We start from the raw sequence: 72089 nt of genomic DNA on the forward strand, positions 1-72089 counted from the left end.
ATTAAATTATTGTAGCATAGAACGTTGAAAAATTTCAATAAATAACGTTATCAACTGATATTACGAAAATTATTACTTAGTTATTGTTACTAAATTATAAATTTATTTCTATCAAGGAACAAATTGCAATTAACATTTAAAAAAAATTAAATTGATAAATTTACCTATTTTATTTTTTGGGGGATAAAATGTTGATTATTTAAGTATAGGATACACTGAATTAAGTATAACTTAATCATGTGAAATCATTTCTATATTGCTGAAAGTCTATTTTAACAAATTGAAAAAGCTTAATTAAGATTTTCTATAAGCGAATTATCAATGAAGATGACAAAAGGAATTCAAAAATAATTAAAAAAAACAATTTTATATAAGTTAAATTCTTTATTTACTCAAAACAGAGTAATTTTATTACATTTTATAAAAAGGATCAGACTGCTTTTATATAGCCCATTTCAGTGACTGAAACCAGCTACTGCTAACCGGACTTTGGTTATTATTTTGGTTGTTTGCATTCTGGTTGTAGTTGTTATTGCTCTGATTCTGATTATTCTGGTTGTTGTTGGATTGATTCTGATTGTTTTGGTTGTTATTGTTGTTTTGGTATTGGTTATTGTAATTGTTGTTCTGGTTTTGGTTACTGTAATTGTTGTTGTTCTGATTTTGGTTACTGTAATTGTTGTTATTATTTACATTGCGGCCATACTGGTTATTATTGTTGAAATTGTTATTATTATTTTGGTTGTTCTCATTTTGATTGTTCTGATTATTATTCTGATTGTTGTATGAGTTCTGGTTGTTGTTATTGTAGTTATTCTGGTTTTGGTTATTGTTGTAATTGTTGTTCTGGTTCTGGTACTGGTTGTTGTTGTAATTGTTGTTCTGGTTCTGGTACTGGTTGTTGTTATTGTAATTATTCTGGTTTTGATTATTGTTGTTGTAATTGTTGTTCTGGTTCTGGTACTGGTTGTTGTTATTGTAGTTGTTTTGATTGTTGTTGTTCTGGTACTGGTTGTTGTTATTGTAGTTGTTTTGATTATTGTTGTTGTTATTGTAGTTTTGGTTGTTGTTATCGTAGGAATTTTGGTTATTATTGTTGTAATTATTCTGGTTGTTATTATAGTTGTTTGCATTTGGGCCATATTGGTTCTGGTTATTGTTGTTGTTGCTGTATTGATTGTTATTGTTGTAGTAATTCTGGTTTTGGTTGTTATTGTTATATTGGTTTTGATTGTTGTTCACATTCTGGTCATTTTGGTTCTGGTTATTGTATTGATTGTTGTTATTACTGTAATGGTTGTTTTGGTTGTTGCTGTTCTGATTATTGTAACCATTATTATTGTTGTACTGGTTCTGGTTGTTGTAGCTATTCTGGTTTTGGTTATTGTAGTTGTTGTTGTTATTGTTGTATTGATTATTCTGATTGTTGTAATTTACATTCTGACCATTTTGGTTCTGGTTGTTGCTGTTTCCATTGTTGTAGTTATCGTTGTACTGGTTTTGACTATTATTACTGTTCCGATTCTGTTGTCCATTCTGATTATTGTTGTTGTTGTATTGATTGTTTTGGTTGTTGTACTTGTTATTATCGTTGTAGTTGTAATTGTTATTTTGGTTCTGGTTGTTATTGTTGTATTGATTACTGTTCTGGTTGATATTGTTGCTATATTGGTTATTGGTGAACTGGTTTTGGTTGTTTCCGAACACGTTTCCTGAAAACAAAGAAAGATTATTTTTCACCTCTTTTATAAAATATCAATTCTGAAATGCAATAGCACAATCCTTCAACTGTCAACGGAATACCGTTGTTTGTTTTGCAGTACTTGTTTTTTCCCAATATCTAATAGGACTAACGGACACTACCAACCACACGTAAATCATTGAAACTCCCTCCCGCTTATATATTTCATGAAATAGTCTAGAAGACCTGTGGTTATTCTACATATTCATCTATTAATAATACTGCTTTATATGTTCGTGCATTTATTTATTTCAATATTTTATAAGTTAGATCAAATTTTATACTTACTCTAGTATCAAATTATCTTATTTTTAATATATATATATATATATATATATATATATATATATATATATATATTTAATGTGAAAATGAAACGCTTACTAAGCTTTCGACTGTTTCACAGGAAATATCACTTAATGCTTAGTTATGTATTCTATACTCACGCCCACCCAGTATTGTGACTATAAAAATAAAAGAATACTAGTCTGTACATTGTTTGAAAATAAATGAGAATTACTGTGTGAAAATAGTTACATTCATATGTAAATAAATTCTTTAATCCATTTTATATTAAGGTAAATTTTGTAGAAAAATATAAAATCAGCATTTTTTGAAACTAGTTTCTTGGAATTCTTTGAAGAGAATTTTTCGTATGAATATTACTCCAGGTATGAATATATATATTTAATATTAGGTCAAATATACCTGTTAGTATTGTTATTACTTATATCTATAAAATAATATATCCTTTCTGACTGATTCATCAAAGCCTAGCACAAAACTACAAGATAAATTGATTAAAATTGTGTATATTCTTCTTACGGTGTAAGTGAATACTTAAACTTTTTTTCAAAATTCCGAATTTAAACAGTTAAAATGTAGTATCAATGAAATTTATTGTTATTATTTTTCGGTAACCAATGAAGATATCAACTTGATTTTTCATGTATGTAATCTTCATGTGAATATTTAAAAAACTAATTTAAAGATTTTTTGAAATTCTGAGTTTAAAGGGTTAAAATAAATTTTCAATTTTTATGAAACCCGGCAATTTTGTTATTAATTTCTCGGCAATAAATGAAGATATCAACTTGATAGTGTGTGTAATTTTCTTGTAAATATCTAAAAAGTATTTGTAGATTTTTCAAAATTAAACCTTGAAAGCGGTGATGAAAAGTAAAAAAAATGTGAACAATGCTTGCAGATTTTCTTAATTTCCGAGTACACTACTAAATGAGATATTCACTAGATTGGGACTTGCAATACTCTTGAGGTAAAAATCTATGAACCATTCTCGGTTTTTTTAATATTGATTCATGTCCTGACTGACTGATTCATCAACACAAAAACTACTGAGTATAAATTTATGAAAATTTGTATACATGTTCTTCTTACGGTGTATGTACACACTAAGAATGGATTTTTGAAATCCCGAGTTTAAATGGTTAAAATGAAGTCACGATAAAATTTAGTATTTTTCAAATTGCTGGGTAATAAATGAAGATATCAACTTGATTATTGGTGTGTATAATTTTCATGTGAATATCTACATACGAATACCTATATTTTCTAAAATTCCGAGTTCAAAGGGTTAACATGGATATTGAATTTTATTTGAAATCCGGCTATATTTTTTAATTTTTCGGTAAAAATAAAGATATCTACTTGAAATTTGGTGTATATAGGTTTTATAAAATATCTAGAAACTAATTTCTATATTTTTCGAAATTCATCCTTAAAAGGGGTGCAGAAAAGTAAAAATTTTGAACAATAATTAAAAATTTTTACTATTCGATTAACCTAAACAATATTTTACTAGATTGGGGCTTGCAGATACTCCTTAGTTAAATATTTAAAAAGCATTTTCGGGTTTTTTAAATTTCTATTTTTTAGGGATACGATGGTATACGGCGTGGCAGTTCAACCAACACAACCGCTGTTACTGTTACTGTATGTTCGACCTGCCTCCTGCCACTTTAAAAAAAATAAAAATAAAACCAAAAAATTGTCCACGACGGAAAACTCAAGAAAACATATAACCAGGTGAAGCCGATTTTTAACTGTATACGTTTAAATTTTGCATGAAACTAAAACAAATGCACAAAAATGTTTACTTGACTTTTTTTAATATAACGAAAACAACAATTTTAGGAAAAGAGTAATGTATTTTATTTTTCAAACAAAAAAAAAATTAAAATTATAATTTATAATAATTAAATATTTTAAATAATATAGTTATTAATTAACAATCTGTCAGCTATTTTATTATTTTTATTATTATTATTATTGTTATTATTATTATTATCATTATTATTTAATAATAATCAAACATATAAATAATCATTTTGGTGTGAATAATCAATATGAGATAAACGTAATTTTTTATTAATCTTAAATATTTTCAATTTATTATTTCAAATTAAGCGATGGTATAAATTTAAAAATGTATTATCAATTTAAAATATCATGCACTCACCATTTTGGTTCTGGTTGTTGTTTACATACTGTCCATTCTGGTTGTTATTGTTATTTTGATTTTGGAACGGGTTGTTGTTCTGGTTATTTCCATTTTGATTATTGTTGTTGTTGTTATTATAGAATTGGTTGTTGTTCTGGTTCTGTTCTTGTTCTTGATTTACTGGAGAAACTTCATTCTGGTTATTGAAGAAACCGGTGAAACACTGTCTTTTGGATTGTCCATAAGGATGGACAGCGGCAGCAGCAAAGCCAACGAGAAACAACAATACCAATGAGGACTTCATGTTGAAGGTGACGGTATCATAACCGTCGCCGTCTTATATACTATACGGTTATCATTCCTACTCGATAACAATATTTATAGATATCAATAGGTGATAGGTCATTCGTTGTGGATATTGAATTATTATTTTCAAAAATAAAATTGAGGAAAAAATTTACAAATGAAAAAATGTAATATATTATAATTTTATAATTTATACCAAATTTATGTTTACTACTTATGAAATAATTTCTTTATCAAAATAGAAAAAAAAAATTGAATTACACAGATTAAACTCACTATGATACTCCTTATTCTTTATTAAAAACAGAAGACGAAATTTTTTAATGCACATTTTTGTAGAAATTCACACCTAGACAGTTAAAATAAATAAATATTCTATCTGTTCTATTATAAGCTTTCTACAATTACTTTTTATAAAAATGTTAAAGTTGTATTTTATTGTTATTATTCAATACGATTTACTTAAATACTTTCAAAAAAAATGATGTTAATAATATTTATATTGTTTACTTAATTTATAGGAATAAAAATTCTATATAAATGGGATGTTCCCCGAAAAGGTTTTCACCTTTCTGTTTTATAAATAAGCCTACTTATGATTTCGTTTTTGCGTTTCTGCTAAAAGTTTCATCTCATTTAACTAATGACTGTTCCTCTGCTACTTCAACCTTCAACCTTCAACCTTTTAATTTAATTATTAGAATTATCATTTGCATAGGCACACAATATAGAAGAGTATACTAATAACTCGTATTTATTAAAAAAATGGCTTTGTTATAAAAAGGCTGACAATCATGTCAGCGGCATATTTTCAGATATTAGTTACAGCTTCACGTCCTTGATAAAGGTTGCAAAAAATTTTAATTTTAACCTTAGTTTTAATATTAATTTTTTCTTCCAAAAAATCATTAATATTTGCAGAAACTTAATCTTATGATAAACTTGGAAAATGTAAAATATTGAAAAGATGTTTAAAACAATGTATTAAAATAAGTATTGCTTTTGCAAATTATAAAACTTTTTCTAACTTCATGTCAAAAAGCTATTATTTTCTGATAAGATATTGGTTTTGAATTATTATCTACATTCTCTGTCAGTACATTTATTTGTAGAGCCGATGACCCAAAACTAAGCAATTATTAATCCAACCTGAATCATTCTCTGTTATTAATTTGTTGAATTTGAGAAAATATTTTTTGATAACATTAACTAAATAAGGTTATTTATTCTTATAATCGAAAAAAGAAAATTGATTCGTCATAGAAATCTTATCTGATATAAAAGTTATGTTAATTAAAAAAAATTCATTACAAAAAGTAATTAAATCATCGTTTATAAATAAAAATTATATTTACAATTTCTTTTTTTCTTTTTAGAATTTAAAATCTCCTCTCTCATTTCGTGTACCCAATCTTGCCCACTGTCTTTCCAATTTCACCTTCTACCACCACTTGTTTCCAGTTCCCTAAAATTATTTTACAGCAATCTTGTTGATTTGCTAATAACTCCTCAATGCTATAGTACATTTTCTCAATATCCTCATCCTTATACTCCGACATTGGCATGTATTCCTGACTATTACTACATCTTTTGGCATCATTTCAATTCTTAAAGTCATTATTCTATCATCCAGATAAAATACTTTTTTGTATTCTTCTTGTTACACTATTTTTTAGTTATTTCTACTCCGTATTTTTCTCTTTCATTTCTTGAGTAATACAAGATAACTTCACCACTTTTCAACTTCCTCTTCCCTTTCATCTAACCGCTCTTTGCCCTATTATATCCATTTTACTTATTTTTATCTTTCTTTCAAGTTTTCCAACTTACATGACGAAAGTAATGTTCTCACATTCCATGTACCTATTCAATCAGCTTTTCCTTTTCTATGACACTACTGCTGCTTCCCCAGGAGATAGGAATGGGAAGTCATTTTATCTCCGGAATAATTAACAAAAGGCGACATCACCATGATTCCCGACTAGAAAATAATAATACAGTTTTATTCTGTTGTCTTCTACATCCTAATATGATTGACTTCCTATAAATATTTCTTCCAGACTTGGGAGCGACTTCCCTAACCAGGGGCTTCGCAGTGCCAAACCGATACTCCTCATCCGCCCTCCACAAAGGCCGTTGGCACTTGTAGATACGGAGCTCCTTATCCCAGGAGCCAGTCGGTCCCATAAGTTGCTTGTATATACCAACCAATTGTAATATATAAAATCGTTACCACTCTCTACCGCGGGGAAGTGAATATCAGGATTTTCTCTTTATAAAATCTAAGACCTAATTGGCATTTCTTAGACTCTCTAGTACTTTTAGAGAGGACACAAAGTTTACAAAATTTTATTTCATAATATTATTAAAATAATTATGCAGTTACATAACAAAAAAATGTATTGTACACAAATTTAAACGATAGTACAATTAGTTAAAGTAATGAAAATAGAGAGTAATATTTCAGATGTAAAATTAAAGTTCACAGAAACGTATTCGAATCTATTTCTGATTGATTATTTCCTGATTTCAAAAAGAGAGTAGGTTTCCACTTTTCGATACTTTCTTAATTTTATTTATGAATATAATTATTCTTACCAAATTCCAACTGGCTACTTAAAGTACACAACTATGATCCACACAACTAATCGCCATCAAATCTGAAATCACCTCCAATTCAAACGTTAGTAAGTTACTGGTCTTTTTTCTTTTAATTTTCCATTGACATAAAGTGAAGATCTTAATAAAACGAAATTGGAGGATAACGTAACTTTAACTTGGATATTTTTCATTCGTATTATTAAAAATGTATAATAACGACGAAAAGTAAAGAAAGTATAATATTCTTGACAGTTATAAGGAGTTTTTCACGTCTAATTTTACTCTTTTAGGTATGTAAAATGACGGACCAGTTGAGTACGTTCTGTTTATCTGAATCTAGTTTTAGGGTAATTTTTATTTTTCCTGTTATTTATTAACAAAATATTCTTTTCAGTTCAAAGCCGAAAAATTTAATTAAATATTTTTTAACAAAATTACAAGGAGAATTTTTAGAACTTCAATATTAAAAAAAAGTTTATGTTTCAGAAGTATATTTACTTTAGATGTTTTCTTGCTTAGCTATTCTTGTTTTGTTCAGTAACATACCTATGACAAAGGCTGTACCAATCCTAGATGTATACAATTATAACTTAACGTGATATGGACAAACACCTATTTACAAAAACTTTCAATCTATTTCTGTTAAATATTGCATAAAATATTTTGTGTTATTTTTTAATGGAATGCAGCATTTTTGTACTTATTGTAACACATTCGAATACCTTTCAAAATAAATTCAAGAAAAAATACTATAATTATTTCTTAATCGTAACTGTTAAAACAAAGTTTCTCCAAAGCCTAACAAGCATCATTTAATATCATTTAAAACAATATTTATTTAATATCGTCCTAAAACAAAAAAAAATTCATGTTCAGAATTTTGTTAATAGACATGTTAATAGATAACATTACTTTTGCCAGTTTACACGCACAATTCTTTAGTAGAAATACATTACTGATTTTTAAAAATACTTGAAGGAAGGAAACGAATAGGTGAGGCTAGTAAATTTTACTAAAACAAAATATGAAAATAAAAAAAAAATTCCCTAAATAATTGCTAAATTATTGGGTAAGAACCCCCTACATAAATGTGGTAAAAGATATAAAAAATTCTCGGTTGAACAGCAAAAAGTGGTACGATTCCATGTCATAATTGGGTTCATTAACTGCAAAATAAGTTGAAAGTTTAATTAAAGATATTTAAGAAAGAGATAAATTAATTTGTTCATCATCTAAAAGAGAATTATAATGATAATGATTTATCACGTTAAAAAACTTTAAGAATTATATTAATTTATTTTTACAATAATATTATTCAATGTTGAATAGAAATTGAAAAAAATCGATTATTACATTTATCATGAGTTAAATATAAAACTAAGATTAATAATAACCGTTATAATTAAACTTATTTAGTCTGATGCAACAAAATATACTATATCTCGTAATGCTTATAAAAGTAGTGCTGATCTTTTTCGTCCTACAACAAAAAAAATATATGTTCAGAATTTTAAATAGTGCTTAAAGCGGCTTAAATTTATACACCATGTTAATAGATAAAATTACTTTTGCCAATTTACACGTCAATTCTTTAAAACAAGATTTTACTGTGAAAGATATGTGGATCATGGTAGAGGACCCTGGTTCTCGTCCTCTATTAAATTCTTGACATGAACACATGTTGGAAGAATACCCTTTGTATCTTTCTCTAAAAATTAATAAATTACGTATTTTTAATTTAATTAGTTGGTTAATTTGATCTTTTTTTCGTTTAAATTTAGATTTGTTATAAATATAACATAAGCCGGAGGTTGCAATAACCTCTTAATCAACACCATTTTTTCCATTTTCTCACCTCATATCATATCCATAAATGTCTTTATTAAAATTGTCTCCAGAAAGAAAACTTAATTGTCGGAGTTTAACTTAAGATATCATCTGGTTTAGTTCTTATGGTTTTGGGTAGGTATGCAAAAGCTTACTAACTCGTATCACAGGTAAACATTTAATAATTTTATCTTCCTTAATAAGTGGAATATTCTTTGTTGTAATGGAATCCATATATAATATTATTGTTTTATTATTTTATCTTATCTAGCAATAATTTATACGATTAGCATATTGAAATTCTTAGATTATTAAGTTTCATAGGGTATTTCTTGGAAATGGGAAACTGTTGTATCGATTAACTACCCATAGTAGAGAATCTTCAACTGTTGCAGGAAAAAATAAATTCTGTGAACGCTATCTGAGGTTGTATTTTTATTTTTTATTTTTTTGTATTATTTATCCTTTAATGTGTACAGTAAAATAGTTTCAATACTGATTACCTTCTTGAATAATTAAATTATCGTAAATAGTTTTTCTTTCTAGTTTCAACGTCCAATTAAAGTGATTTAGAACTCTTCAGATCAGTTGAAGTCGCTGAAGTAATCTAAGAAAAGGAGATTACGAAAAAATTGAAAAATAAAAATCATTTTCTTAATTACTAAGCTTCATAATAGGAAATAACATCTCCGTTTATTTCATTGATCTACTAGTGCTTGAAAGAAGTCTTATTTTGTATTTTCATCTTTCTATATGTTCATTAGTGGTAGAAAAATAACTTTTTTTTTGTGCAAGTAGTGCTATATTCGTTCTTATAAAATGTAAAAATACTTTTTAAATTCTATTTAACAATGATTTCGCATTAACGCGTTTCTAATAAGATAATGTGAAGTTATCTACTGTATGTATTACATGCAATATTAATTTTTACAATTTTTTCAGACCTTGCTCATAAACTGGATAACATTTTGTTTTATTAATTTTTTGATAAATTTACTGCGATGGTTCTGAGGTAAATGTTTCCTTAATAACAATAATTGTTTTTACAAAGAAAAATGACGTGGTAAATAAACAGGATTTAAAATTTTTCCTTCGTCATAATAAAAATAATTGATTTTTATTTTGTTATACAATAATGATGTACACAAGTTGAATTAAGTAATAATAATAAGTATTATTATTACTCTTTACTTGCTTTCAAAAATTGTACAATATAGGGTCCCGCTAATTCTTATCAACAGGACCCTGTATTAACATGAATTGATTACAAATAAGTCACACATTTCAAAAAATACAATCAAAAATATACTTGTATCCTTAGATAATATTTAAAATGTTATAAAATAATTAAGGTGGCATTAAAAGGAAAGACAAAATTTAAATAAAAATTAATGAAAATAAATTTAGAATTTTTTAAGAAATTAAATGCATTTTAATAAATAAAAAAAGATTGAATAAGTGTAAATAAAGGTAATTACACTTTATATTACAAAATATAATTAATACATAGCATTACATTTTATAACGAAAGGTAAAAACCGATTAACAATTTCCTCTAATAAACCTATTAATCTAAAATATTCTTTTTATCTATTTCTAAAATATTTGAAGGTACTTACTTCATTAAAAATGATTGGAATTTGAGTTTTAATGCCTTTTTAAAATATAAATTAAAATAATTTGCTACCTTGTGTATTTTCTTAGGGCACAAATAAAGGAATATATAATTCCTTTTACATAAAGGAAAAAAATTTCTTTTCTGCACCTATCAGATTTTCTGGTAAGTAAAGGATAACTATCAGAAAGCTATGTAAAAAAGGTATCAGATTATGTCCACTGTAGAATTCATTAAAAAAATTCCTTTCTCCGTGTGGGGCTTCATATAACCTTAGGCGGCCATTTTATTTCCTAAATATCATGTGAAATTTTACGTATTAGAAGTAACTATGAAATTCGTAAATACTTCTAATTTTAATAATTTACAACATTAATTTAATATTAATAATAAATTATAATTATAATGAAAGTGAGTAAGCAAATTTTTAGCATACACAGATTTATTAAATAAAAAATCCATTGTAGACAATGTAAATAAATTAAGCATAAAAAATTTATTTTCATGAAAAGGTAGTTACATTTAACTTAAATGAAACTAAAAAGAATCGCTCTTAAAAAGGATTGAATGTTTTAACTTGCACTATATTAAAAAAAAAAAAAATTATGTAGAATGATTAAATGAAAACATTTATTAAATTTACAAATATTATTTTATAGGATAAAATACTAATTATTTTAGGATATTCTGAAATTTATTTATTGTGGCCTAATCAAGAGTAATTATTGCTACAATATTGAATGATATTAAAAAGAATGGTCTTCCTGTTGGCAGATTAAACAAGCTCATATAAGTTTTTCTGTAAACGATAAATTATTGAAATAGTAAAAGTTTTGTGGAAAATAGTAATTTGAAATATTTTATTAGTCAGTATTTTATTAAGATATATTTTTCTGATACAGAGTAAATCATGTTACATGTTATAAAAGGAATCAAGCTAATTCACGTTGCCCATTAGAATGACTGAAACCATCTATTGCTAAATGGAATTTGGTTATTGTTTTAGTTTTTTGCATTCTGATTGTTGTTCTGATTCTGATTGTTTTGGTTATTTTTGTTTTTATTGTTATTATTCTAGGGAGCATTTTGGTTATTATTGTTCTGGTTTTGGTTGATCTGGTTACTGTTCTAGTTCTGGTTGAAATTGTTGTTGTTTACATTCTGGCTATACTGATTATTATTGTTGAAATTATTATTGTTTTGGTTATTGTACCGGTTGTTCTGATTTTGATTGTTCCGATTATTGTTCTGGGTGTTACTGTAGTTATTCTGGTTGTTGTTATTGTTGTTATGATTTCCGCAAACCATTCCACGCAACACACGCAAAAAGAGTATGTTTTGCCGTGTCAATCACAGAGCAAAAAATACATTGGGGGGTGCACGCCTACCAAATCTGAATAAATGTCCTCAAAAGCGCTATAGCCAGTGAGCAACTGTGTGGTATAAAAACCTACCTTGCCATGTCCTCAAGCCGACTCCTCTTCCACATCATTAACATACTTACTTGTTCACGCTGAGCCGATTCCTGTCCTCCATCTAACCTTCCAATCATTCATGACCAATATGTCGACCTCTGATCTGTCCATCTCATTATATTTTAAGCTGCGTGCTTTAATCCGTAGGTCAATGGGCAAAACCGAAGCTATGACACATGATGCTTTATAGGATACGATCCTGAAATCACGCCAAGTAGGGTGCGTCTATGAATCCCCTGTAACCGCCTTAAATTCCTTTGCACTCCAACCACAGTCCCTTACACTGGGGCTCCATAAAGCAACGTCGACGTGTCGGGGACTCTTGAGTTGTCAGCAATTGGTTGAGCGCCTTGAGCGTTCTTTCGGCTTTGCAACACGCTTCGACTACATGCTAACTGAAGCGACAAGATCTATCTATGTGAATTGCCAAGTATTCGACGCAGTTCTTAAGCTGTGGAGGTTGATCGCCTAGCTTTAAATTTATCTGTCCCACCACTCTCCTTCCATTAAGAGTTGTATACTTGCATTTGTGTGGAGCTAATGTAAGGCTATGCTCCTGCATCCAGGTGTTAATCATGTCTAGCGCTTCATTTCCTCTGGTCTCCAGCTCAGTCTCACTAACTAATACGGCTATGTCATCAGCAAAAGCAATCGTTTCAGCACCGTCCGGCAAAGGGAGGCAAAGCACACCATCGCATGCTATTAGCCATAGCAATGGGCCCAATACTGATCCCTGTGACACCTGCTGAAAGCTGAAATCGCAGGGCCGCTGCTTGTGTATTAGCCGTCACCCAACGATCGCTGAGATATTCCCCGATCTGGCGTCTCAGGTAGTCACTGATTCCTTTGCCGTGAAGCGCAGACATGATTGTCGTCCTCGGCACACTACTGATCGCATTGCGTACGTCGAGCATAATGAACATCGACATGCGCCTTTTCCTCCATGTCCCCTATTCTGTGGCGACCGCCCAGTTGACCACCTTCGTTACGGCCTGTATTGCTGACCTTCCTTGCCATAATCCGTATTAGTTAGAGTGGATGCCGACGCCCGCCTCAAACTCCTCAACTATGCGGGACGCCAGCATCCTTTCGACTGATTTGCCGACATTGTTAATAAGACTAACGGGCGATTCGCAACATCTTGATCTTCTCTAGCTTGCTTGGGAGGGAATACCAGACGCGATTTCTTTTAACAACCCGGTAAGCATTTGTTCTCAAGACCGTAGTTCAATACATTTGTCATTTCCCATGGCACTTTCAACATTAAACCCTTCAAAACCTCGCTGGAATGCCACCTGGGCCGGGACTCTTCTTTTTATTCAGTTTGGCTTTAGCCTTAGACACTTCTTGTGAGAAGCGTGTTACCTCGCAATAAATAACATCAGTAACACCGTTAATAGTACGGGGAAAAAGTTTGGTAATCTGTTTGCTCGATTGATCCTTCGTGAGGACGGGCAATCGTGTACCAAAACCCTTCATTGCTCTTTGATAAGCCCGCTCCACTGGGTTTCATCTAGCTCTCTGCAGAGCTCACGCCATTTTTCAGTCTTAGCCTGTTTAATGTCATAATTGAGTGAACGCTTACAATTCACATAATTGAGCGCTGCCTCTTCATAGGCCTCTCTTCCGGTTATCCTACGTTATTTATGACGTCTTAGTCGTTGCAGTTCCTGCCTCTTCGTTGCGATGCTCTCAGACCACCAGTATGTATGTTTAGATCCTCTATCTCTGCTAGGTATCTGAGATATCTCCTCAATTGTCAGTTCTTGCAGAACATCTGGCGTGAGATTTCATCCGTCACTTTCGCGACTACTACAATCACCTGTGCTTGTGTCTATCTGATGGATCTCTGGAAATTAGCCGTACGATACAATACATCGTCTATCTCCAAAAGCGTAGCCAAGTGGTCGCTTGCGGTCTCCTTACGTAAGACTCTCCAGTGACATCTAATATGGTCCCAGCTCCCATCAAGGATTGTCAGATCCAGCACAGAAGCATGGCCTCTAGTCTCGTAAGTGGGCGTGTAGTCATTGACACAAAACATCCCTGTCATTTGAATTAGGTCTGATAGCATCTCTCTCGCCTCTTCGACTGGTGTACCGAATGCCTTCAACGACTGACTTGCAATTCACTATCATCCATCAGGATGACTTATTTAGGCGACCTTATTATGACCTCGTGTAACTTAGTCATATGTTCTTCAAACTTGACTAAGTTACAATTTGGCCTGATGTAAACACCAATGAGTACTGCATTCGATAGCTCGAGGTCAATCAGTTCTGGGCCTCTAACAAAAAGCTGGCATCTCAACCTGCCACTGACGTTCTGTACCGCAACGTCGACCTTCGGTACATCGGTACACCAATCGTCCTGGCTGCCATATGTCTATTCGACTCTGTAGTAATTAAAAAATCTACACAGAGACTTCGAGCCACCTCTCCCACCAGATTGTGAAAAATTACACTGCGATTTGCATTGGATAATATTATCCTAAGCACTGCGAGCAGAGCCGTACGTCACTATTTCAGTGCGGTGATCTCTACTCTGACAGTCTAGACATAATTTCGGCTCTCGATACTCTCTTATCTGGTGTCCTTTTCTGCCACAATTGTAACAAAGCTCAGTCCTGTCGGGCTCCCGACACTCAACACTCCTGTGTCCAACACTCCAGCAACAATAACACCTGTTACTCTCTTCTCGAATGTAGGCCCGACAATGGACCCGCCCAATACGTATTCGATTCTTAATCAAGGTATTGTCAGCCCTGTACGTCGTTACAATTGTGACATTCTGTGTGTCGCCATATGCCTTCTGCACTGAAGTGATGCGAAACTCTTCATTAATACCGATCAGTCTAGCTACAGCCTCTCCGACTTCTTGTTCACTTGTATCCACACCAATGTCTTTTATGTGGACGAAAGCCTTCCTATCTCCGCGTGTCCTCAGGTCTACTTGTAGGTAGGCTGTCTTGTCACGTAGAACAGCTGTAAATTGTTTCGCATTCTCCGCCCCTTTAATACGCATTTGTAACTCCTCATTCCTGCCTTTACGTAACGGCAGTACTTCACTCGCTTCATCCTGCGTGACGGTAGACTTCATTTTCTTAAATAGGTTCGCGTAGGACCTACCATGTGCTCACAACATAACCTCCAGGCTTTCCTCTACAGGCGGTGTGGACCGTCTAGCAGAGGCAGACCTCGACCTAGATCTTTCTCGTGTCTCAACAGGAATGACTACTGAAACAAGTTCCTCACAATTCTTTTAAAAGTCATTTATATTCGCCAATGTAGCAACATTGTTACTATTGCACGTTATTATGAATAAGTTTCTTTCGTGAAATTGGTAAAAATCAGTTGAGGGATAAATTGTAATTCAATTTGTTTTTCCGTGTGCTAAAAGAACAAATACAAGTAAAATTTTCATAAATTCTAATTATGGCCCCCTCAATTACTCCTTATCCTGACATCATTGTTTTGAATAATTTTCTCATTTTTACCCTTCGTACAAAATTCGCCATACTAAATTTCATATTATTGATCAAAATCATTCCAAAGATAGAGAAAAAATAATCACCAACACATCTACGTTCATGTACAGATTCATCAGTAAAAAAATGAACGCTATAACAAACATTAATATTTTGGATTTAGGGTTTTTAAATTTTTTAAATTATTATTTTTTGACATTTAGGAATTCTTTTTGTCTGTTACTTGTTTTAACTGATAGAAATAAAAAAAAAAATGAATTAATATAAATCTAATTGATATCACCATCTTGAATTAGATTAGAAGAAAATATATCTAAATTATTTCTAATTGAGTGTCTGGTGACTTAAAAAAAAAAAATCAGTTCGCAATCTGGTTCTTAAGTATATTTTTATGCATGTTCAATTCATACTGAATGTCGCGCTTGAATACTTTTTATTAGTTTGTAGAATAGGTCCATAGTAAGTTTCTTCGCGTTAACGTCAGTCAGATCTTTTTTATCAAAAAATTAATGGGGTACGTAGTTGTTTTACAGATATTTTTGTATGCTTGCAGCCTGATATACTGTTTATATTGACTGACTGAAATAAGGATATAAGTTAGTGTGATTTTCAAAGAACATTCAGAAAAATAATTGAAAAATGTACGATTAAAGAAAATACAGATTTCCATATTCTAGCTAGATTGGCTTAGCTTGGACTTAGTTACAGTCCAAGCATCTGGATATCTTTCGATACTTTTGTCATACTTGCTTTTTTTGTTCCTTGCAAGTAATGTCTTTCATACCGTGTTTGATTTTTTGTAAGAGATAAAACAAAAAATGTTTTGTTAGAAATAAAATTTAGAACTAATTAAAAATAAAATTTCTATATGTTCATGAAAAAGTAAGACTTCTCTATTTAATATCAAACTTGAAATCACTGTTAAATTAGGAGTAATAAGTTAGTATAATTTTTTTTAATTTTCCGTTGATATGAAATTTTCAAAATGTAAAAAAAGAGAACTGGAGGACACTATTCTTTTACATTTGAGTGTTTTTCTTAGTTTTATTAAATTTTTTTTTTTTAAATTTTCAAAATAACATTTTTCATATTTCCGTTAGGCTTATCATAATTGATTTGATTATTGTTTTCTGCCCTTCCTAGTATTTCCATTCTAACTTCGAAGGTGATGGGTTTCGAAGTACCGCCATTCTCAAAACTACTTTTAGCACTCTAAAAGGACTGCAACTATTTTTAGAAAATTAACTTTTAAAACTAATATTTTATTTTTATACTACTTTTAGAAAAGGTAGAGTGACAATGCTAGGAAGGGCAGAAAAAACACTCAGGTCAAACATCTTTAAAAGCTGTACTGTATTCTCAACAAATATTTGAATATTTTTTAAATAGTGAATGCTACTATTGGAATGAAGTAAATTTTCAACAAAATAAAAAAAAGTTTATATTACGTGAACCTGTTCATTACTTAACATTTTCTCAATCGGGAAAATTTGTCGATTGGGAAAACTACGTATTTTAAATAAAATTATAGGAACCATTTCAAAACTACAAAATAAAAATTATAAAATAAAGATACTCCATAATTTTTTTAAATCTATTTTATATACATGGAATTAGAGTTTTATCTATTTATTTATAAAGGTTAAGACTGCAGGTATAGAAAATTATGTTCATCAGAATTATTTCAATTATTTACGAAGTTTTAGTATCTTTTATAAATTTTAGCAAATTCTCTTTTTTTTACATAATTTTGTAGACTGAAGTGCTATTAATCAGTCCTCTTATAAATTAATATGTTTATTTCATTTCTGTAGATAAAAAATTTGTCTTATAAATAAATTGTTTATTTAAAAATTATTATGATAATTAGCTACTTTATCGTTTTACAATAGATTATAATGTTAATATTATATTACTTTCTTACGCAATAATCCTTCTCTTTCTACTCAGATCTCTGATTGACAGTTTAACTAATTTGCAGAAACTTCTATCTGTATTTTTAAATCAATAAAACTATTTCACTGCAAATAAATATGTAATAAATAAATTAATACAAAATTTCGAGTACACTCTTTAATTAACTCAATGAAATAGTTTGAAAGTTAAAATTTTCTCAGTCTTTCTTGTTTTATATATTGGCAAAACATTGTACTGGTTAAGGAATAAAACTACTCGTCTAAACAAAATCAATAACCTCAACTACTACAAAAGGTTTAACATAAAGGAAATAAAATAAAGCAGGAAGATAAGCTGAAATTTAATAAGCCTATATGAGTTTAGGTGCATTACCTATGTAGTTATACCTTGCACCCCTCCATAACCAAACTTAGCTGCACTACTGTTATGAGGGAAAACAAAATTTTCTGTTTATTTGAGATAAAAAAATTTTCATTCGATAATGAGTACTTTAACAATGAATGTTGATTTTGAATTTTAACTAATTTTACAATATCAAACCTACTTTAGCAATGTACTCTTTGCATGGTAGGCCAATAACGATTATAATATTTCCAACCTTCATTTTTCAATAAAAATTTCCAGTTTGATAAAATTTTAACGTGTTTTTTTTTATTTCTAATACTAAATTTTTCTAATATCATTTTTTGCGCCTTCAAATAATTTTTTTTAAATTGTAGAAAAATAATTGTTTAAATGTACATTTCTGAAATATAGTTTTAAAAAAATAATTTTCTTTAAAAGAATTTACTTAAGTAATATGTTTATTATTCTGACGACTACTTAATCCTAGAATTTTTTGTCTCCAACATGACATTAAAATAATTTTCAAATAATTGAACGTGATTTTATTTTGTGTTTAATGTATTATTATTATTATCGGATGGAATAAATTGGTTGGTAGTTTATTAAAAACAATATGAAATCGTTTAAAATAACTTTTAATCTAACAAAAAAGACGTACGTAATTAATAAAGACTCATTCCAAGACATATATCGGTGCAGTACAAACGGAAGTATAGCATCAAAGCATGCGCCGCGTTATTTCCCGCTTTTCATAATCCTTATATGGAATTTCTCTTATACCTGTAGGCAGTGTACCTATCAACAACGTTTTTTTTTTGAACAAAAATTTACAATTGGTTTCTACAAACGAAACCATAAGTAAATAATAAGTTAAAATATCACACAAGAGAGGGACATTCAATGATGACCTTCCCTGACAACAAACAGTAAATGATTATAATAACAGTAAACATAATACTCTTTAATTAATAAGCACTATCATTACTGGATTCAATAATTTGTTCTATATATGAACCACATGTGTCCAACAAATTCAGTTCTCATGCGTTTTGTTTTTATCAAATAGAAGATCCTCATGCACATATGAGCACAGGTAGATAAACGAACGAATGAAAAATTAAACACAGCCGTTAATAAAAGGCTGAAAAAATAAGTGAACATGGATAAATGAAAAGCAAGAATAATATAAAGATTAACAGCATTAAAATGACAACTCTAAGTATGTAGTAACAAGGGAAACAAATATGGTAATTGAAACAGGTAAACGCACAGGTTAAGAGGTAAAAAAAAAAAACCCAAAAATAGAGAATGAAAATAGAGTATCTTCAACGACCCTCACTAGGGTCCAGCTGAAAATGGAAAGGTCATTTATTCTTGAAATTATTCAAAATTAGGTTTATAACAATTTTAAAATATTCTGAAGGGTGCTATACTTCTCTTGGATAAAATTATTTTACCATTTTCTAGTTTTAATGGCATTTATTAAAAATTGTTGATTAAAATTCTTATCAAAAAGAGAATTTGATTGTTAAAGCACATTTTAAGACGTGCAGGTATAATTACTTCTGTTGAAGAAACAAAACAGACTGTAGGAAGCGATCTCTTCTTTCCAGAAAACCTTAATTGAATGTTCAGTAAAAAGTAGAATATTTTTTTGTGAAATGGAACCTATAGATACCTTCAATTTTTGTGTTCAACTATTCATTCAATTGCTTAATTTTTTACAAATGGGAGTGATTGTAAATTATGCTTATTATTTTAGACTGTAATCTAAGTATAATATCTTGATAGATTACTTTATGAAATATAAAAGTAAAAATGCCAATCGGAGTCCTAGAAAATTCTTACATCGACTTCATCTAATAATCACATGGAGTTTCAATATTTCAAACGGAAAATAAAAATAATAACAAAAAGAATATACGCATATATTCTTATTTTCTACATATACAGATTAGCCTCCTTCAATTTGACTTAAAATTTAATTTTTCCCCAGTCATTAAGCTGAAACTGTAGAACTTATGTGTTTACTGATTGCTTGTGTTTTCTTACTGAAAAGAAAAAAAACAAGCTTATACTTTAGTATAATTTTTTATTCAGTAAAAGTCACAAATTTACAAAAGTTTATTCTTGTTTTAAAATAGTCGCTTCTTAGGTAAATGGTTCCTAAAATGAGAGTGTTAGAGTTATTTAAAAAAAAGATTGTCGTGTATACTTTACCTGAGTAATTCAAACAAGAAATATTGATAACAATATCACTACACTTTTAACCCATCAGTTAATTAAAAATAAATTATAATTAATATGTAATACAAATTATAAATAAATAACTGATTAATAATATAATAATTATATAAATAAAATTTAGATAATTATTAAAAGATATTTTTCAAACCTCTTATTTTCAGTTTTATTCAATGATGTATTTTATTATTCTGAAAGTAGGCCTTATCTTTTCTAGTATATTCAGATAAACAGTACTTTAAACCGAAAATATTCCATTCTTTACCTTCCTAACACCTTCCATAACACTGAATCAGCCCTCAAGAAGAGGATACCGCCAATCAAGATTAATAAATAAAAGGTAACGAAATTTACTTTATTTATTGAGGTACCAAAAACGATGTAGTCGACAATGTCCAAAAGGATTTGTTAATAAATATTTAATCAAATCCTTTAGTATATATATGTTTTTAATTATCGTTAAACAAAAAAATATAAATACTACAAAGGCATATAAAGAATGATCAGGAATAATGTAAGAAACTTTCAGGTGTTTTACTGTTCAAAATAAAAAATGAAATTCTCATAAACATAGGTTCGTAAACGCTTCGTTAACGAGTATTGGTGGTGAGAGATATTGCCCGGATCAGTGACCTTCCTTAAAAATAAACTAGAGTGTAATTCTTGGGACCAAAATTAAACGACCAATTTAGTGATTTTATATGAAATCTGATCTAAAAATTAAAACAAAAATCCCATAACTGTATTTTCAGTAATTTTTTAGAAATCTGGGGTTAAATGCAAAACATTGAGATCGAAAAAGTACTATTTTATTTTTTATGTAAAGTAAATTTTTCAGTTAGGTAATAACATATATAACGTTTCAAGAAAACGGGTAGAAAATTTGATTCTTAGTATAATAATATAGTAAAGTCCACAGATTCTAAATATAAACGTAAGAATTTTGAAGTTTATTAAAAAGAAAACATAACAAAATGTGAGAGATTTAAAATAAGTATTAAAGAAACAAAATTTGTAATTATCACAATACAAAATGAGTAAACATTTTAGAAAAATAATAAATATACAAACACAAACAATAATACCAACCTATAAACAATTAAATTAACTGGTGAAAATGCCCTCCGCCCCAAAATGTTTTTGGTGTTTTTCCGTATTTCAACAATGTTGTTTCGTATTTGTTGTACTGCAATGAGAATTCTAATAACGCTTTTCCTGTTCTACTCATTTGTTCATATACTAATGATTTCAAGCGGACCCACAGGTAGTAGTTCAGAGACGTTAAATCAGGCAACCTTGGAGCCCAGTTGATAGGTCCGCCACGTCCAATCCACTTGTTTAAAATTCAATTTAAGTGTTGTCTAACAGCTAGAGAAAAGTGTGAGATAAAAGTGAAAAATTTTGCCCTAATCTCTGTACCTTCCGTAAAAATAATCCAGACTGTAATCCTTGGAACTAAAATTAAACGATAAATTTAGTGATTTTATATGAAATCTGATCTAAAAACTTAAAAAAAAAACAGGTCCCAGAACTGTATTTTCTATAATTTTTAAGAAATCTGGGGTAAAAGGCAAAAGATTGGGGTCAAAAAAATACATTTTTTTCTGTTTGGTGTAAAGTAGATTTGTTACATATGTAATAACATATATAACTTTAAAGAAAACTTATAGAGAATTCGATTCTTAGTAAATGGGAGTTGCCCCATCAAGCTGGAAAATAAGAGCTGATGAAAGATGTTCCTCTGATAAGAAGAAGGGAGATTTTCTTGTTATCAGAGTAACATCTTGCATCAGCTCTGGAAGATAATACTGCCAAACTTTTAAGTATGAATCATTCGAAACATTCTCAATGAAAAATAAATGTAGTGTTCTGTTACACTGCAATGCATTCACTGTTCTTAATTTATAATTTGGTTGTAAATTGGATGATTGAGATAAAAACTGGGCTCCTCATATCTGATATTTTGCCCGTGTGAAACGTCTTTGCAGAATGAGGAAAATTTTTTCCTCACATGTGGCTTGATAAAAATGAAAAATTCGAAGATCTGTTAAGCCGTTTGAAAAATCTGTGTGAAGATCGTTAAAAAGAAATAAGAAATATGCTGAAAAAGTTTTAGGAATTCATAAAGCGCCCAACTTTCTGTAAGAATCTAGGTGAACTGTTACCATCATACAAAGATATGGGGGTGTAATATGTTCCTCGGAATTTACTTCTTAAACTCCCTTACGCATTTTCTGCGATAATCTTGCTTACGAAGTGATGAACACAGAGTGTTTACAGCAAGATAACACTGTTGTGGAAATGAGGTACCGCTGTCGATGGAGTACAAGCAACAACGGTTGATCGTTAGATATTGGAAAGAGCTGTTCCAAATGAAAAATGCAGGAAAAAACAATAAATGTTACATTTTAGGATAAGATGATTATTATCATACATATATGTAAATATATTGACATTCAATCTGTATGTCATAAAAATGTGAGAAAAACTAAATATTTCAATTCAGTGTAAAAAGTTACAACAGATATTTTCTTCCATATATTGTATAAAAAAAATTACAGTTTTTTCCCCAGAGTAATGAGTTTCATCCAAAATTTCCAAAACAAAAAATCGGGTTGTAATATTTATCGTAAATATAGAAAGTATAGTCATAAATTATACCAATCTTTGTACAACTAAAATAAATTTATCCGATCGCAGACCAGAATATGAAAACACTAAATAATAAGGTTAATTGCTGAAATAAACATGACCATGCTGTAAAATTGACCGTGACAGCAAAGCATGGTCAATACTTCAACTAAAAGAATAATCTCTTATATACATATATATTTATATATTTTTTTTTATATTTGTATATAGGTTGATATAAAAGTATATAGAAACAACATTCAAAATGTTTTCTATTAATTAATTTAGGACCGAAAAAATTTGGTTTTTAAAATTAAATATTGTGATAATTGAAGAGGGAAATGATTAGATATAATTATTCTAATCCATTATTAATGCTGGTTCATGAATAAATAAAGCCTTTATAATTTATATCTAATTTACTTATATTTGAATAAGTAACTTATATATATATATATATATATAAAATATTATTTTTTGTAAGTTTATGTATAATGTGATTGAACCGTATATGTAATGTTACGTTGAGTCCATGAAGACTATTGGTAGAAGACTGATTGAATGTTGTGCGGAGCCGACTTATATAGTGTGTACGGAGCCGAGTGAACCGCCAGGAGCTGTGTGCATCGAAGTCGAATGAATCGTCAGGAGCTGTGTGAGCTTCCGGAACTGAGTGCAGCCGACAGGAGCCGAGTGCATCCAAAAGGAGCTGTGTGAACTGATCAAAAAACCTTTAAATTTTAAAGTCCTTCTTAAATAAATTTTTATTAACGTGCAATGGAACTGAGTCTGAATATATATTATTTATTATCGTGGTGAAAACTGTTATAGTTTTAGGGACATAAATTAAAATATTAACTGTTTAATATGGGCTGTAGTTCTGAAAGTAGTACGAAAAATATTACTATGGGGCGATTACCTTGATTAATTAATATAGCAATTTTTTCGTTTTGCAACTTTGATTAATTACAACTCGAAAACAAGAATTTATCTAGAAAAAATCTTCGCTATCATTTCTCTCATTAAAATTTTACATTAAAGTCAAGTATCAGATGTTCATATTCCCATTTAAAAAAAAAACATTTCTCTCATTAAAATTTTACATTAAAGTCAAGTATCAGATGTTCATATTCCCATTTTAAAAAAAAACATGTCCGATTAAACTTGGCAGATCCAAGATGCGAGACAAAAATTTCAAACACACATAAAATAATAATTTTGTAACGATGTAAATATGTACTTATTTCTATCACCTATTGTCCTTCAATTTTGAAATATGAAGCCGTTTCCATACTTTCCATCACTCTGTGTATACTGAACGGTTATAAATTAAAAAGTACTTAATTTCTGTATGCACAAATATATAAATTCTCTATGCACACTGGACTTAATCTCTCGTTGTTAATTATTAAGATATTGTTAATTAATTTTATGGATGATTTGAAATGTAAGAATTTTTTAATATACATATGTGACTATAACATGCGAATAATAATATAATTGCATATATATATATTTTAGATACAGCAATTTTAAAATAAAATATATATGTCAGATGGCTAGTTAAATAATGGGTGAATTGTCTCGTTAAAAGTTGCAGGGATGCTTTATTAAAAATTATGGATTTTTAAAAAGCATTTTTAAAATTTTGTTTACTTTATAATAAATATGACCATATCTAGCCTATTGAGTGTGTTGTATATATTCATATTTAAATAAAGGAAAAATGTTAAGATATTAAAGCGTATAAATTGGATAAATTACAACATATATTATTTTTTTTTTTTTTACTCATATGAGAACTTTTTTATTTATTCCACTTTTTACAAATATTTTGAAATTTAAGCGTCGGGCGACCTATCATCTTAACTATTGACACTCAGTGAAGGATGATATCAATAGAGTATATAAGACGACGGCGGATATGATATCATCACCTACAGCATGAAGTCCTCATTGGTATTGTTGGTGCTCGTTGGTTTTGCTGCTGCTGCTGCCGTCCAGCCTAAAAAACGAGAGTGCTTCAGCAGTATCTACAACAATCAAAGTGCAGTTTCTTCACCAAGTCAACAGTAACCAGTACAAGAACAATAACCAAAATAATCAGTTCGACAATCAAAACTTTTGACAATCTGGTATAAGTTTTCTAAGAATTCTGTAGTAGTAATATTAAAAAAAAAAAAAAAATCATAAATTATTCCATAAATCGTTTCATTATTTAAAAAACGTAGGGTAAAACGTAAAAACGTAGGGTGCAATAGAATTTTATAGTATTCACGTATAATCATTAGTTTTGAGTTGATACTGCTTTCTAACGGTAGTGAAGTTTTCACAAATACAGATGCATTTGTTGAGATTAAGGTGATTTATTAAAATCAAGATACATTCATTCATAAATTTAGAATTATAATTAATAAACCAGAAGGTACTTTAATTAATAATTTTTAAGTTAAAAGAAAGAATATTGCAGTAAATAAATGATACTGGATGGAATATTTATTAGCACATTGGATATTCTGCTACAAAGATACTCCACCAGAAGACGGTCTAATTTTAACAGAATTAACATACTTTTTCAGAATATTTAAAAAAAAATGTAAATGCAAATTTCGCTTAAATTGAAACCCATATAGATACTAAAAACACTTTAGATTTACTTAATAACTATCGCAAAACGAAGACACTAATTTACATTATATACATCAATAAAGGCCGTCACGTTTAATAAACGGGGTAAGATTAAAAGACTGAAAGACATAAAAAAATTGTAAAAATTCTTTTCTTTTCAGGAAACGAGTTCTGAAACAACCAAAACCAGTCCATGAACAACAACAACTAGTTCAGCAATATCAATAACCAACACAACAGCAACAGAACCAATTTAGATAGAATGTAAAATAACTTTCACATTACATGGTTAAAAACAACCAAAATCAACAGAGCAACAAAAGTTATAGCATACAGATTGGACAAATATAAATAATAATAATCAGAACCAGTAGAATAATAATAACAACCAGAATAACCAAAAATAATAACATCAATTACAGTAACCAGAACCAGAAAAACTTCAACAATCAGAACCAGTAAAAAAAATAATAACGCAAAGAATAACCAAATAATAATAACCATCACAATTTCACAGCTTTTACAATAACAACAATTAGAACCAAAAGAATCTGAACTACAACTTAAACAACGGTAGCAATATAATCAGAATGGCCATATTTAAATACCAATAACCAGAATCAGTGTTAACAACAACAATAACCAAAACGATCAATTCAATAATGGTAAGCAAAATCAGCAGTAGTGATAATCAGAATCAGAGCAATAACAACACCAATAACAATCAGGATGCAAATTACAAAAATGTAAACAACTTCTACTATAACAACATCCAAAGCAACAGCAACAAAAATCAGAACAATAACAAAAGTCAGAACCAAAACAAAAATCACTTTAACAAACAAAATAAAACCCACAACTTCGACAATAATAACCAAAATAACAATAATAACAACCAGAATAGACAAAATTTAATTACAACAATCAAAACCAGTATAGTAGCAATATCAACCAAAAAAAATTAGTTCAACAACCAGAATCAATATGTCCAGCATATGAAAAACAATCAAAACCAAAAAAGCCAGTACAACTACAATAATCAGAACCAGAATATCACTAACAACCACCAATATAAACAATGCAGTAACCAGAACTAAAATTACCAGAATTTAACAAAAAAACAACAGCAATATTTACAACAAAACAACAATTATAATAACCAAAATCAAAATAATTATAATAACAACCAGAATAAAAAATTAGTTAAATAAAAATAACTACAATCAAAATCTGAACAACAATCAGTACTATAATCAAAATTATCAATTTAACAACAATAATAACTGCAAAAACCAAAATCAGTATGATCACAATATAAACAATAACAACAGTTACAACAGAATAGCAACAGTTAAACAATCAAAAGTGCAATCAATACAACAAATATCAGAATAACAACCAGAAAAATAATAACCAGATCAATCAGGATGACAACAACAGCCTGCAAAACGTGCTCTACAACCAAAACAACTATAACAACCAAAATAATAACAATCAAAATCAAGCCAACAGCTATCAGATTAATAACCAGAACCAGTGCTACAACAATAACAATCAAAAACAAAACAAAAGTCAAACTCCAGTTATCAGTAGCTATTTTCCCTCATTGATATGGACTAACTAAATACATTATTTTCATATTCCTCTGATTAATCTCATGAAATGTAACATCATTTCCTCTGCTTTAATAGAGTAAATAACATGTTTCAGTATTTATTTACTGCAATCTTTTTTTTTACTTGAAATTATTTCTTTTTACTTTCTTTATTAATAATTCATTTACAGAAAAAACTTATTGTAAATTATTTTAAGCTTTTGGTGAAAAGACAACTTGAAAATGCAGTATTGATGGTTTATCATTAAAACTGTTTTGCGAGTTTACTTTTTTTTTGTTTAACATAGCTGTTTTTAGTATTGTTTTGCTATTAGCTGTTTGTTTTGTTTAGTTTTCATCATTAAATTAACAAATAAAAGTTTTATGTACTCGCATATAAGTTGTATAACCTCTATGCTGTTATTCATTGACGATCCTATAATCATTTTTATAATGCTGTATAGTGTGACATCTAGAAAATTATTATACTTAAATGCAATAATTTTCATCGCTGTGAAAATATAATTTTTATTAACCTCTTTTTTGAAGTATTTAAAACTACTTAGATTATACAACTGGTGTGTAATATTTACAAAAAAGGGTGTTCCATCAGACTTCAAAAAGAGTATTACAGTCATGATACCAAAGAAAGCAGATGCAGATAAATGTGAAGAATACAGAACAATAAACTTAACTAGTCATGCATCAAAAATCCTAACTAGAATTCAGAAGAATTGAGAGGAGAGTGAAAGAAGTGTTAGGAGAAGACCAATTTGATTTTAGGAAAATCATAGGGACAAGGGAAGCAATTTAAGTGCTCAGATTAATAGTAGAAGGAAGACTAAAGAAAAACAAACCAACATACTTGGCATTTATAGACAGAAAAGGCATTCGATAACGTAGACTGGAATAAAATATTCAGCATTTAAAAAAAAAATAGAGTTCAAGTTCAGAGATAGAAAAACAATTGCTAACATTTACATGAATCAAACAGCAAGAGTAATAATTGAGCAACATAAAAAAGAAGTAGTAATAAAAAAGTCGTCTTACAAGGATGTTTCCTTTCCCCGTTACTTTTTAATCTTTATTTTACTATTTTTTACTTTACTTTACTTTTTAATCGAACAGAACTAGCAATTAATAATGTTAAACAACAATTTAGTCCAGAGTAACAGTACAAGGTGAAAGGATAAAGATGCTACGATTTGCTGATGATATAGTAATTCTAGCTGAGAGTAAAAAAAATTTAGAATAAACAATCAACGGCATGGATGTTGTCTACATAAGAACTACCGCATGAAAATAAACAAGAGCAAAATGAAAGTAATGAAGTGTAGTAGAAATATTGTAGATTGACCACTGAATATAAAAATAGGAAGAGAAAAGATTACGGAGGTAGAAGAATTTTGTTATTTGGGAAGTAGAATTACTAAAGATGGATGAAGCAGAATAAAATTCCGAATAGCACAGGCAAAACGAGCCTTCAGTCAGAAATACAATTTGTTTACATCAAAAATTAATTTAAACGTCAGGAAAAGATTTTTGAAAGAATATGTTTGGAGCGTAGCTTTATATGGAAGTAAAGCTTGGACGATCAGAGTACCTGAGAAGAAAGATTAGAAGCTTTTGAAATGTGGTGTTATAGGAGAATGTTAAAAATCAGATGGGTGGATAAAGTGACAAATGAAGAGGTATTGCGGCAAATAGGTGAAGAAAGAAGCATTTGGAAAAATATAGTTAAAAGAAGGAACAGACTTTTAAGGCATCCTCTAATAATCGCTTTGATATTGGAGGAACAGGTAGAAGGAATTGTGCAGGCAGGAATACGTAAAAGAAACTGTTAGGGATGTAGGACGTAGGGGGTATACCGAAATGAAACGACTGGCATTAGATAGGGAATCTTGGAGAGCTGCATCAAACCAGTCAAATGACTGAAGACAAAAAAACAGCCTACTTATTTAACATACTGTTATAATTGTATTTTTCTTTTAACTTTTGCTTCTTCAGTGTATTTTTCCTACCCATAATATGAGATAAACCTCTCATCTGTTTAGCCTCCGGAACCACCATAAGGTACTTCTTCAGAGGATGAATGAGGATGATATATATGTATGTATCTATGTAGTGCAATCTCAAAGTTGACCATTCCTGAGATGTGTATTAACCCAAGCATCAAAGAACACCGGTATCCACGATCTAGTTCTCAATCCGAACAAAAATTATTGCCTTTACTAGGCTTTAAACCTTAGAACTCTCGACTTCATAATCAGCTGATTTGCGATGTCAAGATCACCACTATACCAACTCGGTGAGTTAAATTATGGGATAAACCTGAAATAATTAAAATTAAAACAAACAAATAACCTTTTATAATTCCCATGGAAATGATTGTTAGAGAATTTTAATAGTAATTTGGAAGTCATCATATTGACCTTAAAATTACGAGATTTAAGTGTTACTTAGCGGTGAGTGAGTGAGTGAGTGAGTGAGTGAGTGAGTGAGTGAGTGAGTGAGTGAGTGAGTGAGTGAGTGAGTGAGTGAGTGAGTGAGTGAGTGAGTGAGTGAGTGAGTGAGTGAGTGAGTGAGTGAGTGAGTGAGTGAGTGAGTGAGTGTGTGTGTGTGTGTGTGTGTGTGTGTGTGTGTGTGTGTGTGTGTGTGTGTGTGTGTGTGTGTGTGTGTGTGTGTGTGTGTGTGTGTGTGTGTGTGTGTGTGTGAAATACGAATCTATTTTCTCCTTCATAATTAAAATAACTTCCTTAGAAATCTGTTTTAAATTAATTATTATTGTTTAAATTTGATAAAATGCTTTCTAATATTTAAAAATAATTTAAAGTCTTTCTCAGAAATTATTACCCCCTTATTCGTTTTAAGATGCATACAATATTTTTTTGCAAGATGAATACAATATTCTTTTGAAACTTAAACAAGTGGGAATGTGAGGTAAACATATTTGAAATCAACATATCAAATAAATGTGTATTAGGATTCAATAATAATATTATTCATCGGAAAGTTGATGATTATAAAATAGGTTATTTATTTAGATTAGCGTAAGATATGCTAATTTTTAATAAATTGATATTATGTATATTAAACATTACAACCAATAAAGTTGGATAGGTGATCTAACATGGGGTATATTTTCAAAACCGGCGGTATAGTTATTATTAAACAAACAGCTCATATCAGGTCTATCCCGGAAAAGTAATCGACGAAGTGGTTTTCATTCCCTTTCTTCACCGATCTAAACATAGTTTTGCAAAGTAGCGTAATTTACAAAAACGTCAGTGTGTAATATAGTAGAATAACAAATGGTAGTTTCATAATGAATGTGATTACTTTCCATGAAAATAGATCTAGAAAATAGTCTCAGGGCTTCACGCGAATTACATTTATAAGAAAGACTGAAAAAAATATTATAATGATACAGATTAATGAACCCCTTCTTATTTGAAACAATACATTAAAATTCAATAAATGTTCCGAATTTTTAATTGGATTTTTAATCTTTTAAATTAGATTTTCGTAGAGCAAAGATTTATGCCACGAAGCAGATTATTTAAAGAAAAGTTAATTTTGATTCCAGAATAAGGTAGATACTGTAAAAATTACAGTATCGAATAATAGAGTATATAAAACCGATAAATAAAACTGTCAATGTATGTCTGAGGCTAAAAGGTTGCTAGGGAACAGAAATAATACGGAAATCAGTCACGTATATTTTACAACATAAAATAAATTGTAAAAATGTTACACAAAATATTAATGTTGAATATTTTATGTTATTTCACTCCATTCCTTAGCGAAACCAATACTTTTTTACTATCTTAGGACAGAGATAATAATTTCAAGGGACAGAATTTTTTTTTAAATATTACTTTTAAGTATTGTTAAAAAGAATTTATAACCAGAGGTTGCATTCGCCAATATAAAACTGAAAATTTATTTCACCTAATAATACAGCCTGACAATTTTAGTATAATTATAACTATGAGAAGACATCCCTATTAAATAACTCAGATATAACAAAACAGTACTTTCTGTTATTTTTCTAAATTTACAAGTTTTTATTAAACATGCTCATTTTAATTAATATTATTTAGATTATGCATGGATTTTGTAATAATGATCCTCACAACTCATACATTATTTTGGATCATGTATTATCTTTAAGTTTTTTCTATTACACCTTTCTTGATTTAGTATCTTTATGAATACAAAATGTTGGAATAATACATTGAATAATAAGTGTAACATCATCGCTGTTAATCTCACTTTTCCTTCCAATCACATAATATTGCTTCTAAGAAATAAACTTCTTCCTGAAAGCCTCATAAGTAGCAAGAATTTTACAAACAAAAGAAGAAAAATAAGATCAATAATAATCTAGTTTATATTCGCACATATGTCAATATGATTAGCACATAAATAAAGTAGTTGAAAAGAGAGAGTTTAGTAAAAGTTATGTTTTTGTTACTGACAGATATAATAATTTCGTAGATAATAAGAAGTACAGCAGTATAAAAATTATTATAGTATAGAAATTTTAATAAATTTGTTAGATATAATAATTTTTTTGCCACTTATATAAAAAGTTGCCTATTTTCTATCCAAATTTTGACTCGTTATCTCTAATAGAAGTCATGACTTTTATTAAAATTAAATTGAACTATTAAAATTAATTTTTTTTTGTTAATAATTAACACAAAATTATTATTGAATTATTAATTTTTTTCTTTTGGTGTAAAATTTTAGCTACCAAAAAAATAAAAACTTCTAATTTTAATCATTCTTGAAACTTGCTTAATTCTATCATTTAAATTTTATGTTTTTATTACCAACATAAAGAGGAGTTTGGACATATTCAGTAAACATAACTTTATTAAACAAAAAATTGTTGTAGAATAAAAATTAGCAAAGCTGAAAATTTTTTTTGAAAAGAATTTAGTTGCATATAACATTTTAAATTCAAAAAAAATTATACTCTTATAATTTTATTCGTTCGTTAACTTTAGGTATTGGTTTCTATAGATAATCTAGCTATTTGACATGTAATATTGTATATTGAATTACTGTAGCAAGATCGTTGAATAAATGCAATAAACAACATTATCAATTTTATTAGGAAATTTATTATTTAACTATAATTATTAAATTATAAATTCGTTCTACCAAAGAATAAACTGTACTTTATAGTAAGGAAAAAATTTACTTAAACAAAAGTAAACTGATAAATTTTAGGGGATAAAATGCTAATTATTTAACGATAAAATATATCGAAATAAGTATGGCTTATCACTTGGAATCATGTTTATTTTCACAAATTGAAAACGTTTAAGTAAGGTTTTCTATAAGCGAATTATTAATGAAGGTGACAAAAGGAATTAAAAAAGAAATTAATAACAATCGATTTACGTAAATTGAAATTCTTTATTTACTCAATTAAAACAGAGGAAATTTTTTTACGTTTTACAGAAAGAATCAGACTGCATTTATACTGCCCATTTCAGTGACTGAAACCAGCTACTGCTATGCGGAATTTGATTATTATTTTGCTTGTTTACATTCTGGTTATTGCTCTGGTTCTGATTATTCTGATTGTTGTTAGATTGATTCTGATTGTTTTGGTTGTTATTGTTGTTGTAGAAAGCGTTTTGGTTATTGTTCTGATTTTGATTGACCTGGTTATTGTTCTGGTTGTAGTTGTTGTTCTGGTTCTGATTATTGTAGTTGTTGTTGTTCTGGTTTTGGTTACTGTAATTGTTGTTATTATTTACATTGTAGCCATACTGGTTATTATTGTTGAAATTATTATTATTTTGATTGTTCTGATTATTATTCTGATTGTTGTTGTATGAGTTCTGGTTGTTGTTATTGTAGTTGTTTTGGTTTGGGTTATTGTTGTTCTGGTTCTGGTACTGATTGTTATTGTAGTTGTTTTGATTATTGTTGTTATTTACATTCTGGCCATACTGATTTTGATTGTTGTAATTATTGTTCTGGTTTTGATTGTTGTAATTATTGTTCTGGTTTTGATTGTTGTAATTATTGTTCTGGTTTTGATTATTGTAGTTCTGGTTGTTGTTATTGTAGTTTTGGTTATTATTGTTGTAGTTGTTGTTCTGGTTTTGATTATTGTAGTTCTGGTTGTTGTTATTGTAGGAGTTTTGGTTATTATTGTTGTAGTTGTTGTTCTGATGGTTGTTATTGTAGTTGCTTGCATTCGGGCCATATTGGTTCTGGTTATTGTTCTGGTTATTGTTATTGTAGTTGTTTGCATTCGGGCCATATTGGTTCTGGTTATTGTATTGATTGTTGTTATTGTTGTACTGATTATTTTGGTTGTTGTTCTGGTTATTGTAACCATTATTATTGTTGTACTGGTTCTGATTGTTGTAGCCATTCTGGTTTTGATTATTGTAGTTGTTGTTATTGTTGTATTGGTTGTTTTGATTATTATGACTGTTGTAATTTACATTCTGACCATTCTGGTTCTGGTTGTTGTTGTAGCTGTTTCCATTGTTGTAATTACTGTTGTACTGGTTTTGATTGTTATTGTTATTTTGATTCTGTTGTCCATTCTGGTTATTGTTGTTATTATATTGATTGTTTTGGTTGTTCTGGTTGTTGTTGTACTGATTATTATCGTTGTAGTTGTAATTGTTATTTTGATTGTTGTTCTGGTTATTATACTGGTTATTATTTTGGTTCTGGTTGTTGTTATTGTTATTCACGTTTTGGTTTTGGTTGTTATTGTTGTATTGATTACTGTTCTGGTTGTTATTGTTACTGAATTGATTGTTGTTGAACTGGTTTTGGTTGTTTCCGAACACGTTTTCTGAAAACAAAGAAAGATTATTTTTCACCACATTTAAAAAAAATATATATATTCAAAGTAGATAAAAATAGTATTTTAACAGTAAATGTAATATTAATCTGTATAATGTTTTAACATAAATGAGTATTTCTGTGCTCAAATAGTTCTACTCATATATGAATAAATGCTACAATCCATTTTATATTAAGACAAGTTTCAGAGAAAAATAGAACATCATCATTTGTTTTTAAATTATTTCTTGGAATCCTTTGAAAACTGAACAACTTTACATATGAATACTACTTCAAGTATGAATTCATAAATTAGAATAATTCTTCAAGTTTGAATACATAAATTTGATGTTATATTTATTAATTAACATCTATACGTATAAAAACATTTCCTGATAGAATGATTCATTACCTAACAAAAACTACTGAAGATAAATTGATGAAAATTTGTATATATGATCTTGTTACAGTGTAAATGCATATTTAAAAAGATTTTTTCTAAATTCCGAGTTTAAAGGGTTAAAATAGATTTTCAATTTTTTTGAAACCTGATTATTTTTTTTTTTAATTTTTCGGCAACAAATGATGATATTAACTTAACTTTTGGTGTGTGTAATTTTCGTGTAAATATCTAAAAATTAATTTCTATATTTTTTTCAAAATTTAATCTTGAAATCGATGATGAAAGGTAAAAAAATGTGAACAATGCTTGCAAATTTTCACCGTTTCCAACTATACTAAACGAACAAACAATTTTATTTAATAAGAAGTTTACTTTTATTTATTTATTTTTTATTCGTTGTAATTAAAATAAAAGTAATTCATTAGATTGGGGGTTGCAAATAACTTCAGATAAAAATCTAAAAACCAATTTTGGGGTTTTATTGAATTTCATTATTTTAAGAAGAGCAATGTTGTCTGGTCCGACGGTTCAACCAATATAACCAATGTTACTCTTTGTACGACGCTATCAGCTGCATAAACAAACAAAAAAACAAAATAAATGTAATTAAAAATTTTTAAAACGGTCACTTCCGGTTTTTTTTTTTAAAAAGGTGTTTGTCGGATAAAGCTAAGACCGGGCAAAATACATTTATACCCGTACAAATGATGAGTAACAAGTTATATTTTTAAGATGTAGGCCGACTGTTTTGAAAGCCGTATTGTTAGATCACTCAAAGTTAAGGCCTATACTGAGGTGAAACTAGCTGAGAAGAAATTACAATACACTGACAGTTTTTATAAATTGAGTTTTATAAATTTTATAAATCGAATGAAGCGAGCCCTGACTTGTTAAACATCCCCTGACCATGAGGGAAACCGCAAGAAACTATATAGCCGGGGGAATCCGCAACGGAAATGCTAGTATATATACAGTTGTCATATCATATATATATATATATATATATGATATTTTACAGGTAAATATTATTAAACATATTATTACAGATAACTGTATTACAAGTAAATTATTATTTTATTTACAATACATAAATAAAATTAGGGATTTCTATCTATCTGTACTTTTTAAATCATCTAGGATTTCATTTATTTCATAAATTTACCCTACCTTTTAAGATATAAAATATAAAAATACAAAAGTATTATTTGTGAAATATGCAATAATAAATTATTGCATTATAATTATAATAATTACATTGTAATCAATTAATCTTATTAAATGCATAAGAATAAATAAATTATCCATTATTCATTAATTTATTATTACTATAACAAACTACATAGATTAAAATTAATTCTCGTTTTCTGTGTACCCCAATAACTCAAAAACTACATAACCGATTTCGCTGAAAATTTCAATTTTTTTTTTATTACTTGTCCCGGGAGTGTTTACATCTTATTAGTTTCATAATGTTATAATAATTTAATAACATAATATTTAATCACATAATAGCTGTCTGAGTAAGTCGATACTGATATAGATAACGATTAATATAGAAATGACATTCGATATAGATGATATCTCACGATATATTCAATGATATTAAATTTAGTAAAAGAGATTTTAAGTTATTTATTTATACTGTTTTTTTACGGTTTAATTCATACACTCAAATTTAGCAATAGTGAAGTATTTCCGTGTCAAGTCGTAAATAATTCTTATGCATATAATTAAATACATGTATAGTATTCCATTTTGCATTGCAAGAAATCTGACATATTTAAAAAAATTTAACTCTGTTTAAAATTAACAAAATCATTAAAATTATAAGATTTGATTACATGACCAAATTTTATTAAAACAATATTTATTTTTTTAAATTAAATCAAACCATTTTAAACTATCCTTTTTTGTTTTGTAAGAATACATTTTTCATAGAAATTAATTTTTTACTGCATACCCTACTTTTAAATTCTGCACGAAACTAAAACGATGGGTATATTTTAATTCAAATGTCACAAAAAGTATTACCGAATTTTTTTTAATTCAACGAAAACAAAATTTTAGGAAAAAAGAAATGCAGTTTATTTTTAATACTACTAAATAGAAATATAAATTATTTTTTATAATTAAAAATTATAAATAACATATTTATAATAACTAATTATTAATAATAAAGATATTATAGTTAATCTTCTGTCTGCTGTTTTTTATTTCCATTATTTTATTTTTTATTATCATTATTTAATAATAATCAAATATATAGATAATAATTTTGGTGTGAATAATCAAAATGTGATAAACGTAATTTTGTTATAATTAATTTATTTTAAAATATTTTCAATATGCAATGTATCATTTAAGCGATTGTACAATTTTAAAATATGCATAATCATGTACTCACCATTTTGGTTCTGGTTGTTGTTTACATTCTGTCCATTCTGGTTGTTATTTTGATTCTGGAACTGATTGTTGTTCTGGTTATTTCCATTTTGATTATTGTTGTATTGGTTGTTGTTGTTGTTGTTGTTGAAGTATTGGTTGTTGTTCTGGTTTTGTTGTTGTTGTTCACTTATTGGAGAAACTTCATTCTGGTTGTTGAAGAAACCGCTGAAGCACTGTCGTTTGGATTGTCCATAAGGATGGACGGCAGCAGCAGCGAAGCCAACGAGAACCAACAATACCAATGAGGACTTCATGTTGAAGGTGACGATACCATACCCGTCGACGTCTTATATAGTATATTGTTATCATCCCTATTCGGTATCAATTGTTAAGGTGATAGGTCATCCGACGTTGATATTAAATTATTATTTTCAAAAATAAAATTGAAGAAAAACATTTACAAATTAAAAAAAAGTAGCATAATTAAATTTCGTAATTTATCTTTCCTACTCATGAAATAATTTCTTTTATTAAAATAAAATAAAAAAAAAAACATAAAATACACAGAATAAACTTACTATGATGCCTCTTATTCTTTATTAAAAAAAAAGAAAGAAATTTTTTAATCGCAAAAACCAGGCCTTTCCCAGCACCTTTTTGTAGTATTTCACATTTAGACATTTAAAATAATAACGTACCCTATCTATTCTATTATAAGCTTTCTATAATTTACTTTTTCTATTAAATTTTATAAAAAAACGTTAAAGTGGTATTTTATTGTTGAATTCAGTACGATTTACATTAATACTTTCAACAAAAATGACGTTAGTAACATTTATATTGTACTTAATTTATAGGATTAAAAATTCGATAAAAAAGGAATATTCAGCTTAAAGGTTTTTACTTTCTTACTTATAAATAAGCCTACTTATCATTTCGTTATTTTCGTTTATGCTAAAAATTTCATCACATTTAGCTAATGGCTGTTCTCCTCTGTTACTTTAGACATCAATCTTCTAATTTAATATTTACAATTACCGATCGTGTAGTAGTGTAACACTATATAGCAACTATTAGAATGATTCGTATTAGTTAAAGAAATCCTTTGTTATAAAAAGGCTGACAACCATGCAAGAGGGATATTTTCATATTTGTTACAGCTTCACTTCCTTGATAACGGTTGCAAATAATTTTAATTTTAGACGTTAGTTTAATATTAATAATTTGCTTATATTTTATCTACGGAAAATGAATATTTGTGTTACATTGATTTTTAAAAATAAGGAAAAAATCATTTATATTTGCAGAAAATGAATCTTATGATAAACTTGATAACGTAAAAAAAAAATAAAAAATTTTTAAAATAAGTATTAGATGAGTGGTTGCTTTTGCAATTTAAATACCTTTTTTTTTTAATTTTACATCAAAAAGCTAATATTTTCCGATAAGATATTGTTTTTGAATTATTATCTACACTTTCTGTCAGTATATTTATTAGTAGAGCCAATGACCCAAACCATTAAATTAAAAAATTAAGTTAAAAAAAATGTTAAATTTGAGAAAATATGTTTTAATAACATTAAATAAATAAGGTTATTTTTTCTTATAGTCAAAAAAATAAAATTGGTTCTTCATAGAAATCTTATTTGATTGAAAATTTATGTTAACTAAAAAAAAAAAATCATTACAAAAAGCAATTGAAGCATATACTTTGTTTATAAAAAAAATATTATTTATATAATATATAATTTTTTTTTTTCTTTTTAGAATTTAAAATCTAACATTAACGGTTAGTAAGTGATGATAAGAGTTAATTTATTTTGCATTCAGTGAGATTGAAAAAATTTGAATAATTACATAATTTGACCCGTAACAAAAAATTTCAAAATCATCATGTGGTATTTTGCATTCTCCAGGTCGCTGGCATCACTCTCATCTCCATTTGTTTCTGTCACATGATTCTCTTTTCGTCTTATGACAACCTTCACTACCCTTTATGTCACTTATTAACTTCAGCCTCTTCCTTCCTCTTCTTTCTTCATCATCAATGCAGCCTTAAAGAACTGTATTTATTATTCCTTTTCTCTTAATTATATATCCGATTCAGTTTCCTTCCCTCCCTCCTTCTGATAGTCTTCAATATTGTTCTATCTTCATTAAATCTTCTTAATATTTCTACCTTAGTTACTCTGTCCATCCACTTTATTTTCTCCATCCTCCTTTTGACCTACATCTCAAAAGCCTCTATCTTACCTTTTTTCTTTCTATCCAGTGTCAATGTTTCACACCGTACTAAAGTACAATCCAAATATAGCATTTTGCCAATCTCTTCCTCAGGTTCAGAACCATGTCGCTGCAGAGTAGGATTTTTTTAATAAAAAAGGATTCATTTACCATTACAATTCTCGTCTTAATTTCTTCTTTACTCCTCCATTCTTCAGTCAGTACTGTCCCGAGATATAGGCATCTTTTTCCTTGTTCCATTTTCCTTCTGCTGTTATAACATCCATATCTTTTCTCTCATTCAACTACATTAATTATGTTTTCATCACATATTCCTTCATTCTTTCTTCCAACGCTTTTACCAATCCTTGTAATGTCTGAGTGTCTTTAGCTACAATCAGCAAATCATCAGTAAATCTGACTAAGTTATATTTCTTCCACCTATACGTACTCCTTTTTGGCCAGACAACATTTCTTTCAAACTTTTCCTCGGCATAAAGGGTGAACAGTATTGGTGGTGATAAACAGTAGCAGCCTTTCCTCACTCCTCTCCCTAATACTAATGAATCCTAATAAAGCCAGTTTCTTTTATAAGGATTTGAATACTAGATCATGAATACCGGTGTTCGTTGGTGGTTGGGTTTCAATTAATCACACATCTCAGGAATGGTCGACCTGAGACTGTACAAAACTATACTTCATTTTACATTCATACATATCATCCTCTGAAGCAATATCTTACAGTGGTTTTCCGGGGGCTAAACAGAATTTAAAAAAAGAGAGAGCCAAATACTAACCAATTTGTGTGATTCACATTTATTTTCATGCTACTTTTTCCTTCAGATACAATTTTCTGATCAATCTCCTATCCTTCCAATCAACTCTCTTTTGTTTGAAAATCTCAAATAGCTTTCCCCCCAGTTCTCTATCGAATCCGTTTCCATATTTATAAAACGCGAGCTCAATCCTGTACATCTTTCAAAAGAATTCTCTACAATCAATTACCAATCACATATATCATTAATGTTTTAACAAGCTCTTCTGGCCATTCTCCAGTATTATAAATTTATTGCACCTTGAGAGTATTTCATTTACTCCTTCATCTTCTAAACATTTAAAGATTTCAATTAGAAGTTAATCTATTTCCGTTTCTTTCCTGTTCTTCTTGTATTTCATAGCTTGTATACATTCAGATCTCAAAACAGGCGGACTTTTCTCGTCTTCCATAACTTCTTCTTTCACTTCAGCTTCTTGTGCTTTTCCGTTTCCTTTTCCCTATGTACAGGTCTTCAATATACTCTTCCCACCATTTTTTTATTTCACCTTCTATAAACCCTTTTTCCATCTTTCTTCTGAATTTCTCTCATTTTGTAAATAAAATTTCTTCCATCTCATGTAGATATTTTTTACCTTCTTATAAAATATATCATACTTCTTTTTCTTTTCTAAATCTTCCATTTCTATGGCTATATCTTTAAATTCTTCTTTTAGACACCTTTTCCTAGCTATATGTGTTTCTCTTTTTAATTTGTTGTTCAATTATCGATAGATTACTCTGTTGTATTCTCCTTCTTTATTTTTATATTTTTTCTTTCTTCATTTTTCTTATCATTTATTTTGTTGCCCAAGGTTTCTTTGCCTGGATGCCTTTGTAGAAACCAATTGCTTTCTCTACAGCTTCCCTCATAGATGATTTTATCCTTGACTACGACTTTTCTGCAGGTTCATTTTCTCTTTTACCTTCAGTAATTGCCTATCAGCATTTCACCTCTTTTAGTCTAACTATGCCCTCAATACTCCTCTATATTCTATTTCTTCACCTACATTGAAGTTAAAATTCTTTTTAATCTTATTTTCATTTCCATCATTAACAGAATATTACCACTTTATTTGTCGGTTTCTGGAACCTCATTTTCCTTTTTAACAGTTCCTGTATCTATTTTCAACAAAAGATTATCTATCTAAAAGCGAGATCCATTTTTTGATCTTGTCTAAGTATATGTTGTTCTTTCATGAATCTTAAAAAACGTTTTCGTAACGAACAACTCCTTCTCTTAGAATAATTCAATCGACCTGTTTTCTCTCTTATATCGTGTACCCAATCATTACTTGCCCACTTTCTTTCAATTTTCACCTTCTACCACCACTTCTTTCCAGTCCCCCATAATTATTTTACAGCAATCTTGTTGATTTGCTAATAACTCCTCAATGGTACTGTACATCTTTTCAATATCTTCATCTTTGTACTCCGACGTTGGCCTGTATGCCTGACTATTACTACATTTTTTGACATCATTCCAATCCTTAAACTCATTACTCAATCATCCAGATAGATTACTTTTTGTATTCTACTTGTTATACTATTTTTTAGTTATTCTTACTCCGTATATTCCTCTTTCAATTTTTAAGTAATATAAGGTCGAATGGGAAGTCATTTTATCTGCGGAATAATTAACAAAAGACAACATTACCATGATTCCTGACTAGGAAATAGTAATACAGTGGTATTCTGTTGCCTTCTGAATCCTAATGTGATTAACTTCCTATAATTATTTCTCCCAAGCCTCCGAAAAGGACGTTGGTACTTATAGATACGGAGCTCCTTATCCCGGGAGCCATTCGGTCCCATAGTTAGTTAGTCGCTTGTATACACCAATCAACTATAATATGTACAGTCATTACCACTCTCTACCGTGGGGAAGTGAATATCAGGATTTTCCTTTATGAAATATAAGACCTAATTAGCATTTCTTAGACTCTCTAGTACTTTTAGAGAGGACACAAAGTTTACCAAATTTTATTTCATAACATTATTAAAATAATTATGCAATTACATAACAAAATAATATATTGTACACAAGTTTAAATGATAGTACAATTGGTTAAAGTAGTGAAAATACAGAGTAATATTTTAGATGTAGGATTAAAGTTTACAGCAATTTATTCAAATCTATTTCTGATTGATTATTTCCTGATTTCAAAAAGAGAGTAGGTTCCCACTTCGATACTTTCTTAATTTTATTTATGAACATAATTATTCTTACCAAATTCCAACTGGCTACTTAAAGTACACAACTATGATCCACACAACTAATCGCCATCAAATCTGAAATCACCTCCAATTCAAACGTTAGTAAGTTACTGGTCTTTTTTCTTTTAATTTTCTATTGACATAAAGTGAAGATCTTAATAAAAAGAAATTGGAGGATAACAGAAACTTTAACTTGGATATTTTTCATTCGTATTATTAAAAATGAATAATAACGACGAAAAGTAAAGAAAGTGTAATATTCTTGACAGTTATAAGGAGTTTTTCACGTCTAATTTTACTCTTTTAGGTATGTAAAATGACGGACCAGTTGAGCACGTTCTGTTTATTTTATTTAGTTTTATAAAAGTTTTTATTTGACTGTAATTTATTATAAAAATTTTCTTTTAAAAAATTTATAAGTCGAAAATTTTAATGAAATATTTTTTTTAACAAAATTATCAGGAGAATTGTTAAAGCTTCAAAATTCAAAAGAAAATTATGTTTCAGAAATATATTTACTTTAGTTGTTTTCTTGTTTATTTATTCTTGTTTTATTTGGTATACAATTACCGCTTAATATGATATGGACAAACACCAATTTGCAAAAATGTTCAATCTATTAAACATTGTTTCAACTCTTTCTTCCTTTTTTTTTATATTATTTTTTAAAATGGAATGCTGGATTGTTGTACGCAATTTTTACACATTCGTGTACCTTTCAAAGTAAATTCAAGAAAAAAATATTATAATTATTTATTAATCGTAACGGTTGAACCAAGTTTCTCCAAAGTGTAGCAAGCATTATTTAATATCATTATACAGTTGAAATACATTATTACTTTTGAAAAATACTTGAAGGAGATAATGGTGATGCACGTAAATCTTAATAAAACAAATTATGAAAAAAAAAATTTCTTTTAATAATTGCTAAATTAATGGGTAAAAACCCCTACATAAATATGGTAAGAGATATAAAAAATTCTTGGGTGAGCTGCGAAAAGTGGTACGGGTTCTTGTCATAATTGGGTTTTTTAATTGCAAAATAATTCGAAAATTTAATTAAAGATATTATTTGGTTCATTTATTATTATTGAAAGATTAGTTTTGAAAAAATTACTTTGTTCATCATCTAAAAGAGAAATATACTGATAATGATTTATCATGTTCAAAAAATTTAATAATTATGTTAATTTATTTTTACAATAATATTTTTTAAGAAAGAATATAAATGGAAAAAAAATCGAATCATTACATTTCTTTTGAGATAAAATATAAAAAACAAATTAATAATAACCGTTATAATTAAATTGAATTAGTCTGATGCAACTAAATGTGCTATATCTCATAATGCTTATATAAGTCGTGCTTATCTTTTCTTTTTCAAAACTAATAAAATACGTTTTCAGAATTCTAAGTACTGCTTAAGGCGACTTAAATTTATACGCATTGTAGAGAGATAACTTTTCTTTAGCCAGTTTACACGCCACAGTTCTTTAAATGTAATTTCTCGTCCTCGTTCGTGTGCCTCGATTGGTATGAACACACGTTGAAAGGATAGTCTGTCTTTCTCTAAAAATCAGTAATGTATGTATTTTTAATAAAAGTAGTTGTTTAATTTGATCTTCTTTTTCGTTTAAATTTAGATTTGTTATAAATATAACATAAGCCGGAGATCGCAATAACCTCTTAACCAACACCATTTGTTTCTAGTTTCTCACCTCATGCCAGATCCATAAATGTCTTTATTAAAATTGTCTCCAGAAAGAAAACTTAATTGTCGAAGTTTAACTTAAGATATCATCTGGTTTAGTTCTTATGGTTTTTGGTAGGTATGCAAAAGCTTACTAACTCGAATCACAGGTAAACATTTCATAATTTTATCTTCCTTAACAAGTGGAATATTCTTTGTTGTAATGGAATCCATATATAATTTTCTTGTTTTACTAATTTCTCTTATCTAGCAATATTTTATTCGATTAGTAGATTGAAATTCTTAGATTATTAAATTTCATGGGGTATTTCTTGGACATAGGAAACCAAATTTTGTCTCAAGTTATCATTTTCATCTGGATTCGAGTAACTACCCATAGTAGAGAATTTTCTACAGTTGTAGGGAAAAACAAATTCTGTGAATGCTATCTGAGATTGTATTATTATTATTAATTTTTAATTGCTTCTTTGTATTAGTTCCCTTTAATGTGAACAGTAAAATAATTTCCTTGCTGATTACTTTGTTGAGATAATTAAATTATCGTAAACAGTTTTTTTCTAGTTTCAACGTCCAAGTAAAGTGATTTAAAACACTTCAGGTCAGTTGAAGTCGTTGATTAATCTATGAAAAGGAAATTATTTCGAAAAAACTGAAAAATTATATAAAAATTGGCAAGGAAAGAAAATGACTACGTTTTTTTAAATAATAAACTACGTAACAGGACACAATTTTTCAGTTTATTTCATTGATCTAATAGTGTTTGTAAGGTATCTTATGTTGTATTTTCATCTTTCTGGAAGATTTTCATTAGTAGAAGATAATAACTTTTATTTTCTGCAAACAATGTTAGATTCGTTTTTATAAAATGTAAGCTTACATTTTAAATTCTATTTAATTCTATTTTTTAAATCCTATTTGTTTATTTTTTTTTAATTTTATTTTTTATTCTATTTTAATTTAATTAATTTATTCTTTTTATTTTAAATTCTATTTAACATTTTCCTTAGACCTTACTCATAACTGGATAACATTTTCTTTATTAATTTGTTGATAAAGTTACTGCTATGGTTCTGAGGTAAACTTTTTCTTAATAACAATGAATTTTTTTTACAAATAAACAGGTTTTAACATTTTTCCTTTATCATAATACAAATAATTTAATTTTTTTATACCGTAATGATGTACACAAGTTGACTTTAATAATAAGAAGTATTATTATTATAATTTACTTGTTTTCAAAAATTGTACAATATAGTGTTCCGCTAAGACATAACTCTTATCAACAGGACCCCGTATTACCATGAATTCAATAAAAATAAGTTACACAATACAATACAAAAAATACAGTCAAATACGAAAAAACGTGACAATTTTGTAGCATGTGAAATTGCTATGCCTGAGGGGGATTCGAACCAGAGACCTCTGCATGAAGGCTTGAGACGCTACCACTCGCGCCACAGAGGGCGGCTAATGAGTAGCAGTTAGAAAAACAATAAAATAAATAAAAATTTCTCATTCACTCAATCAAAATAGCCTTAGGAGGAATTTTCAGTAGTTACTAAAGGTATGAAGCTGGTGTAGCCGAACGGATTAAGCCGACAGTTACTAGACGTGGATTTCTTTAGTCATTTCTTATTTCTAGTAGTGTGAAATTTTTTCGACTATAGAGTTTACCATAAACCGATTTTCTCTGTCTGCTTGTGTTTTCTGTAAGCCTTCTAGTATCATAATGAAAATAAAATCCTAATTAATTTTTAATATAAACTTTTAAATGCAAAATATATATATACGAAGTCTGCAAATAAAGTAATGAGACTAGTTTTTTTTTGGCAGCCAAAGTGGCAACACTGTAAGTTACTAGTAAAAATATGGTTATATGAACAGCTATTTAAATTAGGTATTAACGTTTTTAATTTATTGTTGCCACGTGAGATGTAAACAAACTTTTCGCGAAACGAGTTTTTGTTGTGCGTTACTAATTATGATCAAAGTTGTGCAACTAAGTTTTATGTTAAACTCGGTGAGAATGCTACTGAAACATTTCAAAATTAAAAAAGGAATGTTTTTAGGTGGTTTAAAGCATTTTCAGATGGCCAGGAATCAGTTGCGGGCGATTCACGGTCTGGAAGACCGTTAACGTCAAAAAATGACGACATGTTCAGCGAATCAGAGACTTGATACGGTACGACCGGGGAATAACTGTCAAAATGATTGCAGAACAATTGAATTTGAACCATACCACAGTCCATCAAATTTTGACAAACGAATTGGACATGAAAAAAGTTTGTGCAAAATTGGTCCCAAAAAACCTCACTGTTGAAACAGAAAAACAACGGGGCGGAAGTGTGCCGCGATCTTCTAGGGCGAATTTAAACTGATCCTGATTCTCTAAAAAAATGTTATTATCTTCTGTAAATCATCTTGGATATTTGAGTACGACCCAGAAACAGAACTTTAAAAATGTAAAACTGACAACTTTCTCTCATAAATCAATGAAGCTAAATAAACGCCATTTTTTCTTTAATCTTATTTTTACAATGCTTTTTCATAATTTCAAACATAAAAAAAAATATAACCGACCATCTGAAGAATATTCCATTTTCTCAGTTTCAACACTGCTATGAAGAGTGGGAGAACCGTTTGAAGCATTGCGTGGCTTTCCAAAGAAACTGTTTCGAAGGTGATAGGGTCCATGTACAATTGAATTGTAAATAAAAACTTTTTCTGAACCAGTGTCATTACTTTAATTACTGACGTCGTGTGTGTGTGTGTGTTTGTGTGTGTAATTCAATTTTTTAAGTCAATCCCTAACCTATTTTGTTAATTCTCACTACTTGTTTATTTTATACTTTAATTTGCTACTGGATGCAATGAACCTATGTCTAGAGAAGTATTAAAGATTATTTTTTTCTAAGTTGGATCAAGTTTTTTAAGTTTATTTAATTAAAATTGAATATTCTTTTCGCGTTCGTTTAATTTATTCTTAATATTTTGTTACCTGTCCCTTTTTTTATAAAATTATTTCGGAAATAAAATTTGTTCATAACACAAGTATAGACATCATGGCTGTGGAGCTGGTACAGAGTTGTCAAAACCTTTTTCTTATTAATCTATTTTTCCATTTAAAGGAAGATATATAGAAGGGTAATCTCAATTTATCCCATAAAAAAAATTAAATAAAAAAAGTCAGAGTTTAGAGTTTCATTAATATAATAAAAGTTAAATATTGATTATAAAATAAACACCACATCTTTAGACTTTCTTATTTCTATAAAAGAAATTTTGACTTACCAATAAAATATTGAAGGCTATCTTAAATAAGTAGACATAGAATTTCTCTACTAACAAGCATCAGATGTACCTTTAGGATGTAAATTAACATATAATCTACAAATGTGCATTTTTTAAAGCAGGTATTAAAATTTACAATTTTCTAATACCAACCATGTTTTTGATTTGCACTGAATGTAGAATGAACCTTAACTACTCTTAAAATACAATTAACTAATATCAGTTAATTATATTTCCTTATAAATTTTCTTTAAATCTTAGAAATTGGTTTAGAACTGTAACAATTTTTTATATTTTCACACCTACGTTTTTTATAATGAAGAAAGAAAAATAGATGATTTGAACGAAATTTTGTTGTATGAAAATTTCTGTAAAGACTAAGAGATTGCAACAAGATTGAAAGTTAAGGAGAAGTGCTCCAGCCAAGTGGCACCGATGATAGACGATAATACGAGAAATTTAACTAGTTCTCGTGCAATATATGCGTTCATTTTATTGACTGTACCTTCCCCCGCTCAAAGAAAGCAGGCTTTATATCAGGCTATTGCAGAATAGGCTCGTAACAAAATATTCGACGGATAAAAGTTAAATATGAATTTTAACTTCTTCCTAGAACGATTGTAATACTAAGAATATATCAAAACCTAAATCAAATTTTAAAAATTAATGCCTCTTTTTTAATATTTTTAAAGAAGTTTACCATTTCTGGTATGTTTTTAGTTACGTGAAGGATATTAAATGTTTCAATTATTGATAAATGGGCTGTAACAAAGTAACATAATTATTTTTCCTATATTCATTGAATCGTAAGAATTGATAGGTTAACAAAAAGTTTCAAGTAATTTATGTCTAATTCAGACGGAAAATATCCCTTTTATACATAGGAAAAAAATGTATTTTCTGCATTTCTCAAATTTGCTGCTAAGTAAAGGAAAACTATGTGAAAGCTATATATAAAAATGTCATCAACAGTATGTGGATTGTAGAATTCAATAATAAAATCCATTTCTCTGTATCCATGTCACCATAGGTCTGGTCTTCATAGGTCTTTAGGTTTGGCTCTAAGACGTTCATTTTATTACCTAAATATCATTTAAAATTTTACGCAGTAGAACCACTATGAAATTCGTAAATACTTCAAATTTTAATCATTACTAGCATTACTTTAATATTAATATTATAATATAATTATAATCAGAGAGAGCAAGCAGATTTTCAGAGTATACAGAATTAGAAAATAAAAAATCCATTGTAGAAAATATAAATAAATTAAGCATAAAAAACGTATTTTAATGAAGAGATAGTTCCATTTAACTTTAATATAACACTTGATCCTAAAAAGGATTGAATGTTTTAATTTACATTAAATTTAAAAACAGTTATGTAAAATAACTAAATTTAAAATAATGACTAAATTTACAAATATTATTTTTTAGGATACAAGTAAAATACTTATTATTTAAGGATATTCTGAAATTTATATATTGTAGCCTAATCATGTGTAATTATTACTACAATATTGAAAGACATTAAAAAAAAATTGTTTTTCCGTTGACACATCAAAGAAGATTATAATAAATTTTTCTGTAAACGAAAGATTGTTGAAGTGGTAAAAGGTTTTGTGGAAAATAATAATGAAGTATTTTATTACTTAGTTTTTTATTAAGATATATTTTGTTAATACACAGTAAATCAAGTTAGGTGTTATAAAAATAATCAAGCTTATTTACATAGCCCATTTCAGTGACTGAAACCAGCTACTGCTAAATGGTATTTGTTTTTTTGCATTCTGTTATTGCTGTCTTGGTTTTAATTGTTCTGGTTGTTGTTGGCTTGATTCTGATTGTTGATGATGGCTTAATTCTGATTGTTGTTGTTTTGATTCTGATTGTTTTGGTTATTGTTATTATTGTAGACAGCATTTTGGTTATTATTGTTCTGATTTTGGTTGATCTGATTATTGTTCTGGTTCTGGTTGAAGTTGTTGTTGTTTACATTCTCGCTATGCTGGTTATTGTTGTTGAAATTATTATTTTGGTTAGTGTACTGGTTGTTGTTCTGATTTTGATTGTACTGATTATTGTTCTGGTTGCTGTTATTATTGTTATTCTGGTTTTGGTTGTTGTTATTGTTGTTCTGATTTTGGTTGTTATAGTTCTGGTTGTTGTAATTGTTTTGGTTCTGGTATTGGTTGTTATTGTTGTAATTGTTCTGGTTATTGTTATTCTGGTTCTGGTGATTATTCACATTCTGACCATACTGGTTTTGGTTGTTATTGTAGGAGTTTTGGTTATTATTATTATTGTAATTGTTCTGATTCTGGTTGTTGTTGTTATTGTAGTTGTTGTTCTGATTTTGGTTGTTGTTATTGTAATTGTTGTTCTGGTTTTGGTTGTTGTTATTGTAGCTGTTGTTCTGGTATTCGTTATTGTTGTTATTGTAATTGTTCTGGTTGTTGTTGTTCACATTCTGGCCATTTTGGTTCTGGTTATTGTTGTTGTTGTACTGGTTGCTTTGGTTGTTATTCTTATTATTATTGTATTGGTTCTGGTTGTTGTAATCGTTTTGGTTCTGGTTATTGAAGTTGTTGTTGCTGTTGAATTGGTTATTCTGGTTGTTGTTGAAATTCTGACCATATTGGTTCTGATTATTGTTGTTATTGTAATGGTTTTGACTGTTGTTGCTGTTCTGGTTCTGTTGTTGATTCTGGTTATTATTGTTGTTGTAGTTGTTCTGGTTTTGGTTGTTGTTATTATAGTTGTTGTTCTCATATTGGTTGTTGTTATTGTAGTTATTGTTCTGGTTTTGGTTGTTGTTATTGTAGTTATTGTTCTGGTTTTGGTTGTTGTTATTATAGTTGTTGTTCTCATATTGGTTGTTGTTATTGTAGTTATTGTTCTGGTTCTGGTTGTTGTTCACATTCTGGCCATTTTGGTTCTGGTTATTGTATTGATTGTAGTTATTGTTGTTATTGTTGTACTGGTTATTTTGGTTGTTGTTCTTATTGTTATAAGCATTATTATTATTATTGTACTGGTTCTGATTGTTGTAATCGTTTTGATTCTGGTTATTGAAGTTGTTGTATTGGTTATTCTGGTTGTTGTTCACATTCTGACCATACTGGTTCTGATGATTGTTGTTGTATTGGTTTTGAATATTGTTCTGGCTCTGTTGATGATTCTGGTTATTTTTGTTGCCATATTGATTATTTTGATTGTTCTGGTTGTTGTTATTTTCGTACTGGTTCTGATTGTTATAATTTACATTTTGTCCATTTTGGTTGTTGTTATAATTGTAATTTTGATTATTGTTCTGATTATTAAATTGGTCATTGTTTTGATTCTGATTGTTGTTGTTATTGTTATTATAGTTGTTCACATTTTGGTTCTGGCTGTTGCTGTACTGACTACTGTTCTGGTTGTTATTATTACTGTACTGATTTTGATTGTTTCCGTACACGTTTTCTGAAAAAGGAAAAAATCCATTATTTTTAACAGCGCCCATCTCATAAAAGCGTTAACCTATAAAAATTGATTTACAAAAACTGCATTTTGAACGTGTAAGCTATTCTGTTGTTTGAAGAAGATAGTTTAAAAATCTGTTCAGTGAGTTTTTTAATACTATTACGAAATAATGGACAATAACAATATCATATGATCTCTGAACCACCGTTACTGTATCTAATCGACAGTAATTTTCACTTACACGGGTAACCGAAAAATTATGCAAAAGAATATTTAGCGACCTGATTGGTGATCACGAAAACGATCTTCTCGCTTACATTTTTCAAGAAATATTCTGATTAAAATTTTGTTATTCTATGATTCCGACTGTTATCTGATAAAGGAGAAAAAAGATATTTTGTCAGAATAAGCCAATAACCCGATGGCTTAGTATCCAACATTATTTTTTCGTATATTTATTTTTTGTTATTTAAATCTAAATTTCACATCATGTTTGATATACCATTATCTAACTATATTGAATCGGTGAATTTATTAATTAACAGTGAAAAAACAAGATAAGTCAATCCATGTCGGGATCACAGAAATATCCATAACTGAATTCAAAAATATATGTTGTTCCGCAGATGAATAAGTAAATGCTATAATAATTTTAAAAGTATTTATATTATTATTATATTAGTTTCATATTTTAGTATAAAAATTGAATATGTTACATAGAAAAAAATACATATCATAATTACTTTCTTTTTTCAATATTTTCTTAGTATCTTTTGGGAAAGGATGAACATTTCAGGTATGAATTCTGTCTCCGGTACAACAGTTAGAATATTATTTTATTTGTCATAAATAACGATAATGGAAATTTCTGTGCATATATATTGTTTTAATCTTTCATGGTTTTTAATTAACAGTATTGTTTTGACTAATTGAAATATAATATATGAAATTTGTGAAACATATAATCTATGATTTATTGGTTAGTATGTAAGGATTAATAGATTATTTACTAATTTTATTGCTTTACTAATCACAATTAAATCTAAAGATAAGGTTTTATTTTCATTAGAACAAAGAAGAAGTACGAATACGTTAATACATGCCAAATTATGCTTGTTAACTTAATTAAAATAATTATAAAACCATTTGAAAACAAGATCGAATTTTATCAAATAAAATTTATTTCCGGTAATTAAATCAAAATATATTAACAATCCTTTCTTTGTTTTGTAAGAATATTTTCTCTTATTAAAGGTTTAATTAAAACGGTACACTTTTAACATTTCATAAAATTGAAATATTGTACTATTTTAAATATGCAAAACAGATTTATAGAATATTTTTTTGTAATTTATTAGTAACAGCGACCAGATTTTAGAAAACGAAATTCATTTACTTAAAAGTTTACATCAATATCTTTCACACTAATAATTTAAAAATTATAACTAATAATAATCTATTATTATTATTAAACATTGGTAATAAAATATACAAAAAATCAATCTTTGTGGTGCTGTTATGCCTATCAATAATTATTTTGCTAATATTTATGAATAATAAGCATATGATATCCATGATATTATCGGTCCTAAAATAACTATAATTTAATATTTTAAGTGATGGTACAAATTTAAAATAAGAGACCCAAGTACTCACCATTTTGGTACTGGTTGTTGTTATTTTGATTGTTGTTTACATTCTGTCCATTCTGGTTGTTGTTGTTGTTTTGATTCTGGAACTGGTTGTTCTGGTTATTTCCATTTTGATTATTGTTGTATTGGTAGTTATTGTTATTGTTGTAGTATTGGTTGTTGTTCTGGTTTTGTTGTTGTTCTTCACTTATTGGAGAAACTTCATTCTGGTTGTTGAAGAAACCGCTGAAGCACTGTCGTTTGGTTTGTCCGTAAGGATGGACGGCGGCAGCAGCAAAGCCAACGAGAACCAACAATACCAATGAGGACTTCATGTTGAAGGTGACGATACTATACCCGTTGCTATCTTATATACTATACGGTTATCATTCCTGTTTGATATCAATGGTTTAGGTGATAGGTCATCCGATATTGACAATTAAAATATTTTTTAAAAATTATAATTGAAGAAAAAATGACACATTATTACAAATTTAGTTTAATTACATATTGTAAGTTAACCTAATTTTCTCTTAACTAGCCTAACAGGTGATTCCTTTATTTAAATAAAAATTTAAAAATTTCACTTAATGGCGCTAATGTGATAGCTCATGGCTTCTGAAATAAAATTTAGAAAAATATTTTACTAATGCTTCTGTCTATTTCATACATAGCTAATTAAAAAAAAAGGTAATCTAAGTGATTACCTTTCCATCACATAATTTTTTATTTTATGTTTTATTAAAAATTATCCTTTGGAAATGTTAGTATTGCATACTTTAAGTTAATAAAAAAAAGTGATTACTTTCAAAAAATAACGGAAATTAACAACGTTAATATTGTTTGTTTAATTTGTGTGATTAAAGATTTCATAAAACTGATTTTGTTTGATATAAAAATCTTTTCTTTTGGTTGGATAAATATATCCATTAATCATATGCATTTTTTCATTGTTTTTTTAAATTATTTTTATTAATAATTTTTTTTGTTATTAGATGGTAGATTAGTTCCGTTAGATTTTTCCGTAAAAAAGTTTTTTTTTTTTTACTAAAGATTACTTGAGCATCTAATCGTTTTAAAGTACTTTTTTATTTTATTTTTTTGCCGTCTGACATATTTTATTTATATTGACTGATCGAAATTAGGATATAAATTAACGTGATTTTAAGTATATTCAGAAAAAAATAATTAGAAAATTTAAGATAAAAAATACTGATTTACGTATTCTAGATTGGCTTCTTTTTCTATTTCTTTTTTTTGTAGAGGTGGGGAATCCATTTTACAGACGCCGAAGCAGTGTCGGGGTCGCTAACTGGTCCCGCTAAGTTTTAGAAAGAGCGTATGTATACCTGCGCACTACCGACTAAACCTCCACACCTGGCTATCCACCCTCCCTGGCATAGCTAATAACGCATTCCATCAGGTAGGAGGAGATCGCCCACACACAGTCATACGTCACATCATACTACAAGTACAGATCTTAAGTTAAAAACACAATATAGATTCTTACATGTGATCATTAAATAGTCAGTACAAAACACAATATAAATTTTACATGATACATGTACAAATACAGCTAACCATATACAACAAACAATGTAATACCTAAAGCTAAACGTTATGTAAGTACTAGAAGATAAAAACAAAAATACAGAGTATGTCACACCAGAAGCGCAACCCACAGAAGCTGCACACAGCTGTTACTCATTTCACAGATACAGTACCTACCTAAAATACCAAGCCACCCAGGCTGCCATCCAACACCTGTGCGAAGTGCCCGCAGCTTCATCGCGCCAAGGCGACCCCCACGCGCCCGGGGGGGGTCCGCCTAGGTGTTCGGCCGAGAACCTATCCGCCCACGTGTCCTCTGACGCCTAGCACTTATGCGGGTCTCTGCCAGGTAATTAGGTCCTGCAGGACTGTCCTGGTATAGTCAGCGACAGCCTTCCAGTTCGTCTCCGAGTGCAATAATAAATCTTGCACTTCTTCTGGTGTGAACATATACTCTTTATGTAAAACATCTAATAGATCTTTTCTCTCACAATCGTATCTTGCGCACTTAGAAAACACATGGTAGGCGGTTTTCTCCCCGTGGCAGACAAGACATTCATCGGAATGGTCCAGGCAGAATCTGAACAGGTAGGACCTAAACCCTCCATGGCCAGTCAGGAACTGCGTTAAGTAATAAGCTAGGGAGCCGTGGCGTCTGCCGCTCCATCGCTTGACATCACTAAGCATCCGATGTGTCTAACGTCCCTTCTCGCACCAGTCCCATCTCCGCTGCCATATGTTGTTCATCTCGACCATTATGTTATTATTTTTCTGCCTTCTCTCTTCTGGTGAGAGAGCCCAATCTCCCACATCCTTGTCCGTTGCTCACCACCAGGTCGATAAGAAGAAGTTCCGCTAGAACTTCTGCAGCCGCTCCTGAGACAGTCCGGTATCCGGATATGACCCGTAGACAGCACCGTCTGTGATATGTTGCCAGTATTCCCCTGTATTTGGCGTATACCATGACTCCCGCCCACACCTCTGCACCGTACAGTAGTGTGGAGTGGGCCACGCTTACCAGGATTCTTCTTCGGTATTGCTTTGGTCCGTTTCAGTTAGGCAGCAGGGCGGCAACTAGCCCCATGACCCTGTCCGCCTTCTTGCTTGCCTCTACAGCATGCGTCCCAAATCGCAGCCTGGTATCAATCCAGATGCCTAAATCTTTTACGGCCGGCCTGGATGTGATGCGCTGTCCTTCGATGGTGATTGTCAGCCTGGGTCGCCTTTTAGCTGTTGATATCATATCCGCCTCTGTTTTCTCGGGTGACATTTGCAACTCGACTTCTTGCGCCCATTCTTTGATGCTTTCATAGCCGTTGTATATCTTTCCCACCGCCTCTCTTTTGGTAACTGCATCGACCACCATGACGAGGTCATCCGCATATCCCGTTAGTGCAACTCCTAGGGGCAGCTGCAGGCGGAAGACTCTGTCATATGCAAGGTTCCAGAGGGTTGGTCCAAGGGCCGACCCCTGAAGTACTCCCCTATCCAGTGCACGTTCCACTACCCCATCCTCCACTTCGCAGATTAATTTACGCCCAGTCAAATATGAAATTATTATTCTGGTAATGTATCCAGGTATCCCACAGGATATTAAGGAATGCTTAATAGCTGCGTGAGTGATGCTATTAAAAGCATTCCTGATATATGGTGACCAATACACACATCCTGCTTGTGGTCCGGCCTCAGTCATCGCGTGTAATTCTGCGAGTCATCTCGCATACTGTAGTTACCGCGTCTAGAGCAGACTTACCTCTCCGGAAACCATATTTTTTCGAAGAGAGTCTGGCCATCCCTTCAACAGCCTCAACAAGCCTGTGCTGTAGCATTCGCTCTAAGAGTTTGACAACTGCATCTATCATTGCGAGTGGCCTGTACGAAATGGGGAGCTCCGGATCTTTTCCTGGTTTGTGCACTAGTTCGAGCCTTTGTCTCTTCCATACTTCTGGGAACACTCCTTCTACCAGACAGGTGTTAAACACGTCGAGGAACATTTCCGGTTCGGCCCTGGCCGCTACTTTAATAACTAAGTTAGGCAGGAGTTGTGGCCCAGGTGACTTATCTGCTGGCATCCGTACTACAGCAGCAGCCAGCTCCTCTTTGGTGAAGGGTGGTGGGGTCATTCTTGTTCTTCCATAGCGATCATATCCCCACGAGGAAATAGACCATCGATGATACGTGTGATTTCGTTACGTTCCCTTGTAATGGGTTCCCTGGGTCTCAGTCCTTTTTACTAAAAGTCTATAAGATCTCCCCCATGGGTCTGTGTCTATTTCCGCCAATAGTCGCCGCCAACAGGATTTCTTGGAGTCCTAATCATCGCTCTGAGTTGCCTCCTGTGTTCTTTAAGTTGGGCCTTGTATAACTCTCTCGGCGAATCCAGGTGCGCACGTGTTGTCAGCCTTCTAAATTTATGGCACTCTTTTCTATTCTCTCCTATTTCTGGGGTCCACCAGTACACAGGTGGATGTCCCCTGCAAGGATATCTTCTTGGAAGTGTGTTAACACACACATCTCTGAATGAGTTGATCAGGTACTTTGCTTTCCCTTCAGCTGTAGCTATCGCAGTAGTGCCCCGTAAGTTAAGTGTCCCAGTGATTCTAGATTGGCTTAGCTCGTACTATCTTACAGTTAAAGGCATTTTGATCTGTTTCAATACTTTTATAATATTTGCTTTTTTGATTCTTGCAAACAATGTTTGTCATGTGGTCGTTTGATTATTATAAAACTATCCATGTTTTATAAGAGATAAATCAAAAATATTTTATTTGGAATAAAATTTTAAAACTATTAAAAATATAACTTCTACGTGTCTATTAAAATGTGAAATATGTTAAGATTCATATGTTTTCTTTGTCTTCTTGCTTATTGTAAACATCTCCTGTCATTTTCTTATTTGTTAATGAACCAACTGATCTTAATAATTGTTAGAATTAATTATATGAATTTACTTTCCTTTAAGATGTAGTGGCAACAACATCACTAAATTTTTATTGTTCTAGCTAGACACATTTAATATATATTCAAAATGTGAATAAATATGATTGTAACTAAAAACATAAATTATTATAACTCATTGCAACGTTTAATTCCAAATTTTTAAAGTAAATAAAGGAAGTGATTATTAATTGGTTATCCGGCATTACTTAACGTATACAGTTTACACAACCAACGAATTGCTACCGGCTGAAATTGTTGTACAGTAATCGGGTTCAGGTAAAGACATAAGTGGACAACCGATAAGAGAATGTCCAGGCGACAGTGGTTCGGATCGCTATGACCTGTAGAAACAGTAAGAATGGGACGAGAATTAAGATAGGCGCTTGAACCTGTGTTAAAACCGTATTCAATTCTTCAGAGTTCAAGATTGTCCCACTACTCGACGTAGGTGATATTTTACGACGAAGAAGGTGGAATGAATGACCATGATATATTTTGTTTGGTTGAAAAGAGTTGAATGTTTGATAGTTTCCGAATTTAAGAATTTAAATAAGTCATACAAAATATTTTCGGAAATATTCAACAGAAATTGGAACATTATCGGAAAAGATTTGGGTAGGAATAACTCTTTGTGAAATAAATCTCTTGAGTGTTGCTATGAATGACTGTGTAATCAAATCAGAGACTGTCTTAATGAATTGCCTTAGTATTGAGGCATATAAAACGATTTACTTAAGGCTTTGGACTTCTGGCCGCCATGAATAAATGTAACTGGACCTCCATAGTCTATTTCACAGGCAGAGAATGGACGAGATGGTATTACTTTGAAAGGTGGTAACTGACCCAGTTTTTGTATTTGAGTTTTTGCGTTAAAACGAAAAAATCAAATACTTACTAATGGTTGATGAAATGCTTCTTTTAGCATTTAAGATCCAGTATTTCTGGCGTAATGAATGATGCGTCAATTCTATACCAGATTGTAATAGACGTAAATGCTCAGTAGTAATAATAAATTTAGTTATATTTGCATTTGAGTGGAGGATAATAGGATGTTTAGCTTGATAATATAATAAAGAGTGTTGAAATCTACCTCTCACTCGTAATAGTCGTAAGTCATCCAGAAGTGGGTCAAGTGAAATGATTTTACTTTGATTAAAAACAATTTTATTTTTTTTTTTTTAAGTTTATTTATTTCATCACTAAAATTTACACGTTGAGACTGATTTATGAAAAAGGTAAGGGTCTGATTTAATTCCCTTGTAGTTAAATTACCAGTGATTCGTAACGACCGATTTAATTTAAGATTGTTCATAAATCGGAAACAAAAGCTAAATGTAAGAATTAACTGATATAAAAATGAAAATTATTGTGTATGGTCAACTAAAACCGTATGTATTAAGGATGTTGATATATTCTTAATTTTTTCTATAAGACATTTCCGATCCTTACTATAATTAATAAAGTTAATATGAACATTTGGCCGATGAGGTGAAAATTGTAAGAGCCAAGAGGTAAATGCCACCAAAGCGACATATCAATTAATTTACTTTGGTTACAATCCCCAGACAATACATCATCTGGATTTTCCAAAAACTTAATTATAGTGTCATTTAGCATTTGAGGTATCTCTTTGAATTTCAGTAATTCTATTCTAATAAATACCTTCCAAGCAGACCGATGTCCATAAATCCAGGACAATATTATTGTTGAACCTGAATACAAATTTATTTCATTAATATGTATATTCAAAGCATTGATTATTTTCACTAATAAACGTGAGAGTAGTAAACAACCAGATAATTAAAGTCTTGATAGTGTTATTTGCTTTAAAAGAGCAAGTCTTGATTTGAAACAAAGTAAATTACAAGAAATTTTTTGATTAGAAAATAAAGTTCGAATGTAGATACAACAGCCGTAACCCTTTTTGGAGGCGTCTGAAAATCCGTGTATTTGGGATGAGTTAACCTCAGCTCCATTGCTGAATTTAATTAGACGATTTACCTTATTCACTTAAGTGCAACTGATTGTATGCCAGAGATAACATTGTTGTGGATAATCTATCATTCTAATTAATTTTAAGTTGCCATAAAGATTGCAGAAAACATTTATGATAGAAGACAATAGGACCAATAAGACCTAATGGATCAAATACTCCTGCAATAATAGAGAGAATAATTCTTTTAGTATCAATAGAAGAGTAATTTGAGATAATGTGTCTAGAATTGTAATTCATGTTCCTGTACTAAAGGAATAGAACAATTATGCTCAGGAGTAGAAATATTGAGATTATTAGAGAACCATTGAAGAAATGAAAAACCATAACGTTGGAGTAGATTAGAAACAGCAACCTTTAGTTGGATAGCTTCATCTAGATGGTCAAAACCTGAAATAAAATCAACATAAAAATCATTTCTAATAGCATTGCATGTTAATAGGAAATCTCTTTGGTTTTCATTTGATATTTGAACTTGGCATCTAGTGCTAATTATGGAGCAGAATCGGTTCCATTTGTTATTGTCCTAAGTGCAAAATGTTGTTGATTTGGAGATTCACGCCACAAAATGCGTTGTAAATTAATGTCATAAGGTTTAACTAGTATTCATTTTCGACGATTCATTTTCGCTATGTCTGATGTAATGGTATAGTTATGAATTCTAAATCTAAGTATTATTGAGAATAAATCCTGTTGGACAACAGGCCCACTAATAATGTATCATTAAGAGATAAACCATTAGAGGTTTTAGTTGAGCCATCGAAGACAATTCGCATTTTAGTAGTTAGATTTGTGAACTTAAATACTGGGTGGTGAGGAAAGTAATAAATATCTGATTTATTAGTTAATAAATCGTCAGAATTAAATAATGACATATGACCTAATCTTAAGTATTCTTGCATAAAGGCGGAATATTCCATTTTAAGATTAGAATTGTTGCATAATCTTCATCCCAGATATAAGATCCCATTTTTAGCATTAATGAAAGGATCACCTAGCCGTCGTTTATCGGATCAGAATCAGTTTCATGAATTTTCCAAAAATTTTAAATATAGTTGAATGATCTGAGATATTTTTGCTTGTAAAAAGGAATGTAACAGTATTTTTATGTTTAAATTTATTAGGAAGACAACCACTAAGAATATATCCTAGCTTAGTCTCTTGAATAGGATATCTTTAATCTCGAATAAATTTACGAGGTAAAATAAGATCTAAATAAAATTGGCCTCCCTTTAAAATATCAATATTATTTGATATATTAAATTTAGGATCTGTAAAGAGTAGATTTTGAGGTAGATTAATATGAGAAGTTTCAAATGTATGTAATGGAAGGTTATTAGTTAAGACTGACAAAACAGCACGATGCGTCTTGAATGAAATGTTTTTGTATCGTGAATGCAATGTAAATACTACACTGTAATCAGATTTGGCTAATACATTCTTTATGCTTGAAATAGGCAAATCTTCTTTATTGAGTTGAAGTTCCAATTTGCTAGCAAACTTATGTGTGCAAAAGTTTAATTGACTGCCTGAATCTAATAAGATTCTACAGATATGAGAAATGATCAAAAAATTCATCTATATTACATACAGCAGTAGACAAAGTTACATTTTTGTTTAATTGCGAACAAAAATCATTATTACTAAATTTATCATTACTTAATTTATAATCATTAAATTTATCACTATGAACGAGTGTGTTGTGTCTTTGTTGACATAAATTACGTAAGTTATTTAAGTAACATTGATTGTTAATATTTCTTTGTGAAAACACACGAGACAAAAATTATTATGTTATTATTATGTTCTAAAAAGTCTCTTCGTTCATCATTGGAAAATTAAATTTTTTTTTTCATTTTTGTAATTGATGATTGAGATTACAAAATAAACAAGGTTTAAAGTTAGATCTAGAATAATAAGTTACAGTATGTTGTTTGTGATTCTTGTTAACGTTTGAAGTAGGATGTTTGCGATGAGATTTAAACGCACTGTTGTAATGTTGTCCTTTAATATTTCCAATACTGAATTGTGATTTTGTAGCTCTTAAACTAAGATTTTCCAGGTTGTGTCATCTGGTCTCAAAAAATTCTAGGAACTCTTGAAAGGTTGGACATCCCTTATTTGATAATCTTTTCTTTCATAATCTGCCAGTATTATAATCTAAGCTTGTTGTTAGAAATTGAATTACAATGAATTTGAATACGTTAACCGGAAGTTGCATTGCTTCAAGTGAGTTGACAAATGAAGAAATGTCTAATGAATCTAGATAGAAGATCTAATGATTCCGTTTAAAAAATTTTTTTAAATGCGATCTGCATTAAAATATGCAATCATAAGTTTATAATCAAATTGTTATCAATAAATATAATGCGATTTTATAATTTTCATTTATTAATGGAAGATTTTTAATAAAGGCTAATGTTTCATTTCTTATTTTTGAATATATTTTAATTCTTTTCGAGTGTGGATTCAAGAATTTCGTCTTTAAATAATGGTGAATTGATAGGTTGCAATTTTAATTGTTTAATAGCTGTGTCTGCAGAATGTTCTTGATTACTTTGCATATGCTGATTATTTAATAAATGTTGCAACTTACATTCTGTGTTGCATAAATTTTCCTCACTTGTTCTCGATCTGAAGATAAACTATCATTATCAACGTCCATTTCTAATTGTATCTGAATGGAATCATATTTGCGTGCAAATCAAACAGATTTCGTAATTCGACTTTCAAAGCGTAGTTGTCATCTTGTAACGCGTCAAATTTATCCGCGAGTATTCCAATTCTTGTAAAGAAAGCCTTAAGTGATTTTCTTTGTCTTAATAATTGTTATTTATCCATAATGATTACAATAACTAATATAGCTGACAAAACAAAGTAAAATTAAATTACATAAATAATATTATATAGATTGTGGTGTTAACGTAAATTACGAACCCAGTTCCAATGTAGTGAAGAAAACTGTAAAATAATATTTTCGTTCATTCATAAGTTTATTATTATTGAAGCTCTCCAATGAAGATTTAATTTGCCAAGCTGCAGTGTATTTAAATATATCACAATACTAGAACTTCACAAGTTCTAGTATATATTATAAATATTCCATGTAATTATTTAATTATCCGGTCTTATCCATATTTTTTTATTATCCAGCCCGGAGGATCAAAAATAATATACAACAATTTCAGCCACGGAGAAATTCATTGGTTGTGTAAACTGTATATATTAAGTAATGTCTGATAACCAATTGTTAATAATCACTTCCTTTATTTACTTTTAAAATTTAGAATTCATTAATTAAACGGCAATGGGTTATAATAATTTATGTTTTTAGTTACAATCATATTTATTCACATTTTGAATATATATTAAATATGTCTAGCTAGAACAATAAAAATTTAGTGATGTTGTTGCCACTACATCTTAAAGGAAAGTAAATTCATATAATTAATTCTAACAACTATTAAGATCAGCTGGTTCATTAACAAATAAAAAGAAATAAGAAGATGACAGGAGATGTTTACAATAAGCAAGAGGACAAAGAAAACAAATGAATCTGAACAATTACAAAGAAATTGAAATTAACCGCCTAGGTTGTTGGAATTTACTCCAGAAATTCGTTCAATCCATCTGGAAATGATGGTCCAAGGACTAACTTCATTATCTCCAGGAGAGAAATAAATGGCGTTTCCCTTCGCCAATCTATCTGTTGGAGACTTAGTATTAATCTCTAAGGAGAACTGTTCACCAATACAATGGAAATTCGGAATTATCACTAAGTTTATCCAGTTCCTGACCAATTAGTTCGAGTCGTCGATTTAAAGACTGCTAATGGTCAGCTCCGAAGACCTGTATATAAATTGTGTTTGCTGCCAGTTGCTGACAATTAATTGAATATTGTTTATTTTTAAAAAAACCTTTCACATCTTACTAATTGAGAATATTTCTAAAATAATAATTTTATCGATCGATATTATACCTTATTATTGTAATTTATATATTATATTTTATTAATATGCTTTCAATTGTGATTTATACAATGGTCATAAATTGTATATACTGTTATCGTAATGTAATATTCTGTATTTATATCAATATATTTATATCTTACTCATTTGCTCTTAAACTTCTAACACTGTACTCTATAGACTAATTATTAAACTACATTTACATCTACTTATATACTACACGCAGGCACATACGTAGACAACACATACAACACACACACACAATGCGATGTTTAATTAATGAAGTGTAAATTTTGAAATTAAATAAAGAAAGTGATTATTAAAAATTTGTTATCCGGAATTACTTAATGTATACAGTTTACTCAACCAACGAATTGCTCCGTGGCTGAAATTGTTGTACAGACGTCTCTATATATTATCAAATTTGAAATCATTGTTAAATTAGAGGTAATAAGTTAGTGTCTAATTCTTTTAATTTTCTATTTATATGAAATCATCAAAATGTAAAAATAGATCATTGGAGGACACTACTTTTTTTACTTTTGAGTGTTTTTCTTGCCATGAGTTTAAATAAAAATATTTTTTTAAATTTAAAAATAATTTATATTTCCGTTAGGGTTATGGTAATTGATTTGATCGTTGTTTTCTGCCCTTGGCACTGTCGCTCTAACTTTGTAGTTAACGTGTTTCGGAGTACCTCCCATTCTCAAAACTACTTTTAGCACTCTAAAAGGAGTAAAACTACTTTTAGAAAACTGACTTTTAGGACTACTTTTTTATTTTTATTTATTTTTAAACAACTTTTAGAAAAGGTAGAGTGAAAATGCTAGGAAGGACAGAAAAAAACTCAAATCAAGTAATTTTTTAAAAACTATGTTTTATTTTCTACAAATATTTGAATTTTTTTACATAGTGAATTTAATATTGGGATGTAGTAAATTTTCAACAGTTTAAAAACAATTTTTTATTAAGTGAACCTCTACATTATTTAACATTTTCTCAATTGAGAATTTGTGTCCTTTGGGACAAACGATTTTAAATAAAATTATAGAAACCATTTCAAAACCATAAAATAAATATCTCCCCCATTAATTTTTGAATCTATTTTATATACAATGATATTTCCATTTATTTATTACCTTTTTTTTTGTTTAATTTTGTAATAGAATAGTGGTGGTATAGACTGCTTGTATAAAAAATTATGTTCATCAGAATTATTTCAGTTATTTACAAAGTTTTAGTTTCTTTTATAAATTTCAGAAAATTTTCATGTTTTTAGATAATCTTGTAGATTGACTGTTATTCTCTATAACTCTATTCAGACTCTATTTAGTTCTCTTATAAATTAATATGATAATTTCGTTTCTGTACATAAAAAACTTGTCTTATACATAAATTGTTTATTTAAAACTTATTATGATAATAATTAGGTATTTTATAATTTTACATTAGATCAGAGAATTAATATTACTTTTATATGCGACCATCATTTTATTTCTACTCATATCTTTGATTTGCAGTCTAGCCTTATTTACAAAAACTTTTATCTGTAAAAAAAACACTTTTTTCGATAATTAAAATTATTTGATTGCAAATAAAAATCTAATAAATAAATTTATACAAATCTCGAGTACAATGTTTCCTTTTACAAATTAAAGTATTTTTCAAATAACACTGTTTTATATACGGGTGTTTGATTTTTGTTCATCCTGACCCTCGTAGGGGAAGACACCCTCCGCCACCCATTCCGTTCCGAGATCTTATGGGCTTTACCGGAGTCATCTTCAAATCCTCGGCTTTTGACATATTCCAGTTTGCCTCGGCCAGGATTCCATCAATGCGAATGCCATGAGTGGTGACATTCCCATCGGTGTAATACTATTTAATGAACTAAAAAAAAAAACACATCTCACCGAGTCTTAAATAACACAGAAAGAACCTAACTAAACAAAGGAATTGAAGTATCAACCCGTAGAAGGAAAAAGTGAGTTCGGGTAGGTGCAAGGCGGAGCGCTACCATGGGATTTTTGAGGTTAGTCCTAAACTTTTCGGCAGCTTCACTGCAGATGGCAGGTTGTTCGCAACCTGCCCTCTACAGTGAAAAAGGGCAGGTTCTTACCCTTCGTGTAAGGTCAAGAAGTATTTAGATGTCCCGCGCTGTTGTAAGTGCTGCTAACTTTTGAGTAGTAAAGTGCAGGGCTAACCTTTGTGAACATCCTGCAGTTTGCGCTCATTGTGGTGATGAAGGACACGTGCGTGAGGAGTGCCCAAAGAAGTCGGAGGGTCCGACTTGTGTTAATTGCAAACGTCTTCGGACGGATCATAAGCACCCTGTGAACAGTAAAGATTGTGGGTGTTATCAGAGAGTTCTCGATATGTACTACAATTTTATTTCATTAAATGATTAGATTAGGTCAGTTGAATCCTTAGGGTGCTTACATGACTCAGGTTGAGTTTGGAGAGATTGCATCGTAGCGGTTTGGATATTGTTTTGTTGCAGCATCCATATGTTGTGTCCTGTGATCTGCCAGGTTTTTCTCCTTGGAAGAGGTTCTACTGTGGTTTTGGAAGCATGTCCGCTGTTTCGTGCAGAAGGAAACTTTATTGTGTCTTTATTCGACTACTCTCGGATAATCATGTCGTTGTCCGTGTGGTTATTCAGAACTTTCATCTATATGTTGCTAGTTCATATTTCCAGTAGAGATCCTGCTGATAGTCACCTTGAGTTCTGGGATAAAATCCTGCGATTCCCTGGCACTGGTCCAATCCTTATAGCTGTGGATATGAATGCTTAGTTACTCTTGTGGCATGGCGGTTTCACCGATGTTGGCGCTGAATTAATAGAGAGGTTTTTAGCCCAACATGGTCTACAGGTATATAATGTACCAGGTGAGTTGCTCACCTACATAGGCATGGTAGATGGGCGTCGATTGTTAGGTGGAATGAACATCGATGTTACCGTTGGTAGATTTATCCCTACGATTGTTTGTAATTGGAAGGTAGTGATGATTGCTTGAGTGATCATCGATTGATTGTCTATGATATTTCTGGTGGCTTGAGTGAGCTCTACCGATGTAACGTTTCGGTTCAGCAGAGTCATTTTCTGCACAGACGTGCGGACTGAAAGAAACTTGTTGATTTACTTTCGACCAGACTTTAAGTTTTGGATCGGAGTCTGGATGTCTTAGATTTGGAAGATCTGGCAGTTTGTTATCGGCGGCTTTTCTTGATGCCACTGAGTGTTCAATTCCCCAAAGTTCCAGTCGAAAGAGGACTGCATCGTGGTGAAATAGGGAGCTTTCCGGCATGAAGAGGGTGGTTTTTTGTTTGCGGAGGGCTTCTCAACGTGAGAGGGATCCAGAACGACGCGCAGTTCTTGTTGCTGAATACAGGACCCTGAGATGTCATTACTTATTTGTCATTACGCAGTCCGGACTGCGAAAAGGGACTCCTGGCGTTCCTTTGTTCATGAGCAGGGGAACAGGGATCCCTGGGGCGTACTATATAAGATCTTGGGTAACAAACGACGAAAGGACGTTCTTCTGTCTGCTCTCTTGACCAGGTTTGGTGTAATTTCAGATACTTCTGAGATTTTATAGAAATTACTAGACGATTTACTGCCTGACGATAGCAAAGCTGGGGAGACTGCATACCATCTGCGGGTACGGCGAGAGGTCGCTCAGTTCAGTTGGAGTGCAGTGTCTTTGGAGATTACCGAGGCTGAGGTGCTTCAAGCTATCTGTAGTTTAGGTAGGGGTAAGGCCGTAGTCTTTGATGGAATAACAGCGAAGCTTCTTGTTCACTAGATTAGGATGAGTGTGAGAGGTATCACATGTGTATTTAATAAATTGTTGTTTGGATGATACTTCTCTGTGTGTTAGAAGAAGGGGATTGTGAAATTGTTGTTTGAAGGTGGTGACGAAGATCCTACTGTTAGTTCGTCGTATAGACATCTGACGTTACTTCCGGTTATTGGCAAGGTCTTTTAAAAGGTTCTGTATCTGCGTATAAACGAGAAGTTAACCTCGCAAAAATTTTTGATGTAGAATCAGTACGGGTTTCGTCCTGGAAAGGGTTCTGAGGATGCCATACTCCGTGTGATGAGTGTGGTAACGACCAGCGAAACGGAATATGTTCTGGGATTTTCCTAGTCATTTCAGGAGCATTTAATAATCTATGATGACCTTCTGCTATTTACCAATTCCAAAAAATAGAAAATGTACTGTAAGTGAATTGCAAGTTATGAAAAGTTACTTCAGTTATCAAGATGTGCTGCTCCGCGAGGGCAGCCGTGAGGTTGGCTAGGCGCTGTCTAAGGGATGTCCCCAGGGTAGCGTGTTGGGTCCATTATTGTGAGTGGTAGAGTTTCATTCTCTCCTGTGGCTGAAGTTACCCAGCGGATGTTGAATCGTGGCTTACGCTGACGATGGGCTCCTGCTGATCAAAGGAAGCTCGCGGAGGGAGATTGAACTCCGAGCAAATCAGGCTTGCAGGATGCTTGAGCTGTGGGGTCATCAACACAAGATGACGTTTAGCCCGGAAAAGACCACGATGAAGCTCCTCAAAGGCCGTTTGGCAGTGAGTCGGCGTGTCCGTGTTTCGATGGCATGCTATCGTATAAAGTATGTTCAGGTTCAAAAGTACCTCGGGGTGTTTCTTGTTGAGAAACTGCAATTTAAGAAGCACCTTCAATACGTCGTGGAAATAGCCTGCAATGCCTTCATCGGTATTCGAATTTGTGCTCAATCCTGATCGGAGTCTTAACTTTAAGACCATGAGCACGCTGTATAATAGAGTGTGCGAGGCTATTATGTTATATGCGGCGCCTGTTCGGGCGGATAGGTTAAAATACAAAAGTTATTGGGATATATTAACGGCTAATCGCCTAATATTGTTAACGGTAACGGGTGGTTACTGTACTATTTCACGGTAGGCAGTCTTAGTGAATGTTGGCGTGAAACCGACAGACTTGATTGCGTCTGGGAAGCAGTAACGGTATGTTGCTAAGAAGTCCGGTGAGTTGACTTCGGATAAAGTTCGAGAAATTGAACAACATGGCAATGCCTTGTGGTAGACCAGATGGGATGAGACAAATGGTGGGCTTTATACGCATAATTTCTCTCCAAATGTTGTTGGTTTGCAGGACACCTCTTGGGTGCACCCTATTAAATATGTGACACAATACCAACCATGTTTGAAGTAGAGATAAAATAAAAATATTTTATTTGAAATAAATTTTAATAACTATAGTGAATAAAATTTCAAAAAGCCAATTAAAAATAAAAGATTTTTCTTTTTAATTTCAAATTTGAAATCACTGCTAAATTAGGGATAGTAGGTTTGTAGTATTTGTTTCTTTTAATTTGCCTTTGACATGAAATCACCGGACGTTAAAAAAAAGTTTGGAGAGTACTATTTTTTTTTTTAGTTTTCAGTGTTTTTCTTGATAGAAGGTGTTTTATTAAAAATATTTTTTAAAACGGTGTTTTATTCTCAACAAATAATTGAATCTTCTTTAGGTGTGAATTTTACTATTGTGATGCAATAAAATTGCGAGCATTTTAAGAAGAACTGTTCAAAATTTATAATTTTTCCGTTGAAAAATTTGCCAATTAGAAATTTTTTTTTCATAGAATTGTGGGAACCATTACATAATTATAAAATTAAAATTAAAAAATTCAACCCCCTCCTCCCATAAATTTTATGATTCTATTTTAAACACATGGATATTTTTTTCTGTATCGTATCTTATTTTTTGTTTAAATCGTAACATATTAGTAGTATAGTTAGCATATATAAAAAATTATGTCAAAAAATTATCATCAGAATTATTTTAGTTATTTACAAGTTTTTAGTATTTTTATCAATTTCAGCAAATATCGCAGTTTTTTACTCTGAAGATTAACGTGTTTAATATGTTTACTTCATTTTTCTACATAAAAAGATTGTCCTATAAATAAATTGTTTATTTAAAAATTATAATAATTAGCTATTTTATAATTTTACATTAGATTAGAATGTTAATATTATTATTACTTTGTTGCGCAATCATCATTCTCTTTCTATTCAGATTTCTCATTTACAGTCTAGCCTAATTTGCGGAAACTTTTATCTCTATTTAAACAAAAAAGAAGTATTTAGTTCGATAAAACTATTTCACGCCAAATAAATAAATTTATACAAAATTTGGAGTATAATGTCTCATTTTACAAATTAAAGTATTTTTTTTTAATTTTGAGCACAATTGAAAAAATAATATAATTAACACAAAACTGTAGTTTTTGAGCTTTTCTCAAAATTAATAGTTTTCTCAATTTTTCTGTTTTATAAATTTTCAAAACATTATACTGTTTAGAGAATAAAACTATAAATAAAATCAATAACATCTAACTACTATAAAAAGTTTACCGCAAAGAAAATAAAACAAAGGAGGAAGAAATGAAATTTAATAAGTCTATGTGAGTTTAGGTACATTACTCATATCTTGCGTCTCTCCAAATTTGGCTACACTACTGTTGTTAGGAAAACAGAATTTTCTAGTTACTTTAGATAAGAAATTTATCATTCAGCAATGGATGCTTTCACAATGAATTTTTCTGTTTGATTTTAACTAGTTTTACAATATCAAATCTACCTTAGCCAGTATAGTCTTCCCTGATAGACAAATCACAATTCAAAATATTTCCAGTGTATATTTTTCAATAAAGATTTCCAGTTAATTTGATACAATTTTAATATGTTTATTTTTATTTCGACTAACTTTTCATATAATTTTTGCACCTTCAAATAATTTTCTTTAAATTGAGCAAAATAATAGTTTATTTGTTATTTCTTAAATGTAATTTACAAAATTTTTAATCTCTCAAAAAGAGTTTATTTAAAAAAGTAATACATTTATTATTCTGTCAAGTAATTAATTCCTTAACATTTTTTTATCTCTAGCCGATCATGTACTGAAAGAAAATTACTTTTTCCTCTTTAATGTATTACTATTGTTGGATATAATAAATCATTTTTTTGGTAGACTTAACATGGGTACAGTATCGAGGTTTTACTAAATATTTTATTAAAAACAATATAAAATCATTCAAATAACTTCTACTCTAATAAATAAACCCGTACTCGGAAACCAAAGACATATATTAACTATCGGTAGAGTACCAAAGGGGGGTGCAAAGCATGCTTCGCTTTTTTTCTTTTTATATGAAAAAAAGAAAATTTCCAAGAAATTGCAGCTTTTGGTAATCCTTATAAGGATTACCTTTTTTACGTGTAGGCCTTGTTATTATCCACAAACAGAAAAATAAAAAAAAAATGTTTAAAAAGAACTCGTAAGCCTATCAATTAAAACTTTTTATGGTATATTAGCTTGTTAATTTGTTGATGTAAAAGTATTAAATATTGAAAGAAAAAATATGTTTATATTATTCCGGTAACCATAATAATTATGTATTAAAATTTATTTTTAACTTTTTTATATTAAGGATAAAAATAAAATAGCTTGGAATAAAATAATAGAATATAAAATATGTCTAATAAAATAAATAAAATGATAGTGGTTGCACGTAACTAATTTGATGCAAAAAATATAGAATTTCATCAATATACTTATTTCCTTACGCTTCTCTTTTATTAAAAATTAATAGAAAAAGAAACAATGTCTTCAAATAATAATCAAAAATTAAAATAATTCTTAAACTCATTAAATTACATAACAGTTAAGTAAAATTTAATTTATTATGGTGGAGTCATGTACCTTCTGCCTTTAGACGACCCTGAAGTTTACGGATCCTCTTCCTTTTTTAAATGAACACATGATTATTCATGTCTAAAAAATCATCAACCTTCAAAACTTACAAATATTTCTGAAACTGTGAGATTAATTTAGTTAGAATTAGCTTTATAATAATTAAAAAATATTCTGGAGGACGCCATCCTCCTCTTGGTTAACTTGTTTGCAATTTTCTTGTCTTAATGGCATTTTTAATAAATATTTTTGATTAAAATAGATTTTAAAATAAAATTTGATTGATAAAGTATGTTTTAAGAATTGCGGGTTTAGCTAAATCGGTTTAGGAAACAAAAAAAAATTATTTTAAGAAGCATGATGTCGCTACTTTCAAAAAAAACTTAGTTGAATGTCCAGTAAAAAGCTAATTATTCTTTAGTGAAATGGTACCTAAAGATATCTTTTTGTTTGCGTGACCACTACTTTGACAATTGTTTTGTTGTTTATAATTTGGAGTTATTTTAATTGTGCAATATCTTTAGACTGTAACCTAAGCATAACACTTTTACACTTACATAATTTTACGAAATATAAAAGTAAAGGATTTTCAAACGAAGGTGCAGGCCGAGAAAATACTTCTGACTTTCTCTAATAATTACATGGTTTTCAATATTTCAAAATAAAAAATGAAAAAGAATATCAAAATGAATATATATATATATATATATATATATATATATATATTCTTCTTTTCTTTATATACACATTAACCTCCTTCAATTTGACTTAAAATCAAATTTCTCCCTAGTCATTAATCTGAAACTGCAGACCTTGTGAGTTTACCGATTGCTCTTTTCTCATTAAAAATAAAAAAACAAGCTTAAGCTAAAGTACGATAATTTATTCAGTAAAAGTCACGAAACTACGAAAGTTTATTCTTCTTTTAGATGTTTACTTCTTAGGTAAATGCTTTAAAATTACTAAAATGGCAATGTTTTGCGATGTTTAAAAAAAATTGTCTTGTACGGTCTTCCACAGTAATAAAGACAAATATTGATAACAATATCACTTCACTTTTAACCCTTCAGTCAATGAAAATAGATTATAATTAATATGTAATATGAATTATAAATAAATAACTGATTAATTATATAATAAGTACATAAATAAATTTGATAATTATTAAAAAAATGTTTTTCAAACCTCTTATTTTCAGTGTTATTCAATGGTATACTTTATTATGCAGAGAATAGATATTTTTATCTTTTCTAGTATATTCAGATAAACAGTATATTTTAAACCTAAAATATTCCAGCTTTACCTTCATTCCTAATCAACCCTTAAGAAAAAGATATCGCCGTTCAAGTTTAATTAAAAAAAAGGTAACGAAAAACTCAATTTCTCATTATATTGATTCATCAATCCACAGTAGATTTGGTACCAAAAAATGGAAATCCAACTATAACTAAAACGTTCGCAAATTTTATTAGTAAATATTGAATCAAACACTTTACTGTATTTGTTGTTAATTAGTCGTCAGATTACAAAAGCTAAATACTGTGAAGACATATATAGGTAATTCAAGAATACTATAAGAACCTTTCAGGATTTGTTCTACTGGTGAAAATAAAGAAAAAAGTTCTTATAAACACGGTTAGGGGAACGCTTCTTTTGCGAGTGTCGGCTGACAAGAGAATTTGCTCTTATTTCTGCGCTTTCGGTAAAATTAAGCTAGACCATAATTCTTAGGAAAAAAATATGGAATAAATTTATTGGTTTTATATAAAATCTGACTTGAAAATTTTGAAAAAAAAATAGGTTCCAGTACAGTATTTTTAATAACTTTTGAAAACATTTGGGTAAGATACAAAAAATTGGGATCGAAAAGCAAACTTTTTTATGTTTAGTTTAAAATAATACGTTAAATGCAAAATAAACACACAAAAGTTTTAACATAACTTGTATAAAAATTAATACTGATTAAAATTATATAATAATATCCGCAGAAATTATAACAACTACAGCAACATAATCAACGACCAATCACAACAACAATAATTAGAATAATA

The 72089-nt window shown here is 29.7% G+C and overlaps 2 protein-coding genes across 2 annotated transcripts; both read right to left on the minus strand.

Moving 5' to 3' along the window:
• Positions 1-364: 364 nt before the first annotated feature.
• Positions 365-36803, minus strand: LOC142317850 (uncharacterized). Its single transcript, XM_075354400.1, has 6 exons — positions 36508-36803; positions 32367-33710; positions 26693-26817; positions 24592-24655; positions 4221-4538; positions 365-1712 (listed from the first exon to the last, which is right to left on the minus strand). The coding sequence occupies exons 1-6, from the start codon at positions 36800-36802 to the stop codon at positions 442-444; spliced, it is 3417 nt and encodes a 1138-aa protein (XP_075210515.1). The 5' UTR covers position 36803; the 3' UTR covers positions 365-441.
• Positions 36804-48386: 11583 nt separating this feature from the next.
• Positions 48387-52174, minus strand: LOC142332837 (uncharacterized). Its single transcript, XM_075379473.1, has 2 exons — positions 51865-52174; positions 48387-50208 (listed from the first exon to the last, which is right to left on the minus strand). Exons 1-2 carry the CDS (start codon positions 52172-52174, stop codon positions 48602-48604), a joined length of 1917 nt encoding a protein of 638 aa, XP_075235588.1. The 3' UTR covers positions 48387-48601.
• Between the last annotated feature and the right edge of the window lie 19915 nt (positions 52175-72089).

The sequence above is a fragment of the Lycorma delicatula genome, chromosome 1 (genome assembly GCF_047948215.1).
Source record: "Lycorma delicatula isolate Av1 chromosome 1, ASM4794821v1, whole genome shotgun sequence".
Taxonomy (NCBI): Eukaryota; Metazoa; Arthropoda; class Insecta; order Hemiptera; family Fulgoridae; genus Lycorma; species Lycorma delicatula.

Coding starts and splice junctions, on each gene's coding strand:
- LOC142317850 (XM_075354400.1), bottom strand. CDS start 36,802: ATGAAGTCCTCATTGGTATTGTTGGTTCTCGTTGGCTTCGCTGCTGCT. Junction 24,656..26,692: donor TTGTCATCCTGATTGATCTG/GTTATTATTTTT, acceptor CTCGTTTTTTAG/GCTGGACGGCAGCAGCAGCA. Junction 4,539..24,591: donor ACCAATGAGGACTTCATGCT/GTAGGTGATGAT, acceptor ATAGTATATAAG/ACGGCGACGGTTATGATACC.
- LOC142332837 (XM_075379473.1), bottom strand. CDS start 52,174: ATGAAGTCCTCATTGGTATTGTTGGTTCTCGTTGGCTTTGCTGCTGCC. Junction 50,209..51,864: donor CAACAACCAGTACCAAAATG/GTGAGTACTTGG, acceptor TTCCTTTTTCAG/AAAACGTGTACGGAAACAAT.